Source organism: Crocodylus siamensis, chromosome 9 (genome assembly GCF_052110815.1).
Source record: "Crocodylus siamensis isolate JL-2025a chromosome 9, ASM5211081v1, whole genome shotgun sequence".
Lineage (NCBI taxonomy): Eukaryota > Metazoa > Chordata > Crocodylia > Crocodylidae > Crocodylus > Crocodylus siamensis.
In genome coordinates, this window is record NC_143403.1 from 7,717,139 (window position 1) to 7,789,227 (window position 72,089).

General features: G+C 43.1%; 2 protein-coding genes across 2 annotated transcripts; both read left to right on the forward strand.

Annotated features, from left to right (window-relative positions):
* Nucleotides 1-6,822: 6,822 nt before the first annotated feature.
* On the forward strand, nt 6,823-58,626 carry LOC149857096 (polycystin-1-like protein 2). The gene is given in 43 exon segments (XM_090062501.1): nt 6,823-7,034; nt 9,032-9,196; nt 13,323-13,508; nt 15,512-15,622; nt 16,632-16,779; nt 18,479-18,708; nt 19,861-20,265; nt 21,055-21,153; nt 22,297-22,346; nt 22,844-22,958; nt 23,378-23,585; nt 24,043-24,163; nt 24,619-24,760; nt 25,522-25,722; nt 26,277-26,422; nt 27,324-27,518; nt 29,087-29,212; nt 30,954-31,136; nt 33,940-34,064; nt 34,892-35,018; nt 35,459-35,593; nt 36,324-36,549; nt 37,035-37,228; nt 37,669-37,899; nt 38,618-38,719; nt 39,324-39,502; nt 39,659-39,805; nt 40,383-40,704; nt 40,706-40,978; nt 41,844-42,060; nt 42,713-42,941; nt 44,166-44,397; nt 44,781-44,877; nt 46,362-46,502; nt 47,222-47,407; nt 48,239-48,566; nt 49,579-49,712; nt 51,175-51,302; nt 51,715-51,875; nt 52,919-53,129; nt 55,318-55,419; nt 57,354-57,485; nt 58,296-58,626. Coding segments are annotated over 43 exon segments (7,344 nt in total). The 5' UTR covers nt 6,823-7,003; the 3' UTR covers nt 58,419-58,626.
* Nucleotides 58,627-60,882: 2,256 nt separating this feature from the next.
* Nucleotides 60,883-70,964, forward strand: GCSH (glycine cleavage system protein H). The gene is made up of 5 exons (XM_090063451.1): nt 60,883-61,062; nt 66,260-66,339; nt 67,804-67,867; nt 69,677-69,808; nt 70,257-70,964. The coding sequence occupies exons 1-5, from the start codon at nt 60,921-60,923 to the stop codon at nt 70,352-70,354; spliced, it is 516 nt and encodes a 171-aa protein (XP_089919577.1). The 5' UTR covers nt 60,883-60,920; the 3' UTR covers nt 70,355-70,964.
* Nucleotides 70,965-72,089: the final 1,125 nt, after the last annotated feature.

A 72,089-nucleotide genomic window follows, 5' to 3' on the forward strand; every position in this document is an offset into this window, starting at 1 on the left:
TTTGCTTTGTTATGCTTTTATTATAACTTTATATCGCTGCCATCTGTTTACCTTTGGACCTGTAGTTTCTCTATTCAAGGAGCAGATTATTGCTTCCTAGCAGAGAGGGAATGATATGATTATTTACACATCTGTTGGAACACAACTACTTATCAAATTCATTTTAGTTTCACAGTCATAAAATTCAGGTTATCACCCGTGCCTGTAAACAAAGGTATAATCACTTGAATTTGACTCTAACTTATCCTGAGTGCACTTTTCCATCCCCTGTTATTTCCACTGAGACTCCACTAGGAGAGAAGACAAGAACAGAGAGCACTGTCTTGCTGAAATTACGTTGATTAATAACGGAGTGTGCCAAGAGGTGGAAGATACAATCTTTATCTTCCTTAAATATTGTCTTGGGGACATGGTCTCCTTCTGCAAAAGAATACATGTAGCTCCACTATGTATGAAAAATTCCCCTTCATAGTGCAAATACTTATAAGAACAATTACTGGAAGCTATTGATAAAATTGATGACTCTACTAACAAACAACAGTTATTGTACTATATTCATCAGACCTGGTTTGCTAAATATGCGTGGCTCAAAATAATGATCTTAATAAGTTTGTGAGTACATTTTTGCAAATTCTGGCCCCAAGAGAAAGGCAACCAAGATGATTAGAGATATGGAGTAGCTGTCATATCAGGGGAGACTAAAAAGGCTAGGACTCTTCAGCTTGGAAAGGGAAAAGCTCAACAAAACTGGTTTAAACCAAAAGCAGCAACAGGCCTGCTCCTGCTCTCCCTTGTACCCTGGAGAATCAGGACCAGCTCCACTGATGTCAGTGGCTATGAACCCAGGCTTTCTGAAGCGATGAGTCAAAAACAGCTCAGTCCCTTTGTGTGCAGCACCAGTTAACGGTTTAACCAAGGAGAAGTTATCGGTGCTAAGTTTTGTGGACCCCATTATCTGATTAAGATACCATCTAAATTGTTGTTTGTGAGTTGTCATGATTAGCATATAGGTAGATACCGGCTCAGAACCCCTACAGCGGGGCTGTATGCCATCTGTGTTCAAGGCTCGCTCTCATTTCTCAAGCCATGGGATGGATGAAAGTCATGGTCACGAGGCACTAGTGTGTGTTTCTCACCTTCCCCCTGGTGACCAGAGTCCTGGAGATGGCAGCGATAAAATATAGAAACAGGCTGGAAAGGGTGAGGGGTGCTAGGAGGGGTCTATCACACAGTAACTGCAGAAGCAGGGGCTGCTAGCAACCAGGTAATTTTAACTTCCTTTAAAAATATACCCCAGGGCTGGAAAGAAAAATGTAGGTCCTATGTAGGTAATATCTGTACTAGAGGGAAACTGAGTACATTTAATCCAGACCACCTTTTCCTGAGGGTTGTCACATGTCTTGCACTCATCCACCTAACAGGTCTGGCTACATCCACCCATCTGTAAAATGGTAAGGGAGCTTTGAGCTTCTCACTGGCTTTTTTTAGTGTCTTACAAATCAAAATAAATAGATGAGTGAGTTCCCTGTGTAAAGCTGTCAATAACTTGTTCATTCACCTCACATAGTTCAATGGCCATATTTGCTAATCCACACACTGTCAGCTCTGGCTCTGCTAGGCTGATAGACCCAGGAAGATTTTGCTCAGAAAGAATGTCGTCTTGCAAGTTCTTCCTTCCATACTATGGTCCAGTTTCTCCAGGTGCCGATATCTACAACTGGAAGGAAAGCTGATTTTTGTACCCAGTGAAGATATGTTATCAAGCCAGGTTTATTTTTGCCAGCTTTTCTAATTAAGATAATGTCTTAATTGTACCACAGCAGGGCTCCCTGATAAGCTAAGCTGACTCTGCTGCCACATGGAAAGCTAGTTATAAGCTGATGGAATAATTCAGCAGGGTTCAAAGTCGCGACTCAGCAAGGGGCCTAACTGGATTCTGCCCTGTGTTTCTCACAACATAGCACAAGGGTGGAAATCTCTCAAAGTCTTATTTTCAGGGTTCATTTTCTTGAGAACTACAGGGCTGTGTTTTTAACAAGGACACATTGTACTTCGGTGACCTGAACAGAAAACCTCCTAACATGGGATTCAACCAGCCCCTAAACCCATGTGTATGGAACACTGTATTCCTCAAGGACTATCTCCCATTTCCCTTCCAGACAAGTAGTCTTGTAACCTTCCTCATCAGCCTTTGGGAGAACCTGATCTTGAGTTATTCCTCCAGAGCACCAGTATTTCTGGTCAAACTTGACTTCAAAATTAATGGAGGCACCCTAGTTTTAGGCTGGCTGATACTACAGAAAAGAAGTTTTTGTGGTTAAGGCTCTCAGTGGGGAGTCACAAGTAGAAGTGAAACTATCCCAAATCCTACATAGCCATCTGGAGCCACTGGGTTTTTTTGATTAATGTAGAAAACCCCAAGGCATTTACAATAATGTACACTGGACAAAAAAGAATGAAAAATATAGTTACAGGTTTCCCTCGCTTTATGCTGTACATGCATTCCTGGAAAACAGCACATAACTTGAATTTGCCTAAAGGGAACCCATGTTACAATGTAACAAATAGGGACACATTCCAAGACCTTGACTGCACTGACCCCCAGACCCATCTCTACCACTTTTACAAGACGATTTCAGTACTCACACAATAGACAGTACACACAAGCACAGGGCACTATCATAACAGGGATGGCAACTACAGAAACACGTGTCACCGACAATGAGTGAGGAGTACAGATCCACACAGGAGACTGTAGTTTGGTGTGCACTCTCACAATGCACCGCACAAAGCAGCTGACTGCAGGCTTCCACCACACCGATAGCATAAGAATGAATTACTTGCATAAAACGAATTTTTGGTATAGAAAGGGTCATCACATAATAGCGAATTTGCACATACAGAACCTGTGTAAAGCGAGGGAAACTTGTACTGGGAAGTTCTTAAACTTGGTGTATATAACTCACTATTTGGTTAAGACACAGGTTGGCTTTTGGAGATTCTTGATTGTGTGTGTGTGTGTGGGTATGTGTGTGTGTGGGTGCGTGGTTGAGGGAGGTACATGGTAAACACCTCATGTCTGGTTTGTCATAACACATAACAGTTTTTTAAATCAGAATTAGTCCCAAACCAGCTCACAGGAACAAAGATGACAGCAGTCCTTAGGAAAGCCCTGATGTTGGCTCTAACCTGGCTGTCCCCAGGTTAAAGGAGGCATGTCGTTTCCTCTTCTAGTCCATGCACCAATCTGCCCATCAGCACAAGGAGTCATTCTCCTGTAAGGCTTTAGAACCATTTGCACCTAGTCTTGGAGACCAGATTTCAGAAACAAGAACTACTGAGATCTGTAAAAGCTTGGATGATTCACACTTTCCTAATAGGAGCAGTTTGCAATGAAAGGGAACTCTGCAGTTGTTTGAATGTAACCCAGCACTGTGGCCATGGGGCTACACTACATTATTCTGAATAATGATTCAGCTGTAAATATTCCACAACATCCTCTGGTTTTCAGTGCCCTCTTTGAGATGTGAGGACCTGAAGTACTCACATAATAATAAAATAAAAAATTACCATGTAGTTTTAGCAAGCCACATGCTTAACAATATGAGGAAGCTCTGTTGCTAACTTCTAGTCAAAAATTGCAAAAGACAATTGCTTTGCAAGCCTCACTTTTGGATGAATGTACATTAGTTTAACAAGACAGGGCCACAGAATATGTGCTTTAAGAGTGGTTGTCACGTTAGTCTTTGAGTCAATCAGTTGCTATACAACAAGAATTAATGAGTCTTTGGCTACATGTGAAAAACTCACAGTTCCTTCAAATCCAACAGCTCAGAACAGATCTTTTATTCACATTTGTAGAGCAAGTGTCTCAGTGCTTCACAAAAAGCAAACAGAAACAAGTGAGTGGATTTAGGCACATCCAAAATCTCCATATCGGCAGTACTCAGTTTCCTGCTATTAGCAGAGTGCCCTATGATGCTTGAATATCTGCTAGGAATCAATTTCACACCCCCACACACATGCACAAGATTATTACAGCTGCAGGTAGCCTGCCTGAGACATGAAGAAAAGTTCAGTTAAGCCTTTCCATGACTCCATGTTGCAATATACAGTCTCGGCTCCATAAATCATATGCACCACAATGATCTCTTGCACATCAGAAACACATGACTGTTTGAACTACTGTTACCCCCCACAGTGTCCCAGATACACAAAGTCCTACGTATAAGAAGCAACAGACTTCTTCATACTGACGCTTCCATACTAACTTCTATCACTAGACAGCTGTTAATACGCAAGTAAGTTTCTACAATGTGAAGAATGTAAAAAAGCCTAAGGAATGAAATTCACAGGGCACAGTCTACTGGGAACCAGGTCAATTCCTAAAAATGAGTTAAAGGGAGTTTCAGGTAGAACAGCTGCCCTGGAAAAGTCATGCTGCCAGTTGTGATGGTTTCGCAGTGAGGTGTTACTGAATGCATTTCTTCTCTCTTGTTACTACTGCGTGAAAGAGTCACAGGAGAAACTGCCAGGCTGTACACGAGACAATACAATGCATAAAGTCAAGTGAATACAAAAAGGGAAATAATCATTTTTCTGTTCTTCTTCAGTCACAGGCCTTTGAGGAGTTAGTCATAGCAGCAGTAGATTAAAAAAAAAAAATCACGCACTTGTAGAAACTACCAGCTAGCTACTCATCTAAAGAATGTGCTTTATTGTTTTAGGCAATTCCTCACATCACTATTCCTTTTTTGTCTCTGATTCAAGTTCCACTAAAGCCAAAGAAAAGACTTCCAGTAATTGCCTGGGGCTTTGGAGCAAGTCCACTCAGTGCTGCTGGGGTTGACATTAACCTAAGCATTTCCATTGGGATGTTTCTGTAGCCAAATTCCCAGGGATCAAAAGATGTGGTATAATCCACATATCACAAATAGAACAGGACATAGCATTAATAGAAAGTGCATGTTCCCATGTGAGTCAGATCCATTTAATACAGCTCAGGCTCTTCCCTCAAAACCCAGCTCTTAGAAACAAGCTGTTTCAGGATGGGCAGAATTATCAAGTCTAAGTGGAAGGCCTGTCCCTCCAGCTGTTGCAAGGCCAGAAAGGTCACAGGGCTGAAGAGGCACAATTTCAGTGCTGGGTGTAGTGAGGAACCCGTCAGTGTATGACTGGGCTGAGAAACCCCTTGTCCTTCTGGGCCAGGTTGAGCAGGCAGCAGCATCAGGGCTGTGCAGGCCCCAAGATGGACTGCATTCTGGTTCTGCATCATGTGATTGATCCATGAGGAGTAGGGGCCCCACTTTCAGCCTTTGCACAAGCAAAGCCCATCGCTGCTACTGCTGGGCAAGGTGGCTGGCTCGGAAGGAAAGCTGAAGTTTGGATTGAAGCTCAGGAAGTAGCTGCCTGTGGTCTGTGGCACATACATGCAGGTGCCTTGGTTTGAAAGCCTTGGAGAGTAAGTATCACTGTTTGCAAAGCAGGTCTTATTTTCAAGTGAAAGAGCCTTTCCATTATACTGTGAACCAGGGCCAGAGAACACTGTAGTTTCACCAAAGTAAAACCCATGTGAGAGGGGAATCAGCCCCTCAGCCTTTTGCCTGAGTCCTGCTGCACTTGCTGAGTCAGCTGCTTTGGGAAATCTGGAAGGCATCCTTTGTATGGAGGCATCCAAACCCTTATGGGTTTTAGCCCATCAAGGGTGCTGAGCCAGCTTCTCAAAGGCCACCTCCAGCAACCTGTAATCAGGGTGGCAGCTCTGCAAGCTTGGATACGCCTGCCTCCAGGTCTGGCCACCAAGCCAACCCCATCATCCAGCCAGTGCTTTAATTTTAAAGACAGGGTGGTGTTTACTTTTAGCTCCCTGATACACTCTCTCTTAAACCTACAGGCAGCCATTCTAATATAAATGACAGAGGTTGGGATAACCTTTTTTCCAGGGAGTAAAGGGAGAAAATCCTTTCTGTGTCACTGGATTCATCTGGGCTTCTTTGGAGTGGACCAAACATCTGAAAGCGGAGTTTCAGTGCCATAGCTGAGATTTACCTGGCCGTATGTTAAAACAAAAACAATGAACATCCCAGGACTATTACTGGTACCTCTATCACAACAGTGTCCAAAATAATGATAATTGTAACAATAATAATAAAATATTATTAAAAATAAATCAAGACACTTAAAAGAATCTCAGTGGGTGGCTTGGTTCTTTCCCAGCTTTTATAATTCACCGTGTTTCTAAATTCTTATTTTTCTCATTCTTTGCTCATTCTTGTTATTACCTCTCTTTTTATTGATGTGAAGCGCTTGACTTATAATGTTCATTACAATGGATCCTTTACCCAGGTGGTTTTATCTCAGTTCCCCACATGTCCCACATGTCCATATGTCAACCTTATCTTTTCGACTCATGAGCAAAGTAATAGTGTAATGGCTGCTATGCAAGCTGGCTCAATTCAGGATGGGACATTTACACAATGGTCCTCATAATGCCCGTTGCCGTGACTTAGCATCAGTACTTCCTGCATGTATCCTCAGACACAATAGCATTTATTTATTAGACACACTCTGTTCTGAAAGCTATTGCTGCCATTATGTGGCAAACGGCAGAGAGGGAAGAGAATTATTGATGGCATAATGGAATAACATCCCAGGCCATTGAAGAGAGGCAAAAAGAGTGATGAAGTGGGGAACAGTCACAGTGCCATGAAGGGCTCCCATAGCTGAGGTAAGGATGTGGCTTCTCCTCACCGTGCTCTACTCTCTCTTGCTCGGCTTGGCTGCAGAGGAGGTTGCTGTTGAAGAGGGGATACCTTGCTCCAAGTACCAGGTGGCTTTCAACCGCTCGTGCTATGAATTTGTGAGACTCCCACGCACTTTCACCAATGCCCAGAGCTGGTGCGAGAGAGGAGGGGGACATCTCGTCTTCATTGAAAATGAGGAAACCCAAGAGTTCCTGCAGAAACACATCTCCAAGGACAGGGAGTGGTGGATAGGACTGACTATGGACTCTACTCTGAATGAAACCTCAGAAGGTAGGTGACCTTGTGACAGAAATGGAGTTTTCCTTTCTTTTTTAAACTGTTATTGATTTTTTAAAAATATAGTGCAAAAATCAGAAAAACTTGTATATCAACTAAATGTGTAAAACTGAACTATGTCATAAACAATAAGTAATAAAAGGGGCAAAAAGTGAGGAGGGCAGAAGGAGGGATAGAAGCAAAAAGAGAAGCATGCATGCAACGAGCAATGATCTAGCTATCAAAATCTTCCAAGAATTCCTTCCAAATTGCACCAAACTTTCTGAAGCAGTTAAGCCTGCCAAACATGACTCTCTCCATAGATGCCAGCTGTGCCATCTTATTGTACCAGATTTCATCTTCTAGAGAAGTCCTACTTTTCCAAAGCAACACTATAATCATGCATGTTACTAAGGCTGGCTGTTAGAGTGCCATTTAGGAAGGATTCAGTTTGGATTCCTTGGGGGTATACCCAAGAATGCACATATTTGCCAAAGGTATCAGTGCTATGTTCAAAACCCTGGTAACTCTAGTTATAATTTCTTTCCAGAAGGAACTGATCATAGCACAGAACCTACACATGTGCCCAAGTGTTGCCTGCAATGCATCACATGGCCCTGAAGAAAAGCCTGTCTTTTGTTATTCCATCCTCCAAACCTCTCTGTGGATTTATATTAATATAAATCCTTGCAACAGAGGCTGTCTTCCCATTTATTTGCACGGTGACTAGCAAAGTGGGACACTGATTTTAGTTGGTTCTAGGAAGTGCTACTGCAAAACAAATATAGGGACCAAATCCCAAAGACATTACTAAAGACACATTCAAGCTGATGTCCTGAAATCTAAAGGAGTATTGTGTGTGTAACAACAGAGAAACACAATGGCTCTACTTCAGCATTACTGAAGGATCATAGGCTTGCTTGCCAGTGGGCACATCTACACAAGATGCTAAATGAGTACTAGACTAATTCTACTTATGGCAAAAGCCGTGCTATTGTGCTAATGCACAGTAGAATTAGTCTACTGCACATTAGCGTCACCAAAAAGGCATGTGTCAGTGCTAGTGCGCAGTAGTGCTGGTTACAGCGCTTTGAGTTAGTACCTGTTATTACAGGTACTAAACTTAATGTGCAGTAACTATGGCACATTACTGCATGTGTATATGTGCCCAGTCAGGAGCAATGGGCTAACTCCTGCTCTCCGTAACTCCAGTGTAGAACCATTATCAATAATAGAGTTAGTCCAGGTTCTCTTTGAGGTAACTGGGATGAGATATGACCTGTGAATATACAGGAAGAAGAGAGCAAAATAGAATGTCTGATATGCTTGATCAAACTACATGATCAAATGATCGTTGCTAGATACGAGCTTTCTGATGGGTACAAACAAATATAGGTGATCCAATACTTAGCCGTGACAAGGATGTATATATTTCTTCCACGGATATCACTATGCAAGGGGCCTGGCTGAGCCTTTCGTTGTGGCAGGCAGGAGACATTTTAAAAACAAATTGTCAAAGGAGACAACCAGGCTGTCACCTCAGTTCTTCAAGGGGCACGAGCTGAGCTCTCTCTTGGGTTATCAATAAACTCCGCAGAAACAAGAGAATGTATCCATCACACTGTCTCTGGGGCAGGCAACGGTACTCTTCTGCCAGGTCACATCAGTAAGATGCTCTGCTATCTAGTGAGAAAACCAGAGACTAGAAGCAAGTGGTCTCCTGTGCTCCTGGGGATTTAACACTTGGCTTTGCTGCCAGCCAAGGGATATATTTTGGAGGGGGACGCTGGGTTTTTAGCAGCACATCCCTAGCACTGTGCTTATTATATTTTGAATCCAAGGACAATTTTTCTGATACAGCTTGAACTGGTTTGGCTGTTCCTGGCCAAGCTGGCTCAGACAAGCTGCCTTTGGCTTCAGTGGGGGATTTGCCTGTGGAAAGACTGCAGTGTCAGGCCTCCTTGCTTCCTACTGAAAAAAGCCATTTATGATCTGATTCACTTTGTTTGCAGGATCAATTATGTGGTTGGACACTTCAAATATAAGTTACAGCCACTGGCATCAGGACCAGCCATCTCTCTTCTCAGCCGCATGCGGGCACATCCTGAAGAATGCTGGCTATGAATGGGGCGTCACTGAGAACTGCAGCCAGGAGTTTGACTTTGTCTGCGAGTTTGGTAAGAGGCACAGCAGAGGGTGCTGAGAACTGAGTGTGCTGCACTTTAGGTAATGAGTAAATCACCCAGACTGCTTAAAAAAAGGTTATTCTAAGATAAAGGCAGCTTTGCCTACACAAGCTACTCCCACTCCTGTCTGCTGACATAGGGCTGGATCCAGGGAAGAGGTGAGCATGGGAGGAGTGGAGTGAGGATACTCAGCACCTTGCTCATTAGGGTTCTAGGTTGCTGGCAAAGGAAACAGTAGCTGTACCCTTTGGCTCTTCAAGCATGTCTAAATAGAGTGAAGTCTATGTCTAATGTAGGTGCCAGTAGCAGTACACATGTGGATTGCAGAAACCCTCCAAGAATCAGGGTGCAATCAGGGAATCGTTAGCTCATACTCAGATCCATATTGCTGGGATAAACTGACACCAGTATCCATCAGCCAAGTCTGTATCTACAATCAAGATGGACCCTGAATCTCAAGTTGGGGCCAGACTAAGACAATGAAAGTTATTTCTACTTCTGCCCAAAGCAAAGACTATATCCAGGCCTCCAGAAACTAAAGGCCAATTAGTTCACTCCCTGCACTGCTAGTGACCAGGTCAGTTGGTCGCTGAACTCGGAGCAAAGGAGTAACTAGAACTCAGAGCAAGTTCCTCTTGTCTTCTGCAAATCTATAGCACCTGGGTAGCAAGGCAGGAAACTTCCTGTAACCTGCACTTCTTGTTTCCTCTCTGGCTAAACAAACAGGATCCCTCTAAATCAAGACTCGAACAAACAGCTACAGCTATGGATACGTGTGCAGACTATTCCATCTTGCCCAGAATACATACACAGGAGGCTCTTTGCTTCCCACAGTTTTCATGTCAGGAAGGCACTTTAAGCAGTAATTGCAATGAAGGTAACATGGTATGAAGACAGTCAGCCTGTAGGTTTGCTAAGGGAACAGTCTCTGAGTCCATTGCTCACGTACAAGCTGTTACAAGCCCCATCCTTGCACCTACCCTGATCAAGTACAGAATTTTGTCTGACATAATTAATTTCTAACAGGCTTTTTCTTTGCAACCAGCCTGTCTGAAAATAAATCAGTGTTTAGTACCATGGGGCTTGATCCAAGGCCTGGTACAACCAGAAGGGCTCTCTCCTGTGACATCATTACAATGAAGTTTGGATGAGGGCAACATCCATGGGCAACATTTGATTTTGAAAATGGATTAATAGGAGTGATTTCCTTTATATCATCTCTTCATTAACCCAGATACTATTTCTAGGACAGATGTAATCAGTGATCACTGACCTGTTTGCATTATCTGCAGCCTATATCCACTAATGCTTTTATATACTTCAGTAATAATGTTAGAGTAAGGAACTGGGAGCAAGGACTCCCAGCTCTGCATGCTTCATCTCAAATCTGCTGCCTACTGAGTTGATAGCTGTCTTTTCATAGGCTTCACTGGATGTTATTAGTCTGTTCAATCTGACTTGGTATTCAGATACTGTGTCAGTGAGTGCAGAGACAGAGGGCAGGCCTACACGTGGAATTAATGTGATGCAATAAACTCCAGCACACATTGCACCAGAGTTTATTACTCTCATGTGCCATGTTAACACATGTACCTGGGACTGCAGCACATTGAGCTGGGTTGGAGCAGCCCTGGCTGGTAGGGGGCTCAGGGAGTCAGCCTGCCAGTCTGGGGCTGCTCGGACCTGGCTCAGTGTATGGCGGAGGGGCTGGCTGGGGCACAAGAGTGCTCCAGTGCAGAGCTAGCCTGCAGGCAGCCCTCCGCACTGAAGCACCCTTACACCCCAGCCACCCCTGTCAGCATCTACACAAGTTGCTGCACAATAAAGAAAGCTACTGTAGGACAGTACTTGTGTTTACAAGTATTAACCTATGATGGAGTTAATTAGTTTATTGAGGCTTAATAGGGCTGCACGTGTAGATCCTGAGACTTTACTGCAGAGCTAATTAGCCAACTCCATGGTAAAAATCACATACGCACTCAGACAGAAGGACATATAAACATGCCTTCTGTCACCTTGTGAGTCTTTTTCCTACAATTCTACCTGCTTCTCTGCATGCAGGAAGACCTTCACAAACTGCTTGGGTTTTAGTCTGGTATACTCTTGTTTACTATTTGCCATTAGATGCACTTCATAAGTAGTGCAAATGCACACTTAAGCAGGGTTTGATGTGCAATATTATTCCATTAATTCCCTTTTTAAATATATACAGGCAAGTCCTATGCCTTCTGACGAGAGGCTCATGACTTATGAGAAAAGGCTGAGGAACTGGACTTATTTATTTAGAGAGGGGATTTAATAGCAGCCTTGAACTTCCTGAAGGGCGGGTCCAAAGAGGATGGAGCTGGACTGTTCTCAGTGGTGGGAGATGACAGAACAAGGAGCAATAGGCTCAAGTTGCAGCAAGAAAGGTTTAGGTTAGATAGTAGGAAAAACTCTCTCACTAGGAGGATTGTAAAGCACTAGAACAGGTTACCCAGAGAGGTTGTGAAATCTCTATTCTTGGAGGCTTTTAAGATCTGGCTAGACAAAGCCTTGGCTGGGATGATGTAGTTGGGGTTGGTCCTGCTTTGAGCAGAGGGTTGGACTAGATCATTTTGTCTATACATGGCTGATGTGACCTGCTGAGGTCCCTTCCAGCCCTCATTTTCTATGATTATATGCAAAGGTGGCTGATGGAGCAGAAATGATAGTAACCTTCTTTGCAGGAAGTAAAGAAAAAAATTGTACTAGATAATAGCCCACATTAGAATTTAACAGCAAATTATGTTACAAGGTTATTTAGATAGCTCTAATCCGTAACTTGATTGTGTTGCTATAGATACACCTAGGCTTAGATTTACCCATTAAATAATGATAGCACACAATTATCTAAGTATGCACACACTAGAATGGCTAATCAAGTCATTTAATGGGAACAATCACAATAACACCTTGGGACTGAATTATTTAAATCTGTGACAACTGAAGTAAGTTTCTGCTGTAACACCCTGAAATGACAGCAGGATTTTCGTGCACCCTTCCCCTTCAGTTACGTGAAGGCACTGGGAAAGTCCTGGGATATAATTAACTGTCCCAGATTAATCAAAGAACAATCATGCTTAAGGGGATGGTCTTCTCACACAGCCAGTCCTGCTGAAGGAAATGGGATATCTCACCTGGATCAGGGCTGGGTAGGATCAAACCCTATATTCAGCATGCAGGCTTTTCTCCAACACAGCTTCCCAAACCTCATGTAGATCACTCACTCTCTAGGGACCATTTCTGAAATTGTGAATAGCTTGAAACCTTTCAGTCTCCCTGGTTGAAAAGCTCTGGATGCTTTGACATGTGTGAGCTGGAACAAAATGATGTATTCAAGATTTGTATTCAATATTTTTCTGCAAATATTTTTTCTGTATTCACAACTTTTCCACAACCATTTTTGTTGAAAGAAATGACAGCGATAAACATTTTGTTTTTGTGGTTTTGTGGTTTTTACCTAGGAGAAAAGAAAAAGGAAAATAAGAAAATTCTCAAAAAAACCAAAATTTGGACCAAAGTAAACTCAAACCAAAAGCTGTTTTTCAGTCAAAAGTTTCAGCCAGTTTTGCCTGTCAGTCCTGTACATTTATGTCTCTTCAACTTCCACTTGATGGAGACCTTCACTAGGAAACTTTCACTTCCCTAATTCCCTCCAACCAGATTTTTGCTCTACCTATAGGCACCAGGAGAACAGCAGCAGATACTACAGAAGATCAGAAAAAGACAATGTGGAGGATGGAACTGCATTTGCTTTGGGAAAAAATCCCCCTTGTTTTTAGAAAGTCAAAATTTGTAATAAATGTCAACACTGCAAAATTGCAGTTAATTGCATTGTTGATTGAAAAAAAATACTTAATTACAATTTCACCTGAATTCTCAATGTTTCCAAAATTTGTAAATATTTTTTTAAAAAATTAAATCCATCTAGCTCTGTTGACAACTCTCTTTCACAAATCAGCTTAGGATCTCTTTCTTTGGGCAGAAGATGTACAGTGACAGCTTACCCAGACCCCGTGGCAAGGGATAAGAAAGGGACAGATGCTTGTTCTGTATGCCTTTGTATGATGTGACATCTGCTTTTCCTTTCCATCAGAATCTGGCCAGAGCATCGCTTGTGATAACTCCAATGCCACGGTGCAGTGTGGCTCAGGAGAAGTCATTCAAATTGATGACAGTTTCTATGGGAGGAAGACCCCTCATTACTGCGTACTGGAGACTCCTCTTCAGTTTGACACAGATGACGACTGTAGCTGGACCAGTGTCAAGGATGAAGTAGCAGGTATCTCATTGTAACATTTCCCTGGAGACATGGAATAAGCACTCATGTGGATGGCTCCTAGCACAATGTAATTAATGGGTCAAATGCTGGTTGCAGTGACACAGCGTAGGACTGGGTTATATTTGTGCCACTGACAATTTAATCCATTATTGACAGAACCAAGAAGTTATTCAACTCTGCACTTTTTATTGCAAATATTGTTAGGCTCATTCCCTGTTCATTGCTTCTAACAAGCTAATTCTACAGGCACGTGTTTTATTTTCTATGGTTGCAGCAGAGACCAGTGACTGTCTGAAAGGAACGCATGCTGGAAGACAGCTGCAGTCTTGAATGAAGGTGAAGGAGACCTGTCTACAAGATATCATACTGCAAAGCTTTCTATTCTTTTCAGAGAAAAAAACTGCTATTAAAATCAATTCCTTCTCGTTTCTCTTATTATAGGTTATGGGGAACCTGTAGAAAGCCAATTCATTGTTTTATCCTTATTTTATATTTCCATCCTATTTATTGCAATATTAGTTTGTCCACTAATTATCAACTAATTGATGTCTGGTTTATGACTGATACAGCTTAAAGTTGCCTGCACATCCTCATTATTTCCACTTAGGACTTCTGTGATAAGTCTTTTTTTGGTTGATCTACGTCCAAAACTGATAGATCAGCTAATTCAAATTCCTGCAGTTTGTCTGACCATCTGTGTGTACAATTTATTTAATATTTCCATTAAACAGTCATTCACCTGAACACACATTCAGGGTCCTTCAGACCAGGGTGGCATCTTACATGTAGGATCTGGTTTCTGTATATCAGGCAAATCTTATTATTTTTGGAGAATATCAGAAGATCAGATGAGAGAAAACTGGGTGTTCACATAGCCCTTGCCAGTGGTTTAGCGAAGTCAAAGCTTCAGGAGCTTCTGCAGTTGTTTATAGATCAGAGGACTGGTTGATGATACCCATAACAATATCTTGTCTCTCTTTCTCAAACTAGTAAAGTTTAAGGGTCTAGGCACATAAATAAGCTACCACCAGGTAAGCAGCTACTCTGTGGTAACTGTCCATATGCACACTCTTACACCACAGTAAATGCAAGATTGCTCACTCCATTTCCAAGAGGTGCAAGAATGGAAACAGGAAATGGTGGAAAAGTGGAGAATGGGACATCACGCAGGCCCTGGAATGAGGAAGGGGACTTGAGGATCCAATCCTCATCTAGGATTGAAAGTGGGATGAAGAATGTACAGAACCTCTGACCTAAGAAAAAGGATGGGGAAACTCATAAAGGGCTAGATCTTATTTCAGTTATTAGGCTTCTAAATTGACTTAGGCACCTGAACGTGATCCTATTCCACCCTGCTCAAATCTCTGAAAACCCAGTGATGTGACAGATGGGCAGGTGCTTTGCCTCCTGGCTTCTTTTTCTGTGATTTAGTTTGAAGGCTAAGATGGCCTGTTACAAAAATAGATGCATTAATGGATTTTCAAGGGACTCAAGCAGAGTGGAATAGGGTTGCACTTAGTTACCTAAGTGTACTTAATAGATGGAATAAGATCTGGCTTAAGGAACTCTTGAAATAGAGGGACACAGGATGATGGCAACCAGGGAGTGTTTATGGCCTGGAGAATAGCAAGGAGTCCGTGGCGTGTGCAAGCTGCAGAAGATATGCAGCGTGCTACCCCTTCATCTGACAAGTGGCCAATGTGAGACTGGGCTCTTGATTCAGTCCTGCTGCACAGCTCTGACTCTGGGCCAAATCCGATCAAAACTCACCACTTTGCTGGTTCTCATCCTTCCTAACTTCTGTGTTTTTGGTAAGTGCTTTGATACTTTCAAAAAGCAGCAAGTCAGCTACACAACCAACCCAAAATACCATGGGAGTTAGCATAGAAATCAATGTCATGATCCTGCCCTTTGTCTGCATTCCATTCTCCCCTCTCCTTTGAGCTGCTGTGAAGTTTAAAGCTGGGTACTTTAATCTCCAGTGAGACTATATTTCCTTCCAGGGCAGTGTCATGGACTGCAGGCATGCCAGGTGGCAGCAGATGGGACCTTCTTTGGTGATCCTTGTCCAACTTTGGGGGGCTATTTGTCTGTGCAATACCACTGCATGGAAGGTAAGCAGCACTAGCACTGGTACAACCCTGTGCTCTGATATGGTGAATATTGTTGGAGTTTTATGAAGATACGGATGCACTTGAACCAAAAATAGCCAATGAAGCTTTGAAATATCCCAGGACCTGTAGTGGTTCAAATGCCACACTAAGGCTGAAATGCATTATATGGAGATAGCCGCAAATGGAAAATTTCTAATCCAGATTAGAATTTTCCCCAAATCCAAGGTTCTCCATTCAGATCTGCTGTTCTAATTTAAGCCCCACTTCTTTTATGGTTTAAAAACATGTGTTCAACTGAACTTAGTGTTTGTAAAAGATCCTGCAGGTCTTTATGCACCTGCAGAATAATTATAGCTCAGACAGTAATAGCTCACCTACGACCAGAAAACTATTACAATAAGGGTACTTCTAATTTCCATGGCCTATGTCTGCTGAAACAGCCAATCAAGTAACTGCTTAATATGATATGGAAGAGTTATCCCCTAGGAACTGAAATGAAGCCACCAACAGCTCCCAGAGAGGGATGACTGCTGAACTGACCTGAAGGTGAATCAGTAACTGAGAAGTGATCTGTAGCCTGCTAACTATGACTTGAACAAAAAAGCCCTCAGTTTTTCATTGCCAGCTCCATAATCTCAGGGAGGGAGAGGCTGGGCCAGGGGATACACCTAAACATCAATTCATCGCATTAGGAGAATCTTCTTAAGCAGCAGCATAGCCTCCCAGTTGCAGCTAACAACCCTATGAGGCCTTTAATAAAAATACATGACTAGAAAGCTCAAGCATATACAAAACACACAAGAGGCCAATTATGGTTTCAGCAAGAATCCTGGCAAGGAAAAAAATCAACTGGATGCTCTGTGTCATTATTGCCCTCAACTGGTTTAAATAGGTAATAGTTAAGTAGGTCTGCTTCAGCCCAGGCCAGCTGCCACAGTGTGCAAAAACTTAATTTTGTAGTGACCTTAGGCAGATGATGACGCTGTGCTCTGGGCATTGTGTTTTACAGGTCTGCAGCTGACCGTGACAGATACATGCTTTATCTTTGAAAATATCACAGTCTCTTTGAAATGGCTGCTCTCTCCCTATTCTGGCAACCTCTCCTGTATAATTAGCACCGGAGATGGACAAACTATTGATCCCTACTACCCTCTTATGTAAGATTAAGCTTTTATACACATCCTTAAAGTCAGTATATTTAGGTATCTGCAATTTTGTTTTTTAATGTCTCAAACCTCTGAAAACAAGATGTTGCAAATAAAACTGTGACAAGGGCCGGAGACAAGATGGTTGGATTTTGCAGTAACTCGTCGTGAATTATTTAAGAAACAGCAACAATATTTTGGTGTCAGGCTGCCAATCATCATCTTTCATTTGCTTAGTGTAAGCAAACTCTGATTAATTCTAACGGTTTTTAATATACATCCTATGCACATAGAATTACTGAAAAATCTGCTGCCCTTTTAATGACAGGAAGTTACAGAGTTTCAAGCCTATTATTTCTTGTTCAAGGGCATTTTTCAATACTTGATATTATTTGCAGTGGTCTCACGGTGCTTGGTTATATTTGTTTGGGCTGTTCTGTAAATTCCATTACTATTTTTCAACAATAATCTTTTTCACTGTCGGACTTAAAAATCAAATTTGACTGTATTGTTCTAGAGCAGGGAAAGCCAGTGACTGAATTAGACTAGAAGTTCATCTGTGTACTTATCCAGTCCAAGCTGAGCCTATTGTAAAATGAGCACAGAGCAGAATGGACAAAAAGCAAAATGACTTTTAAGCATTCTTTCAGTGTGAATAATTTAAGGTCATGAAGTAAAGAACAGGTAAAGAGCTTCTTAAAAATATAGAGAATCACTTTCAACTAGACTGTATCCATTTAAGTGAAATATATGTGCTCGCAGCAAGTGGCAATGTCTGCTTTTAAGGCAAAGCTTTTTTTATTTTTACTTCACCTCCTTAATACCCCACTAAATCCTGCTCTTCTAATTTACCCTCCTGTTGTGTCCTATCTGACCCGTAGCTGGGAGTTCTCAAAGACAGGGGTTTTTCCCTTTGGTCTAGTCTTGTCAGGTTTAGGGATGTTAGCTGAGCCCAGTCTAAACTTGGCCTGGTTGCTAGTCAAGACAAGGCCTTTTTTACAAGACCCCAGTCTGACATAGTCCTGGTCTTTTGACTGGGCATCTTAAGTGGTTCCATGGTAAATAAATAAATAAATAGCTGGTAGCTGAGTTATTTTATACATTTCTTTGCTTTCCATAGTTCATCTCCTCTTCCTTGTGTCCCTGCTCTTGTGTCTCTGAGCAGGGCTAGATGACATGGTAGAGGACAGTGTGTCTGCACCTCTGGGAAGTAAAATATCCCAAGCTACTTACTTGCTTTTTAATCTCTCTGCCTTAATTTAACCAATGTAAGCTGGTTTTGCTGAACTACTGCACCCACTGTTGTCACTAGGGGAGGTGCAGGTGTGTTAGCAAGGTGGAAAAATGTTGCTAGCGAGTCCAAACATGGATGAGGGCATGCATAAGAAGAACGAATAGACCAGAAGAGGGAAAGCTTACAAACTGCTGAGCACCCCGAGCTTCAATTCGCTTGCCTCCGAGAAGGGAAAATCAGGAACAGAAGACTAGGGAGGGGAGAAAGTTAGTGTGACAACATAGTTGCCTGCTATGACAATTTAGCTGGGACGAAGATACAGCCCTTAACCCTAAAAGAAAATATCTAAGCACACTAGGGATTGCATTGGGTACAGGAGATAATCTCCGTCAGAGCAGTAATTTAGGAAGTATGGCCCTTCCTCTCAGATCATGCTGCTACAAACTTTTCAGTGCAACCTTCTGCTTTGCATTGTAGCTTGTCCAGCAATGTAACACATAAATATACATCTCCTGGAGAGTTCACTGTGTTCGTGGAGTGCACGACCAGCGAGTGGCATGTAACAGCACAGAAACGCGTGACTGTTCAGGACAAGATGGATCAACTCAGCATTACAGGATGCTATAGCCAGTACGGATCAGGGAACAGTTCTCACTGCTGGACACTATATGGGGAAACGTTATGGATCCAAGTGGAACTTAATGGAGGTGAGAGCAATTACTCTGCAGATTCGGTGGTGGGTTCAGTGATGTGCCATTAGTGGAAAGAGGCAGATTCTTCACAAGATGAATCTGGATTTCTTTTATGAAAGGAGCTTCCCTCATTCCCTGTGTTACAGTAGTTGAAACACTTCAAATGTGAACCAAATGTTTTTCCCTTCTAGACAAAGAGGGAGCCTAAAGGATAAATGCTGGTCTTAGCACCAGAGTCGGTAGGGAGAGCAGTGAGTCTGTGAGTCAGCTCCTTTGCCACATGCTCATTGTGTAACAAGTCACAAGTATCTGCTGCTGCCTCACTTACCCCTCTGTAAACCTAGAGTAGCAACATGTATCTTCCTCAAAAAGAAGCTGTTTGGAGGCATTATTTTATAAAACCTGCTGAGAACCTTGGCAAAAGGCACTAAATAAGTACCAAGGACAATGATTGTATACTAGAGCCAGGTGAATAATTTGTAAGAAATATCTTATGAGAGGAATCTATCACGGATGCACTGTAAATGTCTCAACATTTTTTTGTTATTCAGAATGATTTACTGGGTAATTCTGGTGGTTGATTTTACTCCTGCAGTAGTGTGGCAAGTTTTCACAAGTCTGGACTCATCAATACTCATGCTAATTTAATTGGACACGTTGGGCTCAGCTACATCAGGGCTGAACATTCTTGGCTCTGATCCTGCCAAGGGGGAGCTTAGCTCTAAGCATTTATGTCCCACTGAAATCAACAGGAAGACTCACAAGCTGAAAGTTAAGTGCTGCTTAAGCCCTTTGTTGAATCAGGACCAATGTGTTCAGCACCTGCCAGAATCAGGCGCAGAGTGGGATGTCCCTGGGAGATCAGACCCCATCAAGCTAAGCTGCTGGAGTACAGGCCCACAATCAACAAACCCAACTTCAAAGTTGCGCTCAAGTTCTGTCACTAGCATAGACGCTGCCGACAGTAAACTTATTTGCTGGAGTATTCACGGGAAGCAAACCAAAAGGGGCACAAACCCCACTGTACTGAATTCATTTTAAAATGAAATGAAATGGTTGCAGGCTATCCCTGTGCTAGTTGCCTGCCTTCTGAATGCAACAGACAGCGCATGGGTTGGATGTTAATGGCTAGGGCAGCAGTGATAGTTCTGAATATTTCTTTTCCAGGCAGTGGAGTGACCTACACTGTCTTAGCAGATAACATGACTCTCATTGAGTCCACTGCAAAGACAGGGATCATCCCTCACAACCTGACGCTTGACAGCACTTCTCAGCAGCTCCTTGGCCTGGGGATACACCTACTGGCAATTATGGCATCCAGCAACACAACAATCTCAGAGGTCTCTGAGAGCCTCACTGTTCACTTAGTTGAACCCATATCTGGTCTTCAGGCTTCAATAGCCTCTCACACTCTGGAAATGGGAAAAGACTTGGAGATCAATGTCTCTGTGGCTCATGGTGTACCAGACAAGCTAAAGTTTGAAGTGGTTGGCTCCAGTGAAACGTATTCTCACCAAAAAGACTACCTTAAAGGAGAACCTGGAATATATAGAGTTCCTATTCATTTGGAAGGTACGGCACACTTTTATTTTCATATATAACCACATACCTGGCTGTCTGTCCTTTACTGTAGTTTAAGAAAAGCAAGCAAGCAAGCAAACCAACCCAAAACTCCGGTCTCCAAGACAGTATACAATGTACTACCCTGTAACAAGCTCTGCCCCTGGGAGACAAATAGCTGCTATAACTGCTCAGAGTTTATATAAATCTAAAAAGCCGATGGGATATATAATGCATATGTATGCATAGAAAACAAAAGTATCACAGTTTCATCACAGATACATATGCCACACAGCAGGTGTTTTCCTTCCCTTTAGTTATCCATTTCACTCTCAGATTACAGCTAGTGTTTAGGTGGCCAGCAGCTGATTCTGATGCACAGTAGTCCAAGTTTTATTGGACTGCTCTCTCCCCATCATATGCTGCCTGGAATGTAGAATTCAGAGGGAGATGCTCCAGAAAAGCAGGCCACTTTCCAGGGTTGGCTGGGCACGATTAGTTTTTACTGCTTTTCTGTTAACTGTTAATTTGAGTTAACTGGCAACACTGACAGGTTGTGACAGAAGTCAAAGGGTTAAAAAGTTGTGATGCAGACATTTCCTGAGGTTCTGATACCTTGCTTGAACATTTATCTCATGCTAAGCTTAGCTTATTCATTTACCACAAAGGAAAAAGGACCTTTTAATTAAAAACAAAAAGTCCTGAAACAACACAGAATTGGAATTTGTCTCTCAAACGTACAGGTCTAATGCACCAATATTCCTAATGCTCTGCCTACCTTTGCCCATCTGTCTTTCATAGGTACTTTTCTGGTCAAGGTGCTGGCCATGAATGCCTTCTCGAACATGAGCATGGATATTGGGAGCATCACAGTATCAGCCAACAATTCTCTTAAAGAAGGTAACCGCACTTACCTGACAGAGCTGTTCTGATCGTGTTCTGTGACCCTTTCTGATATGGCAGTTCATGGCACTGAGCATTTGATGGCTTGCAGACAGAGCTTTGATCATTGCTTGCCTCTAGAAACAGCGCTGGTAAACCTTTTGGAAGCTCTGGGTAAATGTTCTACAGTGGGAAGAAAACAAAATCTCTGTGTATAATAATCACTCACTCCTCTTACTCTGAATTTCAATAGAGACAAAGAGAAACTGAATGGGCCTGGAGGACTGCTCATTTCTCACGCACTATAATGATCCCTTTAAGGTCGGGGCAGGGCATGTTGGCGTGGCAATATAGGGAAGGCTGGATGATTCAGTCTTCGTTTTCTATAGTTCTCTGTAGTGTTTGTTCTCTGCAGTCCTGCATTACTGAAGCCCTGGCAGCTTTGCTATTGTGTTCAAAGGTACAGGAGCAGGCCCCACATGGAAAAAGTTTGTGTCTTCAGGGGGTATCTGATCTGTACCTAATCCCAACACTGAAATCATTTTAAATTAAAGCAAGGCATACAGCATACTTTTCTAGAAAAAGGCCAATGGCTTCTTATCACTTCTTCCTACTGAAGGGAGTGACCCTGCATCTGAAGCGGTCCCAGCATGGCATCACACCACAACAGTTACACATTTTGCATGGGCTGTCTGTGCTAGAAGGAATCAGCTAAATATGGGATCCTGAAAATGATTCTAGAGATCATATAATCTGTATCTCAGCAGTACCACACACTGCTGTCCATACACAACATTCACCTAGATAGCTCATGGCCACACATCAGTGTAAGGATGATAATGGCAAGGGTACTATGAATAAAAGGGCTGAAGTATTAATATTACTGAGCTTTCAAGTTGTTTCTGTACTCCAAAGTTTTGGATTGTGATTTCACTTCCTCTAATCTAATTCTATCACGTCAATGTATTTACTTTTGCTTTATATCCTCATCCAGGGAGAATTGGAATCATCTTCAACTATGTTAGTTGCTTGTCTTATTCCTACATTCCTGACTTACAGGCAGACTTTACATTTCTTATATATCAGAATATTAAGCTAGTGCTGTTAAGCAGCTTTATGGATGGCCTTAAAACATTTTCCTGTTTTCGTTATACTAAACAGATGCCGCTCAGGATGACAACATATCCGAAGAAAATACCCGAAAGACAAATGTGAGTATTATTCATGGGTTTCACCTTGAAATGGGAATGCTAAGAAATATCTCTTGGTTGTTAATGTACTGCTTGGGGATGTTTTGTAAAAGTAGTCACATCATTGATGGATCTGATTCTGCCTCTTGCTAAAGCATCTTCAGCTCCTGTTGACTCTGGTGCTTAGCACCTCAGCTGACTGAGCTCCATTAACCTGAAGTATTGTAATCTAAAACGTTAGCTTCATCCCAGAATCCACACTATGTGTCTTTGAGATAAGCACATTTATACTTCTCAGATCTAATCTTCAGAGTAAAAGCCTGTAAGTAAAAGCAAAAGACTAGAAAACTCATTCTTCACCATGACCAAGCCAGTTTATGAAACCAAACTTATTCAGATATTCTTACATTGTTTTAAAATTCACTAATATAAAAAAAAAAATCATTTCATTGAGGCAGCATCATCAAGTAGATAACACTCAATGCCTTTTTACAATGGTTCACTCCCTTTTTCTTTAGGACAAACAAAGAAATAAAATATCCATTAAGCCTAGTCGCCACGTGGATCCCTTCACCACAGTTATGCTCAGCTGGCCAGATGACAGCGAGAGCTTGAGCTTCACATGGTCCTGTGGTACGTGAAGTGCACTTCATGATGCTTTTCTGCCACTCGCTGCCAACCAGGTGGTAGGCTCACCATTATACCAGCTGTATGGTGCCTGTCTTTCTGTAAGAGAATAGAGACTCCACCTAACTTTAAACAACAGCTACACACCCTTTGTACTGTCAAAATATCACCCTTCCCGAGTCTAGCTGTAATAACTAGATGCTGCTGCATGGATTATAATCTAATCCAGGGTCGGCCAGTCAGCAGTATGGGTTCCACAAATGGCATGGACAGCCTCTGAGTGTGGAAGTGTAGATCAGGTACAGGGAAGGGAGCAGAAAGCAGAGTAGCAGAACAGGCATGGAAAAGGGATCAGAGTGGCACTTGGATAGGGTGCAGGGCTAATATGTGATATGTCTGCTGAAAAAGAGGGACTGTTTGTGCAGGTGCCTGCTGGCCTGGCTGGAATGACTGTGTGGAGCAGCAAGTCATCCCCATCAACCACAGCCAGGTGAAGATCCCACCTGCCTGCTTGCCTCCCCCGAACTCGGCAGTGACTGTGAAAGTTACAGTGAGGAACCACAGCAAAGAAGAGAGGCAGGATGAGCAATGTCTGTATGTGACGGCAAAGCAAGAGCTGCACCTGGACATCAGGTGGGCTGGCAAACTGCACTGTTCTGGCATGGCACTTTCTCCACAACTGCAGCTCTGGAACATGACTTTACGTGTTAGAATATTTATGTAGCACCATATATGCACATGGCTCTTCACAACCACAGGAACACAGCACTGGCAAGGATATCCTGGGACAAGCCAAACCTCTGCTATTGTAGCAACCATGTCATTTTATACCTTTCATACACTGATCAAACTCCACCTTAAAACTGCCCTGCTCCAACAGTTGTTAGAATCGGTGCTTTTCTGCCACTCACTGCCAACAAGGTGGTAGGCTCTTTGACAGTTGAAAGTCCATGGGGATGAGATTCTTTAGCTAACTAGGAAATGATGAGGATTTTGTTGTTCGTGAATTCGTGGGTTTGCAGCTGCATATCCCAGGAGTTTTGAGTACATTTACCCTTTGGGTCATGACAACTCTTCACTTTCATTCTAGGTGTGAGACAAACTGCAAGCCAGTAAATGCTAGTGAAGAAGTTGTTTTGAGTGTCACCAGCCAGAAGGACCCAGAGGTCATGCGCTATAACTGGTATTTGGACAACACATTCCACGCAAAGGTGAGACTGAGCAGGTGGGGCAGGAAATCAATCTACACACAAACGGTCTGGCTTGACAGGGAACCCTTAGAGGTATGAATGGGGCCTTCTCCCAAAGCACAAAGGGACTCGCAGCAAGGGCAGACGGTTGTGGTGATGGCATATGTAAAAGTCGGTGAAAAGTGCATTTAGACATAAGTTTTTTATGCAGGTTTCAATCTTCCTTGTCATGTCTGTTCAAGTGAACGAAATAATTCACCAACTTGTCATTCACTCTTTGTCAGTATAATGTGGCCAAGTCTCATAAACTTTATCTGGATAAAAATTCCAGTGATGCCAATGTGAGTGTTTTTGAGTGAGAGTGTCAGGGTTAGGTCCAAAGTATGCAAAACTGCTGAACTCTTCATGGAAACCACAGTATAACACACAGGAGACAGTCTCTTCTGCCTTGCTATTTTTCCTGTTTGATTTTCTAGCCTGCTCCACTCCCTGCAGCCTGCACTCTGAAGGGTTTCCGGCAAAGCTCATTGATGCTGCTTCCGAGCAATAGATCTGCATTGGTATTGAACAGCTCCTTTCTGCAGACACATGGAGATGCATTCCAGATTAAAGTCATAGGTAGGGCTACGCGGGGTCTCAAGGCCTTCACTAAGATGCAATCTCTGCCATTCGGAAGCATTATATCCTGAGGCAAGTTTAAGACTCACATGAGTGAAACAGGCCACTGTAGTGAAGATGCACTAGCTTTTGCAGCCAATGGCATCACATCCACGTGCAAGAGTATGTGGCCAGGATCATATCCAGCCAGCTTTGAACCCCCTATACTAGGTGTTCCTATTTAGGAGCACTAGGTACCTATGTACACCAATGCTAATAAGGGGAAATAAGGGTAGGGCTTAACTAATGCTTCTAAAACATTTGGCTCCTTAACTGCTTTGCCTCCACTCTGCCATCATTCTGAATATGGTAAAAAGTCTTCTCAGAGGACATATACAATTAAATAACTTCATGCACCAACCCTATTATTCACACACTACTATTTAAATCCCTTAATTCAGTACACACAAGAAATCACAAAGTGGAGGAGAGTAGTAATATGAGGCAACTGATTTTGTGACCCTAAGTCAAGGTGATGGCAACTGCCTGACATCTGGAAATGCTCTGTTGATAAATATTTGAATGTGCAATACAGCTTTGCCTTACAGGGCAAATAAAAGTGTGTGTTTATGGCTCTTTCTATACCATGGCTGAGGCTGTAAAATGATTTCATTAACATTTCCAGGACTCAAATAAAGGAGATCAGTATGAGAGCATACAGGATTAGTATGAGATGATCAGTTCTAATGGAAGATGATAATTTTTCTCCCTGAACTCCCCAGCACTGACTCAGCATGAATACGGTGAAGAAACTCACATTGTCAGCATGGTGGCTGCACCAGGAGTGCCAGCCTGCGCTATATCCCCTGAGGAGGGGTCGGTGCTCACCAGTTTCACCATATCCTGCAGCACTTCCTGCTCGAAGGACTCGTGCCTGCCTGTGCACCCCAGTCTGTTCACATATTGCTTCTATCTGAAATCAAGTAAGGCTTGGGGCTCATATGTTTAATTATTAGGTTCTATAGGCATGCACTCCTGGGCAACTGCTACTGCTGCCAAAATTATTTTAATACCCTCACTTTGGGCAAGTGGCACCTTGTTCTGCAATTAGGGTCATTCACTTCAATGAAGAACTGGCCAAGCTTACTGCTGTCCTTGGTCAACAGACCAGGCTGTAAGTCAGTGTTAGGAAAAATGTGTAGAAACAGTGCATATATTTAGCATGGGGTCATAGTCTCTGAAACAGTTCTCTTCTGAAACTTTCAAGGATTTTCCGAATTACAGAACCACCTTAGATAAGGGATCTGAGTGCAATCTGCATCTCTGAAGGATGCAGGACTTCTTCACCCCGGGCCTGTTCAGGAGGCTGAATCTTGTAGGTAGAAGTTATGTGAATAACATTAGCATAACTGGGGGTTGGGGGGGAGGCATGAGAGGAGCACCCAGACAAAGAGAAGAAACTTCCCTTACAGTCTGTGGCCCATTATTTTCAGAAATAGGAGCTGTCTGAGGGATAACCCTGGGTTTTCTCTTTCAGATTCTCTGTTGCACTGCGGCCCAGATCCTGAACTCTCATCCATTTATCTTCCACTTGGAGAAGAGGAAAACAACTTCATTTTACATGTCACAGTTACTGTCAGCAATAGCTTTGGTGACACAGTTCTTACTAATGCTACAGTCAAGGTACATGGAAAAATTCCTTCCTCTCAAAGGGTATATCCACTCTGAGAACTGCACTAGCAGGCACCACAGTGAAGCACACCAGGACTGCTCCCCACATCGGGCCCCCAAAATGTATGTGATATATCTGCCTTAGTGCAGTGTTCAGCACCTGCTAGTAAGCTCTCCTGAAAGAGTTAGGTAACGCACACAATGTGCGCTTCCCTGCACTTCCCTGGGTGGAGTTCTCAGCCAATGTGAATATGACCAAGTCCCGCTCCAGCTCCTAACCCCATGTTTCTGGGAGCTTGGGTCTCCTGTGCACATTTTATCCCTATTACTCTCTCACGATCCCGTGCCATGATCATCTTCCTTAGCCAAGGAAAGGTGGACAGGAGACCTTGTGAAATCAGCAGTCTTTTCCATCACCCTTCTTCCAGGATAGGATTGATGGAAACTAGACATATGCACCATTGCTTCATCAGTGTTACTCAGTGAAATTAATTTTCATTACTTTGATTTCCAAAGCATTCCCTCAGCGTGAAATCAGAGTGCTGCAGAGCTGAATTAGGCTCTAATTAAAGGATATATACCTATCAGGATCTTTTAGTCAGCCCAGTTAGATGAGTCAAATTAGACTCATCTCAAGAAGAGACTGCAGCTTCTTTGTACATTGTGAGTTGGCATTTTTGATCAGAACATTCTTTTTTTCCGGATAAAAAATATTTTTTTCATCAAATGTTTTTGCACATTTTCTTTTCTTTTGTCTGGTTGGAAAACCTAATCGAAAAATATTTTCAGTGAAAAATGGGGAAACAAAATTATCATGTACCATGCCTAGTTATGATATTCTTTGGTGGTGCTGGGAATCATGAAAGGTAGTGCCCAGTAAGAATGCAGTGGGCATGTCTGATTTCATCCTCAGGTTAGACATGAAGAACTGGATAATGGGAACCAGACCCTGCATGCCATTGTAGCTGAGAAAACAAACACCATCCTAAAAGATGGGAACAACAGCATGTCCCTGTTCCAGCTGTACAAATCAGTATCTTCAGTTCTCAACCAGGAGACCCAGCAAGAGACCTATAATGCGTCTCTGCGGACAGACACCCGGAAGGAGGTTAGTTAGACAGTTTGTTTTCTTACAATACACAATTTTCTCTCACAACTGCAGGTCAGCTCTTGAGGAATGCCAGTCTACTTTAGCTCTCCATCAAAGGGAGGTGGATATTCTTGCTACCTTGCAGGACTTTCCAAGGTTTTGCTATAGGTTTCAGCTACCAAGGAGCAACCATGTATTGCATACCACTGGCCCAAGGGAGTTATTGGCTCTTTACTGCTCCTGTCTATTCCAGAACAATGCAATTCCCTTTTGCTATCCCAGTTCCTCACTCTGAGGAAGGATCCTAGTGTTTACTTGCTTTGGGACTGAGGGTGGGCAGACAACCTCTACTGAGGCCAGCAGCTATTAAAGATGCTGAAAAATAGTGAAATCTTTATCCTTCCCTAGGCAGATTCCCTGAGAAAGAAGGGGTTTTCTTCTATGATTCTCCAAGTTCTCCCTCAAGAAAATTGAGGCAGTAATAGCCCTTGAAATCTTGTAGTGTGGAAGGCATTTGGCAGTCCCAGGCCTCTGGGTTTTTGTTTGGTCTCCAACTGGGGCCAGGAAAGATTTTTTTCCCCCCTACATGGATGCCATTGGCTTCTGGTGCAGAAGGGGGATTATCTTCCTCTGAGGCACTGGGAAGTTTGATGTATCGAAGGCTGGAAAGTTTCAGATGGGTCCACTCATGCTTCTGCTCATACTAGAAAACCCAGAGGCTAGAGGGTCTTGCTCTTCTGCCCACAGTCACCCCAATCTCTAAATCTGGATCAGGAAGGAATTTTTCCCCTAGATCAGATTGGTAAGGGCTGTGAGAGGTTTTGTCTTTTGAGCAGAGCTGGTTTTTTGGATGCTTTTGTGTGATTTCAGAAGCTGTCCACCTGCAGAGCTGAGATGAAAAGTAAAAAGCTCAATAGAAACCTGAAAAAAACAGTTCAAGCCAAGTGAAAAAGATTTCTTTTCAATAGTTCAAAAAAGGGGAAAAAATCCTTTGTCCTAAGAAATGCGTTGGAACTGAACCTCTCTCAGGGACAGTTTCAACTGTGATGCCTCAACCTTTCTGACAAAAAGGGTCTTATCAGAAAATCCTCCCCCTGAGTTCTAGTTGTGACACTTTTAGATAGTTCTAGTTCTGACGCTCCATTAATGTTTGCATGGGGCCTTGAGATCTGCAGGCAAAGGTCTAGGGAAGTACAGCTTATGGTTTGATTACGATTCATTATTTTTCTAAATCAATCTTAGATAGCTTTGCCTTCTGCAGAGGTGGTGTTTATATACTAAAGCCTGTACCTCCCTCCTGATGCATAGGAATTCAGGCACGTAGCTCTCATTGCTGTTAATGGATGTTAAGTGTGTGAACCCCCTGTGTCTTGAGGAGACAAAATATTTCTCTGATTATACAGTCAATAACTGGGGAAAGAAGCAACTCGTGAGCAGAGCTGATGTCAGCTCAAATTGTGCATCCCACGGAGCCTGGTTTCTACCTCGTGATTTATAACAAACGAGGATGTCAATATCCAGCAGTACTTACGGGATCTTAATTACCGTCTTTGTCCTGTTGTCTAATTATCTCCTTTCATCCCAAGCTGAGAGCGCTGATGCTGACGACTCTGTCTGCTGTTAACGTAACATCAATGCAGACTGCTCTTAAGATGTCAGAGGTCCTGAAAGAGATCACACACAGGAGTGAGGAGCTCTCCTCCTCAGCCCAGGTGAGCAGCGCTGCGTCTTGCATCACCTCCCAATAACTCCCCCTGCTTCCCCCACCCCTGCATCCCACAGGTCATTGACATAGTCCACAGAGGGTACCAATACCTTGGATCAGCCTATTTTTTACTCAGATTTTGAGGCATTAACAGCAATTGCCCACATGCCATAACAGGAGACTGTGTTTTTTAGTGTGTAGAGTAAAGGACTGGGAAGCAGGAGTCTCAATTCTTCTCTCATTTCCACCACTATATCACTGCAAGTGAGAGGCAATTGTGGCTTGGCTCTGAGCCAGCTATAAAATAGGCACAATAATTCTTAGCTGTCTCACAGCCATTTAGGATATATTATCTGTTCATGCCTGTAAATTCCCTGAAATCGTGGAAGGAAAGGTGCAAAGCAGGGCTATTTTAAAGCTGCCTTTGGCTTCATGCTTATGGCTCAGTGACCTCACACGAGTGCTCCCACTGACCTAAATGCCTGCTGTCTGAGAGAGGAGTCTAGCTGCGGCACAGCTTGGGCTTGGCTTTTTCATGTGCGCTAGTAGGTGTCCTTGAACGGTATTTCCCAACGTGACTCTGACCTTGCTAGATAGTCAGTAGATGGCACTGTTTCTTTCAGTGTCGGCTCCGGTGCTTTCCATATCGGGCTGCTAGAAGAAAGTGTAGCTATAGGGAAAGGACACAACAGCTCTGTTGCAGGCAGCTTCCCCAGGACACTGGCAATTAAATATCTGATCCCCTGATTTGTGCCAGATAACTGTGGGATGTTTCAGCACTGGGTGAATGGCCGCCTCCATATGACAAAAACATTGGTTTTGTCTCATCAGGAGAAGCTCAAGACTGAACTTAGTGGGGAATGGGCACAGGTTGGACTGAGCAGGGAAATGTGCACAGCTTTTTGACAGGCTCCAACAGGGTAATTACTACTTGGCTTTCATGAACACAGAGTAATCAATGGCCACATTTATGCATTAAAGGAAATGGCAAATACACTTCCACCTTCAGCCTTTAGCCCTCTGCCTGGATCCAAGCAGTGTTTGTTAAGAAGCCAACGAGTTTCATAGAGAATAATGCTGGAATGTGTTAGTACATGTGCTTGACAACGCAGTTTCTAGCTCACTGCCCAGTAGGATTATCTAATCTGTCCACCTGGGTCCTCTTACCCTAACATCTAAACTCCGTGTTGCTGGCCAAGGCCTCAGACCTGCACCACCGAGTCAGAGTTTTGTCAGCAAGGAAAGGGTGGCATCCGATTCCCAAGTAACTGCGTAAGAAACCATGTCAGAGTGTTACTGTTTCTTCACTGTTTAGACTATTCAGTCAGATCTGACATGTGCTAGCCATCTCCTATTGTCATCCGTGACCATGGAAATTTTGCTCTTCTGGGCATTACTTATCATGTTTCGGGACTGAATCTATAAGGCCAGGTTGTAATGCATTTCATCACACTGGGGGGCTGCCTAGATTGTAAGCTGTTCATAACAGGGAATACACTTTTTTTTTTTTTGTGTTGGTACCATGCCTACCACTGTGGAGTCCAGGCATGAGACCAGGCTTAAAATGCTCCCGTAATACGATTAGGAATGCCTTTGTCCACAAATAGTCCCACTAGACTATTCATGTCATGAGGTCTGGGCCAAACTAAACACAACAGCTGCCCATGCAGTTCTTTATTGCCATGTTAACCTCTATCACTTTTTAAATACAGACACACAGAAATAAACACCATTTATTTCCTGTCCAGGTAGAAGCTAGCAACACGCTAAAAGATGTCAGTGAATCCCTGCTTAGGGTGAACATGGAGGACAGTGAGGATGACCAGAAGCAGAAGGCAGCAGCCAGCTACCTATTTAATGCAGTTAGCAATGTGCTGGAAGCGTCTGTCCATAACAGGACTGGGGCTACATCACCACCGGAGGCTGAAAAGGTGCTTCCTGCTTGGTTCAGCTTCTAATGAACTGTGTGTGAGCACCTGCTTGGCCTGGAAGTTGGCAGATAAGTTTTTTTTCCTGAGATGTGTTCTAAAGTGGCATAGGTGCTGGCCCAGTGGGGCATAACTAATATAATGGGATTTTCACAGAATAGCCAGGTAAGTCCCCTGTGGGAAACAATAACAGCCTCTTAAAGCTTGCGATGCTGGACACCGGACTGGACAGAGCTCTGGAGAATGTGCTGCAACATGTGGAAGGGACCGTGCTGTCTGCCCCAGGTAGACTTAGGGTACTAGGATTTCTCCCTCTGGAACTCCCTCCCTCTCTGATGGACCAGACCATAGCCTGCGGAATTGTATATATGGGTCAGCACCATTAAGGATTTGACCCTACTGACCTCAAGCCCCAAATCATTTCCTGTGTTATTGTCCTCAACCCTTCTTAAACAGGCTGAATGAAGCTTTCTGCTGTCCCTTCATATTTGTTGGTGAATTATTGCAAATGCTTCTGTATGCTTCTCATGCTAGTGCATTTTACTGCTGTAAGTGTGAGCAAGGGATACTATTGATCTACTTTGAAAGGAACAATTATGAATGCTTTATATCTTGATCCTAGCCCGTTTTGACACTGGTAAGCTCTGTCATTTTGGGCAATTTCATCTATACTCTGTAGATTGCAGCTTTTCAGTTTGTAATATTCAACATCCATGGGCAAGGTTGCCAACCCAAGACAGTTTTTTTTCACTGACAATCTGAAAATGTTTTACTGACAAACTATTTACTGGCATATGTTTTATATCCTGTAAATGTAACTCTTCTGCCAGGCCCTGGACAAGAGGTGGGTTCACATTTAGAGGTTTAACACCAACCATTGTAGAAGAGTTTGGTTTTTATTAAAAGTTTGCAGATTATAAGCAAAAAAAAAACTCTTGAGTTGGCAAGCCAGCTTGACTGCAGCAATGGTTTCACACCATGCTGTCCCCACTCCAGGATCCCCTACTCACTCTAGCACCCTGATGCCCGCAGTCACATACCACCCTGTGTTGCCCCCTCCTCTGTCCCAGTGTGAACAACCAAAGAAATAATGCTTGCCTACCTGCCACACAGCAGTGTTACAGGCAGGTGACAGGCTTGAGAAGCAGCACATGGCTCTGGGAAGTAGTTACAAAGCCCTGTGAGAATGCTCCCTGTAGTGTTGGCTCCTGATCAGACATCAGGTGGTGCTGCTCTGTCTGTCTATCCATCTCACTGTTTCAGACTTTATGGACAAGCATTTTAGCCTGTTTTTTTTTACAGACTGTCTGTAAATTTACAGTTGGTAACACTGTTCATACAGTCAGAGAGAAATAGGGCTGGAAGGGACCTTCAGAGGTCATCTAGTCCAACCTCCTGCCTGAGACAGGATCATCCCTATCCAAACCACCCTATAAAACCATGATCTAAACTCTACATAGGACTACGCTTAGCCCTTATGCAATATAAACCTAAAACCCTAACCTGCCATAGGTAAAGCAGGGGAACCAGAGCAGCCAATGTCCTTTTTCTAGAAAATGTCAATATATGCTCAAGAGGTCCTGAGTAGACAGGACTGTGCCCTCTGCTGCAGAGGAAGGCAACCCCCCCCCCCCACCCCCAGTCTGTACCCATCTGACCATAAGGTAAAATTCCTTCCTGGCTCCAAATATGGCATTTGGTTTGACCCTAAGTGAGGGGCAAGACCGTCTAGTCTGGATCTTCCAGCTTTGCTCCTAGCAGGAGAGTTGATACACCCCAGTTGAAGTCCCCAGCCTTAGCTGTAGCCAATGCCCAATGCCTCTGGGGAGATTTAAAACCACTGACACATATAGCAGAACTGGCTTGACATTCTGTGCTTGGCTGCATTGTTCTTCCAGCAGATGTCCAGAAAATTGAACTCTCCCATCAGTACCATCCCATAGCTTTTAGATAGATTTGTCACCTGCTTGAAGAGTGCCTGATTAAGTGGCCTATACTAAATCCCCACCATTATATTAATACCTTTCATCTTCATCCAAATGCATTCTGCTTTGCCACCTTCTTCCTCCTAAACCAGGGAACAAGTGTATGTGTTTTGACATACAGGGTAACACCATCACCTTTTCTCCCAACCCTGTCCTTCCAAAACAGAGTGTAACCCTTGATATTCATATTCCAGTCATAAGAGCTATCCCACCAGGTCTCAGTGATATCTGTCAGATCATAAGATGGGTGTCTTAAAGGGCAAACAATTAGGCCTTTAAAAACTGTTTAAGCATAGAAATGAAGCACAAAGAACTCCCACCAAAGCCAGGGAAATAAATAACTGCTCACATTTGCTGGATTAAAGGCACCAAGTGCTAACATTCATTTCATTCATTTACTATATTTATTGCCATCATAAAAACCACAGATGTGGTCCACAGCAAAGCACTTTTGGTGCACTTCATAATTGCTTTAAAATTCATCGGCTTATGTCTTGCTTTATCCTGTTCCCCATAACCACAGTACCTGAACACCTGAGGCTTCATTTCTTCCTTCTCACCTAATAGTTTTCCAATCTTTGACAGACAATAAGGTTTGTTATTTACTGCTTATAGTCATGCTATTGCTTATTGCAGTTACTTTCTTTGAGGTTAACATGATGATGGCTGTCTGCTGGCTTCAAAAGAAGCACTGAAAATTTGAATGGAGAAAAAGACAGCTCATTAAGAGAATAAAATAAGATAAAAGAGAGGATGTGTTCCTCATTCTGTTATAATAACAAATGCATTGCCAAAGGTTCCCTTCCCTCATCCTTTTTCAGAGTCTGGTGTCAGACAAGCTGTTGAACACAGTTGAAAATCTGCAGAGCGCCTTCCTGTTTGGGAAGCTACCAGATGATGACCCTGTGGTTCTGGCTACTCCCTCTGTGGCAATGTACATAAACAGGTAACCATCAGCACATTTCAGAGGTGTTTCTACACACTTGACATTGTTGATATTTTCCTGGATGAAGATTAGATAACATCCTCATTAAATTGAGTCATCCCCAAATACTACAGAGATGGCAGCATCTCCATACGAGCTGTGAAATGTAATCAGTTATCCATTGTAAGGAAAGTTTTAATTCACCTAATTCAGATGGCTATTGTGGAAGTCTTTGTATACAGTCTTTGGGCAGAGGATGCTTTTTGGGGTTATATAGATCAGGCAACCACCTGCTTAAATGTGATGATAGGTGGAAAAAACTTGTTCTGTCAGGTTCATTTATTCTTTTTCCAGTGTTGCGGATACTGCTGTAGGTACAGAGCTGTAAACAGGGTTGCACAGATTAAATGGGATAATAAGGAAGTTGTAGAGAATTCTCATCTCCAGAAAATCATCCAGTTGCAGTTGGTTGCCCAGTTCATGCAGTTGCAACAAATACTAGTAGGAGTTGGGCATTTGTTCATACACATGGCTAAATAGATACATTTGCACATACAGATACCCTCAAACATGCAAATTGAGCATGAATATTTAAAAAATCCTTCCCTGTAATCATTCTTCGCTAGTGGTATCTGGAATGTTATAGCAGGCAAAGGTAATCTATGAAGTATCTGCCAGTGGAGTTAGAAGGTATTCAACAACCAACTTTTACTACCAACATTTTTTTCCTTTGCAAATAAAATAATTTATTTCTTAGAAATTCTTCACTGTGCTATCCACATGCTATTGTCTTTGTCTCTATCTCTTCATATTGTCCTCGTGTATGTGTGACCCAAATTCTGGGATAGGTTACAGACAGACAGCATGGATGGTACATCCATTCGTGTCTCCAGTTACACCTCTGCCAGCTTTACTCTGCCATCTGCCTCTTCCCTAAGTGTCTCAGGAGATGATGACGACACTCTGGATATAAGGGCAAGTGACCAACTTTTCCTCTAACTTCACTTGTTCTACCAATTTATTCTCTTGGTCTAATGACTCTAGAACCTTTTCTGTTTCCACACATGTCACACACTGAACATACACTGAGTGGCATATCAGTCATGCCACCACATTCTCTTGTAATTGTGTCAGATCATAGGAGCTTTGTCCTTTGCTGTAATGTATATGCATGCTGAAAGGCACTGAGGGTAAGGGGGGATTGGTCACAGGTTAAGTCTTGGGCATGGCCCATTTAAAGCTAAGGGGAAGTGTCAAATATGGATTTAAGTTTGAATTTCCCTGGAGTTTGGGGTTGTCTGGATCTAAGTCTGGGAGCTGAGATCATTGCTGATCTATTGGAAATTTAAATAGTTTGTATATAATAAAACACTTAGTACAGCCCAATACTTATTGTTGTTAATGCCTTGCTGTAGATGGTGAGCTTTGCAATGAATCCCTTTGTATCAAGTGATACCAGTCTTGAAATCAGTGGAGCTGTGGGAGGCCTAAGTCTTACCAGCTCGAATGGACTGGTCATACCAGTCAATGACCTTACTGAAAACATTGAGGTAATATCAGTCTTTAGTCTCTCTCTTTTCCTCTCTTAGTGTGAGCTAAAGTCTTCCTTGCTTATTGATGGTTACTTTATAAATGTCAGTTGCATTATCATCATCATTAGTCTATGTGAAATCTCTAATAAGCAAATCTGGTGGTCAAATGGTAACCTGTTCATTGCCAGCACACAACAAGATCTCGGTGCATATATGGACTAGGAAAGAATCTGGTTTCCAAGATAAATACAATGGACTTACCTTTCATGTGGACCATTACAACAGATATGACATCCTATTTGTTCATTCAAGGGAATCCAGGCTTTTCCTTGTCCATCAACATATAAATGAATAAGAACTAAAAAAACTGTGTGGGCGAATCCTCAAAGTAATGGAAGATGATCTGAAACTGCGCTTACCCTGAAACAAAACATGATGTTTTAAGTTCATTATCCCAAAGTTTTACAGCCATATTATTATAATCTCTAGGCTAGTCCAAGTGTGCATCAAGAGATAAATCATAATAGAGGAGATATGGACTATTCAGAACTTTGTTTAAGCATCATGCAAATTACAGTGAAGCAGACATGCATTAGATGTCCCCTGGAATGGATTTTCTTGACTGTGTTTTCTTCTCTGTATGTTCTGGAAGCAGAAATTATGTGCCCTGCACATATTGTACTAATGTGCAATAGGATCAAACCATGGTTATAATTTTTTCAGGATGTGTTTTTCTATTTACATGTAGATAATGCTACCAAGGCTTCCAGCAATTCAGGAAGACAGGAGCCTTCTGAATCTGGGCAATTTTAGTGCTTTCCAAGTCAATATTACATCTGAAAATACATCTCTAGTGGTTCACCTAGAACCTGAACAGGATATTCCACTTGTTCTCTACTTAGGATATGGCTATTGTCCAAATGAGACTAACTATGATATGAAAACTCATCTGTCCCATACAAAAAAGAATGGAGGTAAGATTATTTGTCAATGACTTTTAATCTTAGGTGCTCAGATCAAGTCTACAGAGTACTGACCACCTTTAACCCGAGTTTCTCAATGGAAGTTCACCATGGAAGCATTCACCACAAACTCTTAATCATTAGATAATATGAGGTTATCACCCATATTTCATACTGGATTAGTGCACATGCAAATTCTAGAGATGAGCCAAAGCCTTACAGTTTGGATGTGCCATTAGATATACACTATTTCAAGGTCTGAAAGAGTTTCAGTCCATGTCATGGGTCAGGCCATCCCCGCAAAACCTGTGCAGCAATAGAAGCAATGAATGGGTGGTTGAGAAAAGGATTGCTGAAAGTTAACATTAAAAAGTATTTTGAAGCCTGTCCTGTTATAATGTTTAGCTCCTATACCTGATTTTCTACAACACAGCAGGTTATTTCTGAAACAAATACTTTGTATTGCACTGATTGTAACTAAACTATTTCTGTTCAAGATACGTCAAGTACCTGGGTTCTCAGCCCAGAAGAACTCACTTTTGGAGAAGGGTCTTACTATTTTTTGGTGAAACAAGACATGGAAATGGATTCTACAGCCGGCAGTGATTTAACTGTAGCAGTCACTTGCTTTGTATCCCAGTGCGTATTCTGGGATGAGCTTCAGGGGAACTGGAATAGCTATGGGTGTCATGTGAGTAGAGAAAAACAAACATTGATTTTAATGATCTTTCCACAGTATGTTTCAAAGCCAGTCTGGGCAACAAGAACATGTAGTAAAATGAGTACATAAGATTTACTGGTGTCCAAATAACATAGTGACATAAGACCACTTTGAGATGGAAACTCAGGCTTGTCCAGGAAAATGGAGAAGCAAAAAATTCTTATTTTTCTCAGGGTGGGGATGGCAGGGTGGGGACAGGTTACAGTTAGTGCCATAATCCCCACTTCCTCCCCACTTCCTCCACTTAGAATCATGACACTGTGCTGGAACTGGAAGGGTTTGCTTGTGTAGACCAGTTCCCCCGCGCTAGCTTACAAGCCTTGCTGCTCCTGTAGCTTGCTGGGCAAGTAAGCAACACTTTGAAGCCAAATATCAAGATATTATCAGCAAGACAGTTCTTTGCCTTTTAGGTAGGACCAAAAACAACCCCCATCAGTACCCAGTGCCTTTGCAACCACCTCACCTTCTTTGGGAGCTCCTTCTTTGTCACACCCAATGCCATTGATGTCAGCAAAACAGTAGAGCTGTTTGGCACTTTTGTGGACAACCCTGTGGTGGTGATGACTGTGGGCTGTATCTTTTTAGTCTATGTGCTGGTGCTTATATGGGCTCGAAGAAAAGACATCCAGGATAATGCCAAGGTAAGCCTTCTACTACTAGAGATTTGGTGCAATTGGATTATTTCCCCTTTTGTTTGGCCTCCTATGCTGTGGCCTCGTTGTTTCAGAGAGCAGTAGGTCCCTCGTTGTCCCTACTGGGTAGTTCAGACAGGCCTTGTATCATCATGTGTTTTCTGCAATATTAATGAGGAAGCAGGAGCATAATTTTTCAGTTAATTGCCTTTAGCATATGATGACATAAAAATATAGCAGGTAAGACTGAATTTCAGGTGTGACTGAATTTAGTTTGTGACTCAGAGGGTCCCCATGCTCTGCCCATTTTCATATCACTGTCTAGTCTGCTTCTAGACATAATAAAAAAAAGAATTTATTTTATTTGAAAAATGTTGCAAGAAATGGTGTATATGTTTAAATTTTTCACAGGAAGCTCACAGGGTTTTTTGATTGCAGGGGAGGGTTCAATGAAAAATCAAATGTTCTTCAGAAAGCCAGAAGATTTTTATAATAAATGTCATGTTGTTGGAAGCCCAATTTTCCACTGAAAACATCTAGCTGAAAAGTCTGTCACTGGCCCTTCCTCCTGCCTGTTGGCTGTGTACTTCCTGTTGGGCACCTGCAGTGTCCATAAAAAGACACCCCAACATGGACTGGAAGGCAGCTCTGCTCCCAGCACTGCTACTGTTTTAGCAGCTGTGTTCATCCCCTCCCCATCCACCCCAGTGTTGCATCTTTTCTCCAGGTGAAGATCACAGTGCTGGAGGACAATGACCGCTTTGCTCAGTATCGTTATCTTGTGACAGTTTTTACCGGGCACCGTCGAGGGGCAGCCACAACTTCCAAGGTACTCTTGAAGTTACAGCCACAACTGTGTCTTTTGTGTGTTTATCAGACCACTGATTTGTTCAGCTCCAGGTTAACAGATGGTGTCATTTGCCAGTCTGATGTCTAAGGGAGGGATGCAGTTGGGGGATAAGTAGACAAGTGCCGTGACAAAGGGATGGAGAAGCAACAGAGCAGGGGCACACTGGGTCTAATGTTAGCCAACCAGGGTATGAGAAGGATGCACATCATGGGAAGATCCATGGGGGAAAAGTCATTGGTACCTGTTACCTCTGTCATCTAACTCATTTTGCAGCTAAGCAGTGCCAGAATGAGTTGGGCTCCTCTACAGACTGAATTCTGTAATAACCATTCTGTCGGCTTGCTGGCTGTTGCCCAGCTATGTTTGGTCTGTTGGGATTTTGCCATGAGCCCCTGGGCCACTATGTACCAGCTCCTGAGCCCCGCCGTCAGCTTTTACTACTCTGGGCAGTTGCTATATGTATCAGTGAGAATTGCCAGACTGGGATACTCAGATGGGGTCCTGTGTACTCATAAAGCACTGGTATCCAAGCCATGAATAGAAATAAATGGTTATATGCCCATATGAACTGCACCTCTTTCAGGTGACTCTCACCCTATATGGCCTGGAAGGAGAGAGTGAGCCCCACCACCTAATGGACCCAGACACAGTGGTCTTTGAACGTGGAGGAGTGGATGTTTTCCTGCTCTGTACTCTGTTCCCTCTCGGGGAACTGCAGCGTATCAGGCTGTGGCATGATAATTCAGGAAATAGCCCATCCTGGTAAGCATGGGATTGAATTATCCAGGTAATGATAATACATCATGCTGAGGGGCTCAGGGCAGGATGCTGACTGCAGCATTTGCATAGAGTAGCGCTGTCCGTATATCAAATTCCCTCCTGACTTCCCGCCCCACGTCTCTTATGTGTCTTCTGCAGGTATGTGAATCGTGTGCTGGTCCATGACCTGGCTCGGGATGAGAAATGGTATTTTCTCTGCAACTCTTGGCTGGCCATTGATGTTGGGGAATGTGTCCTGGACAAAGTGTTCCCAGTAGCTACTGAACAGGACATGAAGCAATTCAGGTAACGTCTCTTGTCTGACTCTAACTTCTGGATGGCAGGAGTCAGTTTGAGTACGAAGGAAAGCAAAAAGGCTCTTGAGTTCATGCCATTGAAGTGAATGGGGTCTTTCCAGGGCTCCGAACCAAGACCAGAGGGAAGACTGCTTAGCTGATCTGATTCTTAAACTGTGCCATTACTGCATGGAAATTGATGGACGGGAGAAAGATAGTCTGACAAACCCAGTGCAAAACCCTTCATCCCCCTGCTTTAATACACAGTTTCCCTGACAGATGGACAGACATAGCTTTTGATTTGTTTTGTCCTCACCCTGTGGCTACAGGCACAGGCTGCTGGGAACTCCATTTCAGCCACTGTAAAAGGCAGTGGCCCTGTGGATGCCTCATGGGTACCCCTGCTATTCCCAGTGCCAACACAGCTGTCTCACACCACCCCAGTGAAGTCCGGTATTATCTTACTTTTCTACCTCTGTCTCACAACAGTGCCCACAGGCACAAGCCTGGGTGAGCTGCACTCTGCTCTGTCTCATCCCTCTTCCCTCTCTAAGTGCTGCCTTGCCTCCCCTCTTGTTCTTCCCCAGTAACCTGTTCTTCATGAAGACCTCAAAGGGCTTCCGCGATGGACACATCTGGTACTCAATCTTCAGCCGTTCCCCACGGAGCTCCTTCACACGAGCCCAGAGGGTATCGTGCTGCTTCTCCCTGCTGCTCTGCACTATGCTGACCAGCATCATGTTCTGGGGGGTGCCCAAGGATCCAGCTGAGCAGAAGATGGACCTAGGTATCCACCCAAATCCTGGCTCAGTTTCTCTAGGGAGAGGGTGGAGGCAAGAAGCAGGTTTCCAGGAGTTGAAGAGGGGAGGCCTTTCCATGGGGGAGAAGCTCAAGGTCTGAAGGCTCCTCCTTGCTTTAGGGTCATTTTACCTTTTCTCTCTGCTTGACCCTGGCAGGCAAAATCGAGTTCACATGGCAGGAGGTGATGATTGGCTTTGAAAGCTCCCTCCTCATGTTCCCCATCAACCTGCTCATTGTGCAGATCTTCAGGAACACCCGGACCCGGCCAGCACAGCAGCAGAAGGAGAAGAAACCAGGGAAAAGTGGTCGAGTGTCTCCTAGTCTTCCTCCACCCCCTCAAGCCATGCAGAGCATCTCACTCACTCCAGAGGCTGTGATAAAGGCAAGTCTCCCGGCGTGCTGGATGCTACAGGGGGACAGTAGGGTGACCTGCACTGCCCTCTGCTGGCATCCGTATGAATTTTGGTTTTACTAAGCATGGCAGTAAAGCAGTATTTTGTCCTGGGTCGAGGGATGCATCGTACCTCCTTCAGTACTAAGCATTTTCCCCCTTCAAGGTAGAATGTTGCACTGCCCTCAGTAAGGTCTGCCCCACACATCTCCCCAGGCAGAATTTGGCCCTTATATATTTTTCTGAAAACACTGTGGTCAGCGGTCACCATCTAATATCAAGGACATGACCAAGTTAAAGGGTAGACAAGGTTCTTTGGGTAAATGTGATATCTTCTATTAGACCAACTAAATAGTTGGAAAAATTGTTCTTTGCAAGCTTTTTGGGTACAAACACCCTTCTTCAGGCAGAGGGAGAATCCACCCTCTGCCTGAAGAAGGGTATTTGTACCCAAAAGCTTGCAAAGAACAATTTCTCCAACTATTTAGTTGGTCTAATAAATATCACATTTACCCAAAGAACCTAATCTACCTATATCCTTAAACCAACATGGCTACAACAAACGCCCCCAAGTTAAAAGGTGACATTTATTCCCATAACTCCCCATCCCAGACAAACTGGATGTATTTTTACATCCTGACATTTCGTCCTGTTGGCCTCAGTAAAATGAGCCTGTCAGACCAAGGTGGTCCCATGATGGTATTTAACCCTGTAGGAGGGCCTTAATGCCCTATCCAAAGGTGGGGCAGACCCCACCATAGATGACACATGCGAGTGAAGCTTACCCTGGTTTACCACTACTTCAGCACAAGTACCAGTCACAAGGGTACTGTCATGCTCTTGCTATATCTTTCAGGATATTAAGAGAATTGCCAATTCACTGTTCAAAACACTGAAGACTCCACAACCCTCTTCAGAAACAGTGCTGGGAAAATCTGCTGACATCAACATGCTTTTGGCTTTGGTCGAGGATATCATCTGCCAGCAGAACCAAGCTGGGCGAGAGTTTTATGATGAGAGTAAGAAGAAGGATGATCCTATTGTCATTACATTAGGCTCTGTGGATATCCAAGGTAAAACAGCAGATAGCGACAACCTTGCTGTGAGCAAAGCTAGTGGTGACTGCCACAGAGGCTAAGCTATCTCCTATTTCATTTTGACTCAAAGGCAGTTCATAAAGTCAGTTTCCTTCAGTGACAAGGGCCTTTCTGCTCTCCGTTCTTTGCAAAGAATCAACATCTATCAAGAAGCTCAAGTTCCATAATCGTGTTGTTCTTTGGGCTGACTGCCTCTCCTTTCTCTACCTGTGGGATCACCCTTTCCCATTCTGCTCTTAACTTAGGGCTTGACTTGGCCTAAAGGGCTCACATTACTGAACATTATTCTGTGAGTGGTGCCAGACTGATGTCTGAGGTTGCTAGGGGTTTTTTCAGTGGATTTGAGAAGTCACATGCTATACGAGTAACTTTTGACCACTGATACTTGGTATAAGTCTTGGGGCTATTGTCAGAATATATGTCTTGCCAGGTATTACAGACTGCTTCTGTAACATTACTGGCATACCACTATCTAAACTAGATTATAAGTATTCATGTTCACCTTAGATATTCATGTTTTTATGGCTCGAGAACTTACGAATCCTAGACCCTGATTCATATTGAGCAGTATTACTGTACTCCATGACTGCCTTCACTCTTTTTCTTTCTTTTTTTCTGTTCCCTGGAGAAAAAACAAGAAGTCCCACCCCAGAGAAAGGGATGACTGACCGACTGAAACACAACGATTATAACCGCTACTTGTACATGCAGCTCCAGCATGTAGAGATGGAGCTGGAATTGCTGGGGCCTTACAAATTTCAGAAGCCTCAGAGTTACACCCAGGCTGTAAGGCAGGTCCAGCGCATGAAAAGCCTGCTAGAAAGCCAAATCTCCTCTTCAGGCTCCATCAATGAGAGGTAACACAGTCCCCAGTATAAGCAGTTTACATCTGGTTAGTAGTGACAAGAGGTCACTGTTATCTGATGCTTTCTTGGTAATGTCATAACTGCTTGTGGTGGTACACAAGGAAATGTCAGTAGAAAGTAGGGGACCTACTGGAGAAGCAGTGATAAATCATAGCTCTTGATCATTTCTTCATACATTTATGCTTTCAAAGCGAAATGGTACGATAAGGTAGCGTGATAATGAAACACACTGAGAATAAATTCTGTGCTCCAAAGTGCTCAAGGGTCTTTAAACCAATGAATGTATGGAAAGCTATTAGAAAACAAGAGACAGAAATAGGTCAGAACCACCTGATAACTTAAGTAGGGAATATTAGAAAATATAACAAGACTTTCTCTTTGGCTCTGAGCTCATTTGTACATGGGCACCCGAGTATACAAAGCCCAAGTGTTGGTATGAGCCAGCTGCTCAGCCTTCCTATTAGAAATTCTGTCATTCATGAGCATAAGAAGTAATAAAGCTATAAAATTAGCTTTTGAGTTTAGCTGGTCCATATCTCTATGCCAATGATATGTGTTCTTACATATTCAAGATGGATGTGGACAACATGGAGAGGGTCTAGAGGAGAGCCACTCACATGATCAGGGAGAGGCTACAGGACCTGAACCTATTCAGCATCCACAAGAGAAGGCTGAAGGGGGGCGGTCTAGTGGCCTGTTACAAACTAGTCGGGGGGGATCAGCAGGCATTGGGGGAGTCCCTGTTCCCCGAGCACTGCCAGGAGTGACCAGGAATAACGGTCACAAGCTGGCAGAGGGTAAATTCAGATTAGACATCAGGAGGCACGACTTCACAGTCAGGGCGGCTAGGATCTGGAATCAACTTCCAAGAGAAGTGGTGCTGGCTCCTACCCTGCGGGTCTTTAAGAGGAGGCTGGATGAACACCTTGCCAGGGTTGTTTGACCCCAGTACTCTTTCCTGCCATGGGAGGGGGTCGGACTTGATGATCTGCTCAGGTCCCTTCTGACCCTACCTACTATGAAACTATATTTCACTATCCATATGTGAGTTGCTTTGTTCTATGACTTGAAGTTAATAGTTTTTTGTTGTTTTTTTTAATCTGACTTTCCTGTCAGGTATCTCTTGCCCTTGCTAAATCAGGAACTAGCTGGTTTTGTGATCTGTGTTTTCTCTCACTGCAGAAGTGACATTCTGCCTGTTGGTTGACTCTCTAGGTGTTCCCCTACTCCAAGTTTCTCTGGAGATGGCAAGAAAGTTTCCTCTTCCAAAGGGCTGCCATGGTGGTTTGTTTTCATAGGCTGGTTCCTTATAGCTGCCACCAGCGGAGTGTCTGGTTTCTTCACCATGCTCTATGGGCTGCATTATGGCAAGGAGAACTCAATCAAGTGGCTGATCTCCATGGCCATCTCCTTCTTTGAGAGCCTTTTCATCACCCAGCCCTTAAAAGTAAGGTCACTATAAACAGTAGCTAAGGAGTGCTTCATCCTGCGGTTCTTTCGCATGTGTCACTGGCATTGCTACAGGTGGGAGTTTTACATGCAGGGCTACAGAGCCAGGCTCTTGAATCACAAGATCCTTCCCTGAAGACAGGGTCTGAATTACAACTGAGTTCCAATGTTGTACCTCTTTACTGTCAGGAGTCAAGTTCCCTTATTCCACCCTAGTCTGCTTTGTCTTATTTTGATAGCCCCGGAGCTAATGGAAGTTCTGGGTGGGGAAGGAAACAAGTAAAAGGGAAGGGCAAAGCAAGTAAGTTGGCAAGAGAAGCAGGAGGTCAGGACTTCATGAAGAATGAGCAGGCCTTGAACGCCTAACTATTGTCTCCCCAGGTGCTAGGATTTGCTGCTTTCTTTGCTCTGGTTCTGAAGAAGATGGAACAGGAAGATGAAGAGAACACGGCCATTGATGGATCACTGTCTGCTCCAGGTAACTGTGTCAGGTATCAGATGCAAGGGGAACTGATTGACGAATATGGAGTCAACTGGGACTTTGAAGTGCTTTATTCAGGGGCAGAGGCCTGACCCACAGGCCAGCACAGTACCTGGGCAGGGTAGACTATACATCATCTTTAAACCTATGCCTAAGGAGTCAGTGAGTTGTCAGCCAACTGGGAAGTAAGGGGGCAGAAACAGTTTTCCCTTTGTGCAGTGGGTACTGCACCAACAGTCTCAGGAAGGGTATTTGGCACGTTGGGTTTCGGTGCTGGGCTGGATGTCAGTCAGGCTTCCCTGTTACTTTCTGAAGTACAGATCCTGCTGCCTGCATTGGCAACCCCACCCCTGCCATGGGCAGGCCTTTCCCCAGTGTCCTGGCATCTGTTTTTATCTTTCTTTTCATCTGAGCTGTTCTTTCCCTTCACACTACCACAAGTGTTTAATCATTCATGATCCTTGCTGTTGGTAGCCTGTCTGAGCTAACACCCCCTGTCCTGTTCCAGTCCTAGCTAGTGGGTAAGTTTCTGTTATTTTCCACTTCTGGATGCACAGCCTCTCTGCTAGGCTCAGTTATCCCTGCATGATTGTGGGTATCGCTGTGTGGGGGTGTCCAGGATCCAGCCACAAGGCGGATTCCCCAGCGGGTGTAATGGTTTCATTAGCTACAGTGGCACTGCGGTAATCGACACATGCCAAGAATCTGCCCCGTGTGTCTTTATTATTTACTGCCAAGGAGGAGTGCAGGGCGTGCGTGCGTGCTGGGGCTGTGGAGGGAGGGCAGAGAGCACAGGTACTGAAGGCATGCACACAGTGGCAGTAATGGCCTGTGTGGCAATAGGTTGCTCCTGATCCTGCTGGTAATGCTTCACTTGCTAGACTGACAGGGTACCCTGACTCTCCCCACAACAGGGGAAGCCCCACAGGCCCCCCGGGGGTGAGTTAGTTGATGGGGGCAGTTATTGCTGAAATCTGTCTTTCCCCCCTCTCCTCCCACCTCTTTGTCTCTTCCTGTCATCTCTTCCTTTTCTGCCTATTTTTTCTTAATTCTTTTCCTCCTCCTCAGTTTTATTTATTTATTTTTTTTCTGACTTTTCTCCCTCCCCTGGATTGTAGCTTTGATTCCTCCCCCTCTCACTGGAAGGATTCATACTGACGGGGGTTGTAGGTCTCAGGGTCTGGGGCACCATTTGTCGTGGCAGGGCTGAGGGCTGTGGGAACTGGAAAGAAACAACTGGGCTGTCAGGTTGCAGCATCAGCCTGTAGTGCTGCATGCAGTTGCTCCCCCGCCCCTTGATATAATCTGTACCTCCTTCCCTCCCTCCCTGCCCCTGGTATGTCTGCTTCATTTCCCTCAGATAAGGGAAACACCGGCACAACTTGAAAAAGCTTTCTTGAACCCAGGGGGATCTCTTAGAAGTGAAAAGCGGGGCTGAGAGGAGCTGCTGATGCTCTGGTTTCCTTTGCTCTGGCACACAGGTGACTCAAATCCTCTGTTTGGAGCCCGAAGGGACAGCAGAAGCAACATCTACCATCCCCCTCCCATGACAGACATTGAGAAAATGAAGAGGAATCACATCAAGGAGCAGAAAGCCTTTGCCTTAATCAGAGAGATACTGGGTCTGCCATCTGCCTGCACAGGAGCTACTTGCTTTTACTGACATAGCTCTTTCATGTATTTTTAAATCACTGCTAATATTGTCCCGCTGGACCCCTAGGGTAGGAGCAGGGAGGTGGAGCTTCATCTTTACTCAGGCATTATAGTGGATAGACAGGCCATAAATGGTGTGATCGCTGAGCGTGGAGCTGACAGGGAAAAAGGAGATGAGGGAGCTAGCTGGAGACACAGGAGTCGCCAAGCTGGGTTAGGAGCATGGGGAGAATGAGGCTTGCATGAATTTTAAAGAAACAGACCACAATAGTGTGTGTGTGGAGGGGAGGGGGGGCATACAAATTTACTTGTGGGAAGAGGGTGGAATCAAAAGAGCAGCTGAGGGTTCTTCCTCGAATCATCCATAGCTAATGCCCTTGGCTTAGTCTTGCGTGGCAAGAATCTGCCCCAGTCCCACTTACAACCTGAGTAATTGCTGGTATCCAACCAGCTTGCCCATTCTTTTTTAATTTACACCAGATTCAAACTGGTGCCCAAATATGATGTGGGGAACACACAGCAGCCTGGGTCTGCCTATGTAAAAGCATTTGCACTGAGCAGGTAACCCAGAGGGAGGAATCTTGCCAGGCATGTTTTTAGCCTAACAGTGCTAATAGTAGTAACTGTTACATCCGCCTTTACTGGGGAGGAAGGAGGAGTTCTGACTTCCCTGTGTTGCTCTTTCCAGCTTACTTGGGATTTCTATGGATGCTGTTGTTGGTTGCCTATGGACAGAGGGATCCCAGTTCCTACTACTTGAACAAGCACATTGAGAACAGCTTTACAGATGGGTTTCGGGATGTCTACAGCTACCAGGACTTCTTCACATGGGCGAGAACTATCTTAGTCAACAATTTGTATGGTTCATATCAAGGTACAAAGATCTGATTTGATTGCACATTGTTTTGAGTTAGCATTCCTGGCTCTAATTTGCAAAGACTCTCTCCACAGATTTCCATGTATATTGAGCTGATGGGGTGCATAAGTTTGGGGTGACTTTAGATATCCCAGTCCTGGTGGTTTATATAAACTGATGTCATCCTTAGAGCAAGAATCATCCATAGCTCATGTCTTAGGTTCAGTCTTGCTCCTTTGGAAACCAGTGAAAGAATCTGCATTGACCTCAGTGGCTGACTGGTATCTAAATATATGAATGGGTATAATTGTAGCAATACATACCAAGCAGTAATACAACATGGGCTGAATTAATTTCTGAAGACAGTGGACTGACCCCAGGTTAAATTTGGTGTGATATATTAACTACCTTCTTAAATGTAGTGCCCAAGTTCAGCAACTTATTTTAATACCACATCATCAGTATCCAGTTCTGTACTAAGATACATCCCTGGTAGTTTTGACACAAGTACCATCTCTCATCAGAACAGTGCAGGCTAGCCAGGTGGCACCAGGACTTAGTGTTACTAAGCAGCTCTGCCTCCAGGTGATCTGAGCTCACACCCTGGCCTACAGAGGGAAAGTGAGCTTTGCAGCATCCCCTTGTTCTCCCCCTGGGCATATGCTCAAAACAAATTTGGACAATTTTCCAGCATATGCTCAGGAATCTCTCTGGGATGTTGAAGCTCACAGAGTTGTCCTACTGTGACCCGGTGGATGGAACACAGGAGTGGAACTCATAAGACCTGTAGTAAACGTTTGGTGAATTGCTTATATCATTAACACCAATTCTTTGCTTTACTATTCTTAGGGTTCATTACGGATGGCAACTCCAAGTTGGTGGGTAGTGCCCGGATCCGACAAGTTAGAGTGAAGGGGGACACCTGTCCCATTGCTCCCAAGCTGCAGCATTCAGTCCAAGAATGCCACGCTCCTTACTCTCTCCAGACAGAAGATACATCAGACTATGGAGAACGCTGGAATGTCTCAGCCTTTGATAACTCCTCTGACTTCAGCTCTGCATGGCAGTATCAGAGCCAGTCCAAACTGAGAGGCCATCCCATCTGGGGCAAGCTTGCCATCTACAGGGGAGGTGGATATGTGGTTCACTTGGGCACCGACCTTAAGAATGCAACCAGGTAGCTCTTTTATTGTGCTTGAGTTTCAGCTTTATTCACATTTGCAATTATTATCCTCTTATTTGATATTACTATTAACCAGAATCCAGTCCAGCCTTATAAACTGATTTTGTAAAATGGAACTAATCCAGCCCTCACCTGGATTCCAGAGTTACACAAGCAAGTATGACAAAATCATAAAAATTAAAAGATGGGAAAGAACTTCCTCCCAGTCGGTGTAATGTTATTCCCTCTAGGGCACATTACAGTGTTGTGTTTAGTTTAGTTGTCAATGTCTAATGCAGTGGGTTTTCTGCCTCTTCCCTTGCCATACTGTTCTCCAGTTTAATAGGATGCAATGTTGGGAAATACCCTCCTCATTAAGGACTGTTTTGGTCAAGTCTAAGATTTCATTTCCTTCCTTAGTGTTTACACTCTTCAGATATTTGTAGGACAGTTGTTATATCACTTTCAGATGGAAGAGGAGTGAAATGTCCACTATTGGCAGTCCTCAACTGTGTCTGTGAACAACAGAGACTGCTTCCAGGAGTGAAGTAACAGAAAAGGGAGGCTTTAAGAGACCCAAAATGTAGCAGATAAGAAACCTGACTATAAAAGAATAGGAAATTATGCCCTGCAATGACAGAACCCAGGCCAGCTCTGTGCCTATAGATATGTTATACATTGCTGGAGTTCTCTACACAGGACCTAGGTTTTGTTACGTAAGGCTGGATAAACACTTCAGGTAGTATCTTGGCTTCCACAGGCAGATAGGCTTCAGAGGCCACAAAAAGCACCTCATTTTGCCCTCACCAAATTGTATGGTGTAGTCTAGAGACTAACACATATTCTTCCCTTTCTCACTCCCTGGATCTATGAACCAAGCATCCCTTGAAAGTCCCCATCTCATGTCTGTGTTTTCTGCACATGGCTTCCAAACACTTCTACCATATTTGTAGTGCACACATCTCATCAGCATTAAAAGATATTTGCCCGCTGACCACCCCTCCTTCTCTTGTGCTCTCTTTGACAGAATTCTCCAGTACCTCTTCAGCAACATCTGGCTGGATACCTTTACGAGAGCAGTTTTTATTGAATTTACAGTCTACAATGCCAATGTGAACCTGTTCTGCATTATTAGCTTGATGTTTGAAACTAATGCTTTAGGTGAGAGCCCGTTCTCAATCCCAGCACTTCTGGCTCCTGCCAGCAAAAGATGACAAGCAATGTGGGGTTTTCAAAAGAACCCAGCAGTAGCTTAACACAGTTCCATTTAAAGTTAATAGTAGGAGAGTTATAATGCTGAGTGATTATAAATACTTTGGGGAATAGGCCTGTATCTACCTGTATAGCTATACAGCACACTGGCTTCCAAAGTAATACAAACAAAGCATGTTGTACTGGTTTTCTTCTAAAGAAGGTGCTTTGCTGAAATGTAGTTGTTTTGAGCTTTACAAAGCAAGAATTATGTTCTTCTTAATAGTAGCCCCTATGTACAGCTACTTAATTCAGTATTGAACAGAATGGGCATATGACAGAATTTATGTTTTGCACCTCGCAATGCTGATTCTGGAAGATTAGTAGCACATGGCATGAAGTCCTTATACATGAGAGTCAAAAAAGGCTCTAGTACACAACACAGCTAAGCAAAAAGTTGGGATCCTTGTTTGCATAAAATAGGGAAAAGTTTTCTTTGAACAGTGTCCAACATCATTTCAATCCCATTACTATAGCCTGCTGAAAGTGGGGTAGACCAGAAACTCATAACTGATTTCAGGATGAGATTCTGAAATGAATCCCCCAGTCTTCTGCTCTAAGGCTAATTATAGACAGTCAAAAAGCCCGAGGCTGAACTGATTCAGTCTTCACAGTTTAGTCTAAGCTGCACAGATTGACCCAGTAAGCAAGTGAACAAACGTTTTATTTTTTATTATGGAAATACAGCCACTTGCCTGCACTAGCTCAGGCTAGAAGCCAGAGGGTGCTAAGGCACACCTCCCTGCTGGGCTGGAGCAGACAGCTTGGGCCAAGGCTAGACTGCCCACCCTGTAAAGGGGATGGGAAGGGTTTGCCAGGAGACACAAAGCATCCTGGGATTCTAGGGGACTGTGAGTTAACTTGAATCTGGAGGAGATCTGGGACCAAAATTCAATAAACTGATTTAACCTAAATCTGTTAAATCTGATGCTACAATCATTCAGTTTGTCTTAAACTGGTTTCAGCCATTTTGAAGGCAGTTTATTTACCCTGAACATCTGTTGTGTTACAGGTCTCAACTGGTTTTTGATCATTTATCCTGGTTTATGTGTACCTTCTGTCCCTAGCCTAGGAGTTTGAATTTTAGTTCAGTTTAGACATGGATCTGCTGAAATTATACTATCCAAGATGGTAATAATCTCAGTATAGGAGCTGACTGTGAAAGATTCCTGCCCTTCAGAGGATCATCCCAATCAAATCCAAACCTAGTCTGGATTTAGCTTTATACCAAATGTAATTGTGGTCTGGGTATGAACATTTTGTCCCATCCCTGAATACTCTCACATATGATACTGGAAAAGTCCGTTTCTGATGAGAAGCAGAAAAGAAATGCTCCAAAGAGCATGAGACTGAACTTGGCTTTGTTTTCCAGGGGCATTCTTCACACATGCAGAGCTCCAAAGCATCCGGCTGTATCCATACACAGATGGCCTACACATATTTGTTGTTGCAGCAGAAGTTATTTATTTCCTATTTGTTGTTTACTACATGGTAATACAGGTAAGACCCAGCAAGTCTCTTGTGCCCCAATTCTGATTTCACTACAAAGGTTTTAAGCCAGTGCAAGTCAAGTGACTTCAGATGTGTTGCTCCTGACTCATGTCAGTATGAGGGCTAAATCAGAAGTTCTCTCTTTATTAAATAAAAGACTGGGGAACCTGCTGTGAAGAAGGTAACTACAAAATAGTTGCCTCTTGCAGAGAAGCAATTCTCAGTCCCAGGTGAGGGGGTGAACTCTATCCGGCTTCAGAAGAAGTGGGTAAGCTAAGGCAACACACCCTTTCAGAAAGGAAGGGACTAGTCTCTATTGAAAGAATGGTGCAGTGGTACATTTATTTGCCCTGATCACTTTACATGGTCACATGCTGATTCTTGCCAAAGGCTGTTACAACTGAAACTTCTTCTTTCACAGGGAAAGCTCATGAGGGCTCTGAAATGGAGGTATTTCCACAGCAAGTGGAACCTGCTAGAGCTGGCCATTATATTGATTAGCTGGAGCGCTCTATCAGTGTTTGTGAACCGGACAATCCTTGGGGCACGAGACATCATTTACTATCAAGAGCACAAGGATGAGTAAATGTTTCATGACCCTGACTTACTTTGCTTTAGCCAGTTTATCTTTTTTCCCCTTCAGTGCCACCACTGCCAAAGAGAGGCACTCCTCAGAGGTAGCAGCATTTTAGCTTGTGAATTGAGTAAGGATTTGGGCACATGTCAGCAATTAAATCTACCCATCTTCTCCAAACCAGACTGCTTGCTGGTGCACATGCTATCTGCATCCTACTGCAGAGTAAATGCCTCTCTTACAGATGACAGCTGTTTCAGAGTCCATGGCAATACTATACAGTGTTCTTTCTAGACAACAAAGAGACAAGGAGCACACACAAATCTAAGCAGAATGGAAAAGGATCTTGAAGGCCTACACAAATTTTAAGCACCTTTTTGGCAGGCTCTGTCACGTAGCAAAGCAATAAGTGTAAATAAAATACTACCCTATGAAGGGCCAAAAACAAAATAGCAAAACTGAGGTATGTGTGACCTATTTCATGTCAGCCAGGAATAAACGTAACCCCTTTCTACCACAGCACTCAGCCTAGGAATCACTCCCTTTCTTATCACTGACTTAGCACCCAGCACCCCTGCAGCATGTTCTTCTTATGGAATCTGCAGGGAATTAGTGAATTTTGCACAGCTGGCCTGGCTCTAATTCCCTCACACATGACAGGGAAATATGCTCTGGCCCAGCAGCCAGAGTAAGATGGATAACCCTTTCCTTGTTAGTATACTCTGTTACAATATCCAATAGAGAGCTCCAAACATTAGCATTCAGGGCCCATTCTCTTAGGGTTTGCAGAGGAAGAACTGGCTGTTTGAATATTAGCAACATGTGGGCTTCAGCCTGCATTCTGTCAGGCCACCCAGTTTGTGGGGAAAGCACCATTCACGAGAGAGAGAGAGAGAGAGAGAGAGAGAGAGAGAGGAGATAAGGACAACACTCAAGTGAGAGTCCATGCTGACCCAGCAGCAAAGCCCTGCTAGCATTTGTAGTGACCAGTTTGCAGAGAGCTGCTCTGGAGGATTTTCACATACTGTTTTTGAATCTTCTTTTCTCATAGGTGTGTAAGTTTCAATGAAACTGCCACAGCTGATGCAGTGCTTGGCTACCTGATTGCTTTCCTAGTACTTCTGTCTACAGTGAAATTGTGGCATCTCCTGAGGCTCAACCCTAAACTCAACATGATCACTTCTACCCTGAAGAGGGCATGGGGTGACATCTCTGGATTCATCACAGTTATTGCAATCATGTTCCTGGCTTACTCTATCGCTGTGAGTGGTTTTGTGGTTTCTGATGTTTTGGGTCTGCAGTCACCTGCTTGCAGATCAAATGAATAATTACTGAATCATGTGAGCAATGCAGCTTTGAAAGGTGAAATGGAATGCAGTTGTCCTCTTAAATCTTGGCTAAGCAGCTTGACAGCTTCAAAATGTTGCTGGAAGTCCCATTTTCCATCAGAGGATTGGCAAGTATAATTCTGGGCTTGTCTGCTCTCTGCAAATTGAAATGAAGCTTCACAAACAAAGCATGTGATAAAAGATGCAGATTTTTCTCTGCAAGATTCCAGTGTGCCAGAGAGCAAAGGGCAGGAAAATGTTTAGTGGGCAATGATCTAACAGACTAATCAAACAGGGACAGTGGCTGAAACACATGAAATAACTGAATGGAAAATGTTGGGGATGGGGAGAGGGAGGTTCTGTTTATCACTGAATTCTCTCTCCCTGTGCCAGTAGGCACGGAAATATACCTGGTTATTCAATCAGATTAATATAACTAATTGGTGTACTTACTGCTGTGGCTGAAACTCTATGCACATGTTTTCAGGTAGAGGAGAGCAGGCTGTTGCACATGTCTGCTTTCAGTTGCTGTCCTAGTAAAAAGGTTCTGCTACTAGTATTTCCCCTAAAGAAGAGATAATTCTGATCTTGGACAATAGGGTGATCTCCTGATTAAAGAGATGGGATTTGGGAGAAGATTTCCTGTGCGGTCATTGACAAGTCAGTTATTCTCTGTAGCTCACTCCCCCCTCTAAAGAATGGAGATGATAACACTTCCTCTTCTTGTCTCTGCCAACTCTCTAATCAGGGACTTTCTAGAAATCTTTTAAGTGTTTGTACAGAGCCTAGCACAACTGACCCTGATGGAATCTGGATGCTACTGCAATATAAAAAATAATCTTTTAACACTGCAGCTTGTTACATCATTGCATCCTGATTATAGTGCAATAGCATGTAAAATGAACTTGGTGCTGTACAGACACAGAAGAAAACATAGTCCCTGCCTCTAAGAGCTTGCAATCACTGTTCAATAGTGTGTATGAATTGCTTACATACTGTGGAGATTAGCAACATGGAGAAGTGTACAAATAAACAAACAGAAGAGCAATCAACATTCATTATCTTTCACTTCTTCTGTAGCATTGCCATGCACCATTAAATACGCCAGAGGCAGCTGCATTTCAATGGCCAGTAAAGCAGCTCATGTACAGAGTTTACAGAATAGTTGAGAAGCATTGTCCCTATGATATTAAGTAGCACTTACTGGTGCATCTACATGAGATGCTTACTGCACAGAAGACTAATTCTACTGCACAGTAGCACAGCGGGCACAGCCCATGCTAATGTGCTGATGTGCAGTAGATTTAGTCTAATGTGCAGTAGCATCACAAAAAAACATTAATTTATGCTAAATACACAGTAGCGCCAATTATGGTACATTAAGTTTAGTACCAGTAATCAGAGACAACCCGAGCAGAGTGCGGGTCCCGGGGCATATCAGCCTGTATGGGGCCCTGCCCCCGGGTGCAAGGAAGCTGGTGGCAGATTTGGCAGTGGGGGGGGCGGATGGTGAGCGGCCAGACATGAAGCCAGCGGCAGTGCGGAGTCACCATACCATTCTGCCCGGCTCCACGGGGCCCCCCAAAGTGCAGGGTCTGGGGCACTTGACCCAAATCGCCCCCCGCAGGGATGGCCCTGCCTGTAATGACCTGTACTAAACTTAATGCGCTATAATTACAGTGTATTAATGTGTAGACAAACCCACTGAGTCCACAAATAACAGCTAAAATTATTTGGATCTGCAAGTGCGTAGATTATCACAAAAAATCAGGTTCTTATTTAGGCCATCTACTGCTTGCTTCTATGCTATTGAACCAAGCACAAAAGCCTCTTTACTTTGTTCTCTTTGCTTCTACGCAAAGAACTCCTATTATCATCCCTGAGAAAGGCAGGAATTGAATATGAAGATAATTTGTTATGCAGGCTGATCAATGGGCAATATATATCAGGACCCAAGCAGCAGTTAGGATGGAGATGTAACCGACAGGCCAGAGGTTCTTGCCTGGGCCATGTAACTTTAATATTAGACCAAGAGAGCTTTCTCTGACTATACGCAGTATTAACTTAAGTTAGCAATAAAACCTCACGATAAGAATAAAGGTCTGTGTTCTTTCCCCTACAGACTAATCTGATATTTGGTTGGAAGCTGCACTCTTACAAAACCCTCTTCGATTCAGCAGAGACAATGGTCAGCCTTCAGCTGGGAATCTTCAACTATGAGGAGGTATCCTCTCTGACTGTCAGAGCCTTATTATTTGTGCTATTGAGCATCTCAAGTTCTTAGTCATGGAACAAGACCTTACTGTGCTGAGCATTCTCCAAACACAAAAAGAGGTGGTTCTTGCCCCAGGGAGTTTACAGCTGAAGTTGCTAGTAATTTCAGACAGAATCAGTGAAAAACCTAGTTGTTCTGTACTTAAGACCCAAGCTCAGTCCCACTTTTCTCCGCTGAACTGAATGGGAGATGGAAGGCCATAAAGAGCAGCCTTTAGCTTTTGGTCAAAATGAACTATTTTAGATACAGAAAATGAGATGAGAGAAAAAAAAAAAGAAGAGGTTCCAAGAGATAAAGCAGAAAGGTCAGAATTCTACAGTCAGCGCCCAGGTTTATTCATTATTTCTGTCCTCACTGTTTGATTGATCTTTGCTCTATGGATATTACAGATGATTTCACCATGACTTAAGAAGGGGGGAAACAAGATGACAGTGAAGATTCGAGGAGGGAAGGCAGGGATGTATCAGTAAGAATACATCTATTCAGTAAAATATTGCACAAACTGATAGAATCAATAGGGCAGGACTTGGGATTTTTTAGTGAATAAATGGATGCCATATTTAGCTAACGTCCTGTAGAAACTGCAGCAGCAGTGTTGTTCTTATGAACAAGCGATCCCTTAATTTGCCCAAAAAGGAGGCATCAACTCTTAACTGCAGAAATGTAGATACCCAGCAGGCTACTACTGAATTACAATCTCATTAGTTAAGACAGTACTTACTTAATGTTAATGAAACATTTAATGTTCATACTATAAAAGGAGAACTGCTTAGAGTTCTCAGTCTGACAACAGGGAGACTATCAATCACTATTAGATGCGTCTGGCATTAAAGGCTCTTCTGCCTACTTTATATATGGAAGCCAATCTCATCAAGACACAAAAAACGAACCTCATATATACCTCATTCCACACTGAATTTCTCCTACACCTTTCTTTGGAAAATGCACTCAGGTTTTAAATAGTTATCTTGTCTGGTAGCCAATGCAAAATTATTGAAAGATTTGTTTAAATAACAGTGGAGGTAGTTGTGGAGGTAGTTGTTACTCTCCTACATGCCCTCATGAAACAAAACCTGACCAGCTTCTTGGGGAAGTTCTACATAGAGATCTTCTGCCCTTCACAAAAAGGAGCAAACATAATGTTTAGTCTCCTAATAATGTTTTCGAACCCTTTGACCTCTCAAGAAATTTTTTCAAGTATTAAAATATTCTTTAGGCAGTTATTTTGTGGATTAAATGAATTCTTCTTAGTATTCTTTGATTGTTTTATAGGTTTCTCTTCATTTAATAATTAAGATGACTCCATAGTCATATTACAACTTTAAGACTGCTGTGTAATGCCAGTGCCCATAATCCTGTGGTTCTGACACTGTTATCTTGTGCCTGTCTTACACAAGTCAGATATACTGTCCCTGAATTAAACATTTGTCAATCAATGAACACTTAGAATTTAAAACTGCAAAATGGATCCTGCCACGCATTGTATTTGCTACTGTGAGAAATCTAACTAAAGTATTGGGAGCATGAATCCCATTAGTAAACATGGCAAAGCTTTTGCTGCTTGCACTGTTTTCTTCTACAAATAAATAGATTATTCAGTGTCTAAATCTGTCAAGGCAACACCTTAATAGTTAGCTCGCACACAAACGTTAAAAACATAGAGTATTGCCTACAAAGTGTTTGAATATATCACATATTTGAAAAAAAATGCTCTATCCACCTAAACTGCAGTCAAGCAAGGTACAAAAATCATTTGGGAGAAAGGAAACATATTGCGTACTATATAGGCAGGCTATAGTTTCAGTGTATTAGATTGTTCCAAAGTGTAACATTTTTCTGCTTTAATAAAAAAACATTAATGCCTTGTTCCATTTATTTTCTAGGTCTTGGACTATAATCCAGTTTTGGGCTCCTTCTTAATTGGATCCTGCATTATTTTTATGACATTTGTGGTGCTGAACCTGTTCATTTCAGTTATATTGGTTGCTTTTAGCGAAGAACAGAAATATTATCAGGTGTGTTCATCTAAATTGTTTTATTATTCATTAATGTTTATATTATGGAAGCATCTGGAGACCCCGGTCAGGATTGGGCTGTCCCATTGTGCTAGGAGGCGCATAAACACACAGTCCTATTAAGATCATTGCCTATTCCAGTTATGAACATTTTGGGTTTTGCTAAAGCTCACTGCTCATTTATGTTCACAGGAGTGTTTGTATTAAAACCAGCCCCTCAGCCTAATGATCAAGAATATATGCACTCTCAGACAATGTACATACACAAAACAGAAAGAATCTAGATACCTAGGTTTTTTGCACAAATCTTATTTGTATTTATCATTTCTATAACACGTATACTCTAGATCCATTTAGTTTGGAATCCTGGCTCTATTTCAATCAATGGCAGAGTCCTGCTGACTTCAGTGGGGTCAGGATTTGACCTTTTAAAATCTGGCTTGTAGCTTCTTTGAAAATTATAGCTGTAGGTATCTGATCATGTGCAATATAATTTGCATCCAAAAATATGGAGCTGTAGGTACTGAGTTAGAAAATCCCCTTTGATTTTGCAGTATTGTGTATAGAGCCCTTAATAAGCATTGTTGATGTAGGGGCATGTATGTGACCTTGCCTGACTTGACTAGAAATTATGAAACATGCACAGCACATCTGCACTAATTGTTTAGATTCCACAAGTAAAATCTTGGGCGAGTTGAAATCAGTTGCTGCTGGCTTTAATAGGCAGGATTTTACCCTGTTTATTTGATGATTTAATAATGCATCTATAACTACCATCCTGAATTTTTATATTTATGTCATTATTTTTAGGCGTCCGAAGAGGAAGAGATTGTTGATCTAATGCTGATGAAACTGTTCAGTTTCCTTGGGATTAAGTGCAAAAAAGAGCAGACAACCGATAGTGAGGAACGGAAAGAACTTGCCAGCACCTGACAAAGTTACTGAGCAATTGCTGTATGCAAAACCTCTTCCTTTTCCTTTTAACCAATAGTTGCTGCAGTTGGACTTAGATATTGTGGCTCCTACATGTATTATCCTTTTGAAGAGCTGTAGCACAAACAGAAGTACAAGTACATTTTGTGTTGTTTGATGTTGTTACATGATAGTACCAGAGAACTAACAGTAAATTTAGAATAATGTGTCCAATAGTGCACACTTCCTTGTTTTCTGTAAATCTACCAGTGTATACTTAATAAATGCTAAGCATTTATTGCAAATTTTGGCTAATACCTAAACTCCTGATGTGTTTTGAACTTAAGTTACTGACAGAGTACTAAGTTTGTTTCCCAAGAGCCACTACAATTTGAGACCAAGCTAAGTCTTTGTTTTTCTGGGGAAGCCAGGCACCATCATTATTTAATGGTCTGACAATCACTAAACTAGGGGTAGGCAACCCCTAGCACAGGTGCCAGAGCGTGGCATGTGAAGACACTTTGCTTGGCATGTGCAACTCAGGGCGGATGGCAGGAAAGGGGCTGCAGCTGTCCTGCCACGACAAGCATTGGGTGCCTCGCAGCTCCCCTGCCATCTGTCCCTGGCATGCCAACATCTTATAACTCAGAGTTACAGATGTTTTCGGCACTCTGCCCAAAAACATTGCTGACCCCTGCCTTAGACAGTAGGTCAACGCTGGCTCACTGTCTTCCTTGAGTAGCACTATCTCCCCCACTAACTCTTCTTGAGCCAGAGTTGTTTAGTTTCTGGTAAATCCAACAGAATCAAAGCACCCCTCCCATTTCTGATGTTATAGATAACCACTGACAGCCAAAATCCCAGATTTTGGCAGGCATAATCTAGTTCAGTAGTTCTCAACCTTTGTCCTGCTGGGGCTCATTTGCAAACTAGAAACTGCGGAAGTGCAGAAGGGGGAATAACAGCAGAGGTGGGCTACGATGGCTGCAACTTAAGCACACATCTCAAGCTCCAAGCAAGGCACAAAGGCCACATCCTCAGAAAGACAGTTGGCCTGTGTCACCTGCTCATCAATTGCCCCCGTCTAGTCAAAAGTGGGGTGACTGACTTCTAGAGGCAAGTTCCTGAGAGATTCCTGAATCGCCCTCCTGAAATATTCACGTATACTCGTGGGAACTAAGTAACTGCCCTCTGACTTCTCCACCCAACAGCCATGGGGTGTGTGGGCAAATCCCCAGGCTCTTGAGGCCGGTGAAAATGCAGCTTTTGGAAAGAAACGTAAACTACGTGAGGCGGCACTTCGCACAGCCAACCTGGCGGTTTCCCGCTTCCTTCTTCACTGTTGTGCACGTAAAATTTAGAGGCTGCTTGGAAAGGAAGAACGGAGCAAATGCCATGGGCAAGTCCACAGCCCCCAAATTCACAGCACTGGGGCTGGGGTTATACAGCGACTCCTTGCATGCAAGGTGCAGGCCTAAGGGAGCAGAGCTCCTTGCCCTTGCAGCCTCCTGCGTGCTCCTCGCCAGAGCGCTTGGAGGCTGCCCCGACGTGCCTGGTTGGGTCCCAGGCTCCCTCCCATATATAAAGCAAGCAGCAGAGCTTTTAATGCCAGACTCATCTCATCCTGGTTGATAGTCTCCCTGTTTGCAGGCTGCAAAATCTAAGCATCTCTCCTTTTATAGTATTGATATTAAATGTTTCATTAACACTAAGTAACTACTATCTTAACTAATCGGATTTGAATACAGTAGTATTTCTTCCTGCCCCTCGATGATCTCCTGAGGTCCCTTCCAGCCCTAATGTCTATAAAGTAGCCTGCTGGGTATCTACATTTCTGCAGCTATGAGCTGATGCCTCCTTCCCGAGGCAAATTATGTGATCTTTTGTTCACTGCTGATCCAGGGGAGAAGCCACCTGCTCCGGACGCCTCAGCGTGGCCCCAGGGCCATGAGGAGACACTTTGGTGTGGCCCCGGGGCCCCAAGAGGTCTGTGCAGCAGCATTGCCACATCTTAAATACAAAATTGTTGTACCGGACGCTCAAAGTGACCGTATTTGCTAAAAAACCAACGTCCACTGAAAGAATATGCAAAAAAAAAATGCAAATCAGTCTCGTAATGTACGATATCTATATATTGCCCACTATAACTCCCAGTGAGGACCAGGTCCTCAATGTTGACGTGTTTCATTATTTCAAGGCTAGCCGGCATGAGGAAGGGCTGACAGGATACCCCCCAAAAAAATCAGTCAAGCCTTCCTCAGAGGAATTTGAGCTGCCTCAAAAATGATCGCCCCTTTTAAACAGGTGTCTATTATGATGGCTGAGTCAAGGGTTAATTCTCGTATAAATAGGATTGGGCGGTTGGTGGGGGGAGGGACAGAGGAAGGAGAAGTTGTGCGCATGCGGAGAGCTCCTCCCTCCCCCTCGTTCCCGGCGGCCGCCCCTCGCCCCGCCTCCTGACGCAGGCCCCGCCCCTTCCGGCCCCGAGGCGCGAGCCCAGGCCCCGCCCCCGCCCCGGCAAAGATGGCGCTGCGAGCGGTGCGGGTGCTGGGCGCCAAGTGGGCTCCTCTGCCCGCGCTCCCGGCCCTGGGCCGCCCCCGCGCCGCCCCGCTCCCGCCCCCGCTCCGGGTCCGGGGCCTGGGCACCAGCGCGCTGCTGCTGGCCGGTGAGTGGAAGGAGCTGGGCGCCCTGGTGGGGCGGTTTGCGGCCCTATACACACTGGTGCCCTTCTCGCCTCCAGCAACGAGCGGGGTGCAGGTGCCCCTCGGGGTTTCCATCCCTGCGATGCTGGAGTGGCCTGACTCGGGTTGAAACCATAGAGAGCTGGGGGTGAAAGCCTTCCTGGGCTCTTCAGGGTGAAAAAGGGGGAGAAAGAGAGAAAGTTTTCTCCTCCCTTCCCTGCAGCTTTGTGTCATACTGAAAATATTTCTGGGAAAAATGGCACAACCAGTGACGTTTCTAATCTGAAGCAGGTTCTTTATTCCCAGGTTTTGGCTAGGAGGATCCAGATCAGTGGTTCTCAACCTTGGTCTCATTTGCAAAGATCGATTCGGCTTGTCCCAAGCCACAGCCTCAGTGCCCGGCTGCCCTCCCTTCTCTTCCCCCTTGCTGATAAACACCTGCCCTCCTCCACATAGGTGCACACCCCAATAGTCCCCTCCACCCCCTGATCCCCAACACTGACCTTCATCTGACTGCCTGACTGTGTGCTGGCCGTCTCTTGCCAGCCTGTAAGGAGCAACCCACACTTCTGTGCGTTTTTCCGGAACTTGCTCATGACCCTTTGAAATGCTCTCGCAACCGGCTTTGTCCATGGGTTGAGAAACACCGATCTAAATGATGTAGTTGGGGATGGCCCTGCTTTGAGCAAGGGGTTGGACTGGACCTCCCGAGGTTGCTTCCAACCCAAATTTTCTATGGATCTGTGATCCTGTACTTGCTATAATGTGTAGGGGTAGTTTGAGAACGAAGCCATTGCCTTTCTTTATGGAATCAGGTATAAACTATTAAGAAAGATTTAAAAAAAACAAAACAATGGCAGGCAATGCACAACATCCCACATGCATGCCAAAGAAGAGATGAAGGGATACAGTGATTTCCAGGCCCTGATCTTCCTCATAATTAATAGCTTGAGGGTCTTACCTTGACCCATGTAGCTTTCTGCACTGCTGCTGCTCCTATTAGTGCAAAGTGGTCTTCTCCTTAGCTGTTTTTGCTTAATTACAGGGTTAAGTCTTGAATTGGTTGATGTCATGCTGACCTGTCTGATGTATATAGCATTTCTTCTATACCATGTAGGTAATAATTTAAAACTGCACTCTTATTTTAAAGAGAGAAAATAAAGATCTTTATGCCTGTTCTGTGGTAGCTTGAGTTTCCCTCACTTTCTGCACATGTCTTCATGGGGATTTCAAAGAAAGGTAAGCCAATTAACTGAGTATCTGAATTTAAAGCATGCTAAAAATGAAACAAACTCACTTTGGAAATGAGTTAAGGCTTTGTTGCTTCTTAATAAGAACATCCACCCAGGGATTTTAGGTGCTTTAAATTCAAGCATCAGTTTGGCTTAATTTTCCTGAGTGTCCCTGTGTAGATGTGCTATCAGTTACCAGTAGCCCAGTGATGAATCTGGCATAGTGCACTGTTTGCTTAATCATGGGATTTTTGTGTTCAAAGTTCAGATGTTTGAGGCTGCTCCAAGTAGGATTAGTTATTAAGTCTCTGCAGTATGTAGAGACTCTGAATTTATTTATAATGTTTGTTGTCCCTATGCTAGGGTAGGAAGAAAAATTCTTTTATTGCTTTTCATATGCAACCAAGAACAATGTGTACCCTATTCCCAATGTTCAAAATGCTCAACTCTTATTTGGATCTAGATTGCATCTGAATTTTTAATTGTTTAAAGATCATATTTTGTTATACTTGTGAGTCTGGGTCAGATTCAGAAGGCATTTAGATGTCTAGAAACATGTCTTTGAATCTGGCATGTGACAAGCTGCTTTGTCTGCATTTGAAATGCTTAACAAATGTGTTCAGTTTGAACTGTGAACTGGTTTAGTCTTGTCTTCATGGTTCAGTGATAAACTCCCCTGTAACCAATGGAATTCTGATTACCCACAGACCCTTGTTTCTGACCTAAAAAGAAAAAATCTTATTTCCTTTATGTCAGGTCACATTCTAATGAGTGTTCTACATTCTGCTTTACATTTTGTTTGGGCTTTTTGATAGGCACTGGTATTTTGTGGGAACTAAACAAACATTTTTTTTTTCCCTGTTGCAGCAAAATGTTAACAAATATTTTTTATATAACTAGTGATCTTAGAAATTTTAACACTGGTTGACTAAACTTGCAAAAAAAATTGTGAAAACAATAAAATATGCAAGTCTTTGCTCCAGGAAAAAACAGTTTTCAGGGACCTGTTGGAGGGAAGGGGTTGAATTGGATTATAGATCTGTATATTAGCAAAGAGGGATTAAAGACAAGGGGAGGAAACATACTTGGATGGAATTTCAGGAAAAACTGTTCAATATGAGGAGATTTGTTCCAGATGGCAATGTGGAAAGAGCTCTTGGTGGAGAGATTAAGGATAGAATTTTTAGTAAGCAAATAGAGTACATTCAGAAGTGAGTGAGAATTCCTTTTACGAGATTAAACTTTTTAAAAGCTTTATTTGATAAATTAGATTAATTAGTAACAGATTTAATACTTAAAGATGCATCCAGTCCCCTAATATAAAAAGACATATTTAGTTTCCATCAACAGTACTCCCTTAACCCAAATCAATAGCCACAGAAATCTAGTGTTCTTTTTTCTTTTCCTTCCTGTTGGTGTCTGACAGTTTGTTTCTCTTGATGTTAAGGTTCTGTTTTTCATCTTCTCTATAATTCACCCCTTCTTTTTCCCTAGAACTCTGCATAATCCAAATCTCATTATCTTCTACTTAAACGTCTGCTTTTAAATTTTAAATGTGTTCCAAGTTTGTTCCTTATGGTTAGCTTGAAGAACTTGCCCTTTCCTTCACTATTCAAAAAAAGTTTCTCAAACTTGCTAGTTTGGAGGCAAGAGAAGATATATAAAAAAACAGATTCCAAAAATTTCCACTGAATTTCCAGGGAAACATCTTTTTTATTATTTTTATTGTTTCTCCTCTATAGAATGCTGATTTGATAGGACATTTTCCATTACTAAAACTCCCCTAACGTTTAGAGGTGCACCAATACATTGGTCCAATATCGGATCCGCACTGATATAAAGGAGATTGGCTGCATCGGAAATCGGCCTGATGTGGCTGAAAATTAGGCCGGTAAATGCCTGTGTATGCGCACAGCCCGGCAGCATGGAAAGCTGTGTGCAGTTGGTAAGTCCATTGTGGTGGAAGGGGCAGATCAAGGCCCCTGCTGTGAGGGGGGAGTGGAGCAGGCGCTTTGTAGCTGGGGTGGGGTGTGGCATGGGATGGAGCTGCAGCTCATCTGGGAGGGGAGGGGGCTGTGCCGCCCAGAACTGCGTGGGGTGGCTGGACTGCAGCTGTTGGCTGGAGCCAGGGCTGCACTGGGCTCTTCTGGGTAGGGGCTGGGCTTGGGACAGGTGGTGGTGGTGGTGCTGGGAGGGGGCTGCAGCCACCCCAAATTTTGCCCTAGCCCCTCAGCCTCCCCTCCCAGCACCATTGCTGCCCACCTGGCACAGCCCCGGTCAACCCCCACCTGCACACCAGGAAGAGCCAGGACTGTGCCGGGTAGGCAGCAGCACATGCCCACCATTCCCTCCCCAGGAGCATGTGCAGCAGCAGGGAGCTGCCCCCCTCATCCCCAGAGCAAGCTGTCCATAGCTGTGTTCTGCTCCTGGCCTCAGGGTTGCATTTACCACCCTGGCTGGGCAGCGCCAGCCCCTGCCCCACTCCCTCCCTCACTGTGGGGGCTTTGATCTGGCCCCCAACAGACTTACTGGCAGGGCACTGCTCTCCATGGTGCCCAGCTATATTCCTGGCCATGTGCATGGGTGTGGCCATGCGCATGTATGCAGCATTTTTTGGTGACATTATCGGCTATACCAGGCAAAATAATGCGATGGCTGGTAATGTTAATGTTTCTTTTTATCAGTGCCGATCTGATATGCGACAGATATATTAGTGGACCTCTTATTTCCTGTACTACAAATATGTTTATGTGGTGTGAGATACCATGATGATAAGTTTAAGAATATATATTTTATTGTGCAGACGGATGTATGAAGAGAGAGTAAACTTTGTAACAGAGTCTTAAATGATAACTGTCTTAACATGTGTCACAGGAGATCCAATGCTTGTACAACAATTACTAATATCATAGGACCATATCCTGCTATCGTTACTCAGTTGGGTAATCCTTACTCGCATGACAAGTGTGATAGACTTCAGTGAATGAAGATAGCAGAATCAGGCCTTTTACTTAGCTTTGTGGGAATATGGTACAGAATGGATAAGACAGGATGTCATGGCCTCGTTTCTCGTTTTAAAAGGACTGTTTAGATTTTGTTTTGGGCAGAGTTGTGGCAGTCATCAATAACAAAGATATATTAAGAAACAACTATGGCTGAGGTTCTGCTAGTTAAAGTAGTTTACTTTGCATTAAAAATTAAATGTAGTAATGTGACCTCTCCATGCTACTTAGGAAAGTTAAAGTGTAGTACATTGATTATGGCACTGAGAAGGTCATTTTGTCAGAGCTGTTACTGGATTTGGCTTTCTTAGGAGTAAAGAGGAGACTTGGCTTATTTAAACAATACTAAATATATAGAGAAGCCCCTTTAAAAGTTGTTTATGACGCACAGCAATGAATGCAAGTTAACATAAACTCTAGTTTAATAAATAATGTGATTTTCTTTTTCATCTAAGGCACCAGGTAGTGCTTTGGGCTGAATATTGTGCTCTGGTCATTGCTGCTGCTACTTCCTATGGCATATTTATATTTTATCTAAAGCCTAACCATGCCCCAGCTGATTCCAAATGGGAGTTGGTTTGTTTCCTGTTGGGTCGCTTACAGTGTAGTTCAGGAAGCCATTTTCTTTTCTCAGTGAATCTAGCTGCTTTTTTAATTTGTGTGTTAAATATTTAGGCAGATAAAGCTAAATGAGGAACCGATGCACATTCCAACACCTCATGTGAATGTTGCACAGGACAAATGAGGTGATCTGACATTTGGTCGTAACGTAAAGCATTTACATTGCATTTCAAATTGTTCCATATAGGCAGTTCACATGTAGTTAATTACTGAGACTGTCAAGAAGATTTTTTAAGGGCAAAGGTTTTAGAACTGTTAATGTATTGGAACATTTAAGAAAGTGGAATTCCAGCTTCTTCTAAAATGTTGGGTCTGTTTCATTTTAGCCCGCAAATATACAGACAAGCATGAGTGGATATCTGTTGAAAATGGTATTGGAACAGTAGGAATCAGCAATTTTGCACAGGTATTGTTTTTTTTTTTTTCACCCCAGTCTGCAATATTTACTTATACATACCTAAGTTTGTCCTTAATGTTTGGATTGTTACTGTCCTTTTATTGTTTTAATTGCATATGTTGGACACTGAGGCCTATTTTGGACTTGGATTTTAAATTATTTCTAAAACACATCCTGCTGTCTCAGCATTCTGCGAAACTATTGATTGTTGCAGTTTTCCATAGGATTAACTAAAGTTCAATATGAATCTTATCTGCTAAATCAGAATAACAGATCAGATTTATTACTTTAATCCTGTTTTCATTGTGAGCTTTAGGAGTGATAGCTACATGAAAAAAATTGCCCTTTTATGCCAAAATCTACCTGGACTTCGTGTGTAACTCCTTTGATTGAAAAGGGGTTGTGTACAGTGTACTACAGCTGCCTCTAAATGGTGGGGCTACCCAGAGAAACTGGACATACTGGTTTTCAAACTCTTGGATGGGGATATTTTTAACTTGAATCCTAGTTTAATAAGATGCTGATCAAAGAGAGACATTTATAAATGAACACAAAAATCCAGAGCACCCTATCTGAACCTACAACAGCCAAATGTGATGTGATGTATGGGATGCTTGAAAAGCTGTCTTAAGGTTTGTGTGAATGGGATTAATATTACATAGGATAAATAGTATTTTTCTTGTAATTTCAGCTCTCTGGCTGTAAATAATATGCATGCTGTGAAAGTTTGCTTCACTTGTATAGAATGGAGGCAGATTTGTTTCTTAAAGGCCTTGATGGCTGTTGAACTTCAGTGGCAAGACTCCCATTTACTCAAATGTAGGGTGACTATAATAAGTTCAGGGAAATCCAGAGCAGAGGATGGCAGCACCCTCTCCTGATTTCTCCATGGCTTACAGGTTTGTGCCAGCTGGGACTTGTCTGGGAGGCCAAGACAGCCTATAAAATCTGGGACTGTCCTAGCCAGTCCAGGACATATGGTCGCCCTACTCAAATAGGACAAAATGAAAGATCACTGAGTACTGTGTACTAGTCAATATTTTGATGTTTATCAGGAAACCAGGAGTTGTGCACAGCTTGGTCATGACACACACAGTAAATACTTCATGCTTTGGGAAGCATATCTTGGTCCCTAAGGTCACTGAATTTTACCTCTAGAATCTGTCCTGGTTCTTGCCTTTTGCCTGGAGGAATCCTCATGCAAGTCTTTCTCTTACAACATCATAATGCAACCATAAACTTAATTAAAACCTGACACAAAGTAGTACCTTGCAATTTAGAGGGCACAAGAAGCTAATTTAACTTGTAAATAAAATATCGAATGTGGCTGACTTTGTTTAATCGTAGTGCCCATCATACTTGAAGAAATACAATTAATAAATGTAATCAGTTGTGGAGCTGCTATTATGAATTATTTCCCAACATTCAAATAGCATTTAATGTACATGCCTGCTGCATCTGTTTTCCTTTTAGGAAGCATTAGGAGATGTTGTTTATTGTAGCCTTCCAGAAGTTGGAACAAAGTTGAATAAGCAGGGTAAGTGTGGTTTTTTGTTTTGTTTTTTTAAACTGTTAAACTATTTCTATAACACACATCTTAATTTTTAACTTGATCTTTATATCACCTGCACCAGTTCTTATCATCTTGCTTGCATCAACATTGCTTGATTCTGTAATATGTATATTAATTAGCATTGTTGTATTGGATTGTATGTAAGGTATGGATATTTATGTTTCTAAGATGGCTAAGATCTTTGTTTCCAAACTGTTAGTGCTATAACAAGGTACTATAGAATTCTCCACCATTTATTAACGGGGGTTAGAATCTGGCTTGATAATTGTAGTTTCAGTTAGTTAATCTAAAATGTAAACACTTTAATTTCATGCAGGCTTAAATAGAATTGCTACAATAAAGGCACATCTACACATTGCCGTACGGCAACACACTGTGTCACTATGGTGCGCTACAGCGATGTAGTGCTCACAGGGGTCTACATGTGATAGCCAGCTACATTGCTGTAGCGGTGCGCTCCCCAGTGTAGTGCATGCACTGCTACGTCAAAATCTAACAGTGTGACATGAATGGCACAGTAACCACCCATGCTGTGCTATGCTTTAGCACTTCCAAAAAGAAACGCTAAAGCACGCTGCCGTAGCAACATCGCTGTATGGTGACACAGATGTGCCCAAACTACACTTTAAAACTGAGGTTACTTTTATGCTGTGATTTGAAAACCTGGCAGTGTTCTCAAATGGTTTACTTGGCTTGTCTTTCACAAGCTGTTTCTTTGTTGAGGTTAACGAATTAATATGGGAGAGCTGATGTAGACTTTACAGATACAAAGTTGTGTATACACATTAGCCCCTACACCCAGTCAGTAACAAAGCAGAGGTTAGCACTTGGGAGTTCCCAACCCTGTGCTTGAGCCATACCACTTCTCAGTTATTTTAAGTGTGTGTTATTAAATCATAAAAAAAGTAGCAATGTGGAAATCACTGCTGAAGAGTGTCCCTTTGCAAGCAGGAGAAAATCTTTTTCCTTTCTGTGCCCTTAAGGAAGGGGATGGCTTTATAGTACATGAAGAGATAATCCACCATTGACTAGGGATGTAGCAAATTGCATAACGAGATTAGAAGAGAGGTGGTGTAAGGGTCAGCCTCTCACTATGCAAAGTTTGAGTCGCAAGCTTTAGACAAAGGTCCATAATCAGCATACCACATTGTAACCTTCCTAAGTGGAATGGAGTGGTCACATTCTGCTTCACAAAGGTCCTGTCTCTTTCAATGGGTAATGAACAAACTCAGTTTTAACCCTACTGGAAAGAATTTTGTTCCCTTCTTCCTCCTTTTATTCTGCTTGATCTAGATCTACTTCTAAGTGCTCCCTGGATGTGTTGCATTTTATTTCTCAGAGCTTGAACCTGCCTGCCCTTTTGAGAGCTTCATGTTCTTCCAGACTTTGTCTTATTTCTTTGCAGTGTGAGTTGTTAATGCTAGCATTGCCCCAAAATTGCCCGCATATTTTACATGTGGTTATTAAAATGACAAGGGCAGGACAAGGTAAATAACAAATTCAATCCCTTGTATAGTACTTGGTTGTATTATTACTGAACTACCCCTTCTCTTTGAGTACTTAAAATCTCAAGTTGTTGTAATGAAATTGGAGCATTAAATTGCCCCTCAGCCTTTTGGGATGAGACAGACTTACATTCTTCATTGGTTAGTTTCCAAAGACTGACGTGATCAGTTTGGGTCATCTTTAAATCATTCATCAACCACATTAAATCACTAAATGTTTTCTCTTCTTAAAAAAAACAAACCCCAAAAAACATATTCTGTATTTCAGATGAGTTTGGCGCTCTGGAAAGTGTGAAAGCTGCTAGTGAACTATATTCTCCTCTCACAGGAGAAGTAACCGAAATTAACACTGCCCTTGCAGATAATCCAGGACTTGTCAATAAATCTTGTTACAACGATGGTAAGGGACTGTTTATCCTTTCAATGAATGAACAGCACTGCTGTGTTTAAGATCAGATGATGCCTCTATCACAAGTAGAACCAAACTCGTCCAGTGTAATTATAGAACAGGAATTAATTTCTTAGTATTTTCCAACCACTGTGAGCACCAGAGTTAAATGCTTTTAGTTTTGTTTTGACTAGCCCGTTTTTTTAAGGGATGAATTTACTGGGTGAAACTAAATTAACTTGTGGATAGTAAAGACCAACCATATTTTGATTGTATTTCCATCTCTTAACAGGCTTTGCCTTCTGACCATTGTTTAGTTCATGCAAGGCACTCAGATTCTACTGAGTATCACAGTTTTGAATAGCTATTGTTGTATTGGGGGTAGCATGGCTGGACATACCTTTTTTTTTATAGGATACAAGCAACTTCTTTTAAATATGACTTTCTTGCTTGATTTCAGGTTGGCTTATCAAAATGACTGTGGACAGCCCTTCTGAACTTGATGAACTGATGAGTGAGGATGCATACGAGAAATACATAAAATCCATTGAAGACTGACCTGGACCACTATAATAAACCAGCATAAAACTTACTCCAGTGTAGTTTTGTTGCAAATTAGTAGTGTACAGAAGGTCTCACATTGGGTGGCTTGAAAAACTGTGTATTGCAGAGAACTTGGATAATGTTTCGAGGGAAAAACACGACTTCTGAATCCTGTACTAAAGAGCAAACTTTCAGCTGACCATAAATGACTGCAGATAAAAAAAAATTAACGTTCTCACCTTTTTGCACACCTGTTTTTTAGCTTATGTATATCATTTCAACGTTTGGAACCATATCATCTGGAGTAAAATACATGTCTAGTTTATAAAAATAGACACTTATCAAGTAGCATTGTGATATGCAACAGCCTTAATTTAGTAGCATTGTCACTGTATTCCGCACTGCAGTTTTCTATCCAAATACACTTATGGCTAATTGGGTGTTCTGATACAAAAGCTGCATTGCTGCCTTCAGAACTCACGAAGGTTTCAGGTATGCACAAGTGAACATATAGTGCAAAGTCTTTAGTGGAAACTACTTTGCTCTACCTGTAGCTGTTTTGTTTTTTTTTACGGAGAGGCTACACCCCTGCAGCAGACAAATGAATAAAAACTAATTTTACCAATTGTGGTGGTTGTGGTTGTGTTGTATTTCACATGTAAAAATCTGTCAATTGCTTTACTCTTTTTCAGGGGTTTTTTAAGTGGTGGAAATGTGTATGAACCTTACAAGAATAACCTACTTCTGGCACTAACCCAAGTTTTCAAATATGTTCTAGCTGTTATTTGAGTGTGAGAATTATTAATCATTCTATGCATACATGACCGATAGGTAGTTCTTTCCAGGGGGGAAGGTGGGCAAGCACATATTTAGCTGCATGATGAAATGCATTCCCTTTCTCAGTGAAAATGGTGATGGGTTTATCATTGAAGAGGACCTGAAGTCTAGAAGGGCCAGCTCTAAGGATAACTAATCAGAAGTGAAGGATGAGGCTAATGTACTTCAAAAAAGCACTGTGTTAGGATTAGAAAGGTGAGCCAATGCAGTGGGTGGAAGCTACAATGAAAGACTGCGGGACCTGAACCTGTTCAGCCTTCACAAGAGCGGGCTGAGGGGGGACCTGGTGACTGTCTATAAACTCAGCAGGGGGGACCAGAAGGGGAGACAGTTTCCCCTAGCACTTTGATTCCAAGCTTGGGATCGTGACAGTATCTTAGGGGTTGGCAACATACAGCCCATGGTCTAAATCCAGTCTGCAGAGATGCAGGGCTGTGCCTGGGTTGAGCACAGACGATCTGTCGGGGCCAGGGAGCTGGAAGCTGTGCCTCTGCCACTGACGTTTCTCAGCATCCTCCCAAAACTCCCCCAGGTTGCGGTGAGTGCAGTTTCTTTTCAGCCAGAGGTGAGCTGTACCAAGGCCAGGCTGGCTGGTGGTGGTGGCAGCCATAGTCCATTGCTTACTGAAATCTATAAGGCCCTTGTGACATGTTAGAGGCATCTCTTTATCTAGAAGAATGACAGTGTAAATGCTGAAGCGGATCGGGGAATATCTTTCCCTGTGGGAAAAGTGAAGGACTTTCACTGGGGAGTAGCGTACTCTCCCTTTCATGACCTATATGCAAATTGTGATTGAGCTAACAAATGAAGTGGGTTTAGAAATCCTGTCGTAGTCTCCAAAGAACAAAGGGTCACAGCAGATTGTCAAAGAAACTTGCAACTAGAAGCCAGGGGCCTTTGTAAAATATCTATT

What these genes read in the sequence shown, in the direction of transcription:
- GCSH (XM_090063451.1), top strand. Translation starts at nt 60,921, where the DNA reads ATGGCGCTGCGAGCGGTGCGGGTGCTGGGCGCCAAGTGGGCTCCTCTG. An exon ending in CAGCGCGCTGCTGCTGGCCG is followed by an intron (nt 61,063 to 66,259) that starts GTGAGTGGAAGG and finishes GTTTCATTTTAG; the next exon opens with CCCGCAAATATACAGACAAG. An exon ending in TAAATCTTGTTACAACGATG is followed by an intron (nt 69,809 to 70,256) that starts GTAAGGGACTGT and finishes GCTTGATTTCAG; the next exon opens with GTTGGCTTATCAAAATGACT.